Genomic DNA, 60,948 nt, shown 5'->3' with positions numbered 1-60,948 from the left:
TTTGTAAATCTCTGCTTATCAATATTGGACATCAATTTTTTAGCGATTAATGAATATTGTAACAAAACAAAAAGAAGGAACAACAAAATTGTATCGATATTTGAAAAAAATTAAAGTAAAAATAAAAATTATTGATTATATCAGCGAATCGAATTATCGAAATAGATCGATGTACTTTTATATTTGTTGATTGAATATGATTGTCAAAAAAAATTCACAAATGTATATATAAGAAAAAAATAAGTTTTAATAAATTTCTTAAACTGTGAACATCTATTTGTTAGTAAGATTACAGAAACGTAACGAGTAAAGTGAATAACAAGAATATTTGTACCCGTCCCCATTGTCAATTCTAAATAATGGATCACTTAAGACAATGGTGTTGGTCCATTTTTTTTGGAGTTTACTCCTTAAGAATCGATTTTCATATAAGGCGCTTGGTATGAAAAAAATATGAAAAGTAAAAATTAGTGATCGAATGATCTCGTTACGTTTTTTGCAACCTATCGTGCGTATCTTTTACTTTTTTGTAATGTGTGTGTATAACTTGTATACTTGTGTGCTGCCGACGTACACAGAGTATGCTGTGAAGCAGCTGACGCTGTAAATGTATATGTGTTTATATCTATATGATATATAATGTGGGGTTGGGGAAAATTCGAGAAGTGTGCGTGTCGAGGTTTTTAGAATTATTATTAGACGATTTTTTTATAAGTATCACCAAGTAAATGTTATCTTTATTTGTCACATGTGTGATGGATGAGTATAGGTGGGTGGGAGAATGTATCGTTGGACGAAAGAGAAAGAAACCATTGCGTTAGATTAGAGTGTTTGTTTAGGCTGTAAGGTTACACCGTCTAGACTTTACATTAAATTACAGTTTTCTACTTTTACAACACCGACCGTCGGTAATAGTAGATTTCTAATTAATTTTACTCTACATCGGTAATACTTTATATTAAAGTTACCGACAGTCAATATTATTGAAGTAGAAACTGCCATTAACAACGGTCGGTATTTTAAAAATAGGAACCTACTATTACCGACGGTCGACATTTTGAAAGTAGAAAACTATCGTTACCGACGGTAAATAAGATAAAGGTAGAGTACTACTATTACCGATATGGTGCTTAGCCGGCCAGCCACTATAGTGGCTTTAGTGAATATTTTTTCCAGGTCGATGAGCCATTATAGTGGCTCACTCGAGTAGCTTACTTTTTACTGTTTGAATGAAATAATCGTCTCCATAGTCATTCATATTTAAGTGAAATGTTAAAGTTTAAGTATATATATACGTACAATATATTTTTAAGAAAAATTATAATTTAATCATTCAGGAATCTTTACGTAAAATATACGAACTTTATTTATATACGGCTGATAATTCTAAAACATTTAGATAGTAAAGTACTGCTTTTATATACGGTAACTGTTTAATAACAGACTTCGCATTAACTTCTATTATTTAATAAAAAATTGAGAAAACATAATTTTGATCTTTTATTTATAATTCATAAAAAGTATGTGTTTTCTCAATTCTGTCTCGCAAGTTTAATAAAAATGCTTTCCTTTCACAGAAAACATTTAATAAATTGATCGGAAGGTAAAGGTTAATGAACGGTATGTGTCAGGTGATTCAAGGAACGGAAGTTAGTAGATCTGTATCACCTGTTATTATCATCGTTATCATCATCATTATTATTATTATTATTATGTTTCTTTCTTTTCTGTGATCAGGTTCTTCTTTAATTATTCGTCGTTTGAATAATGTAAAAAGAAAAGGAAAAAAAAATAACAAAGTAACACGGATGACTCTACTTAAAATGTATAAAACCTAGTTATCCAATTCTCAGAGCTCTCTCGAAGAAGGGAGACATCATAGAAACCACCAACTCGAGAAATTGACAGATTAACACACACAGGAAGAGAGATATTCCTCATGGTTATTAGCATATACTGAAAGAAAGTTTCCGGATTTCTTTCCTCATATGTATGAACGTATATATATTTATAATATATGTATATACATATATACATATATAGTACTATACTACTCATCGACTTGTCTCATACCGGTATGCAGGTTAGTAGGTCGCCATCACATCTCTACCAGCAATGATTCCAAGTACCCGCAAACTGAGATCATAAGATGACATCTTATAAAATTTGTTAAATGTAATTTATATATATATATATGCATAACATCTACGTCAGATTCCTTTTTGATCTCTAAATCAGATTTACAAAATCACCATCGTGATATTCAAATTTTGAAATGTTCCCGCTAAACCAATTGCCTCGTATATTTCAACCAATCAGATTCATTGTTTTATTTTTCAATCATATATATTCCAATAAGATGTATTTAAAGAAAAATTATTAATCGATTTAAAATTGGAGGTAAAACAAACTAATATAATATAAATTAATTAATGTAAATGAAATGATTTAAAATAGTATTATGATATTATTTTCCAAAATTGGTTGAATATGCTAATGCACAAATTTGTAATTTAAATATATCGATTTTAAACAGTGAATAATTTATACACATTGATTTAAACAAATTTTGGGAGATAATTTATATTATTTTGGTTATTGATTTATAAAAAATATTTACGAGTATCTATCGTTAAGAAAAAATGTAAGATGTTCGAAGACTTCGGTCCCTTTCCATCTCATCCTTTTTTTCCTTTTTCTTTCTTTGTCAGACATATATACTCTATCTCACTCTTCCTTGTTATCTTTTTCTTTCACACTCACTCTTCCTTAACATCTTTCTCTTTCACTTATCTTTTTTTCTTTAACTCGTTCGTTCACGATCTTCTTCCCACCACGCGATATCATCTCACATCCACCGGTCCAAACGAGGTTTCGTGCACTTTCGAACACTTGGAGATGAGAATTTTGTTATTCGGTTCTTCGTAGACTCGAACGTCTGACTCGATCATTCGAGGATCATCCGCGTTTGGTAAAAACGAAACGTTACTTTACAACTATTTAAAATACTTCAGCTCAATATATATATTCGAATCGTTCATATAATTTTCTGTGAATTATTTATTTAAATGTGTACATAAATATGCAACAACTTCGGGGTCATCTGAAACCGCAGCGAAGTGCATTCGTGCGTGTGTGAACATTTTTATACGAAAGTGAATATTCTATCGTTAAACGAATTCTTTATTATTTATTTATGCATTCATTTATTCTTATTTACATATATTTTAAAGTTTAATTCTAAGTTGGTAGATTTAAAGGAAATTGACATTTTAAATAATGCTTTTGTTTCGCGCGGAAAGTTAGTCAAGATCAATTCCAATTTGCCACTAAAATATCATTTCATTTTTGTCTACTTTTAATTGTAGACAATTGTTAATGTTTCTCATGTAGATATTAAATATCATTTATTTCAAACGATCGATTTGTAGGAAAAAAGAAAAAGAAGAAAGAAAGAAACAAACAAACAAGGAAACTCTCGTTCGAACAATTCCGGACCGCTGATTGGTCTGTTTTTTAAAAAGTGGATCGTCTGCCCTGCAGCTATAGGTCAACTTACGTATTACGATGATTGGTTCATGAAAAAAAAATTGACGATCGTATAACTTAATAATCGATTTTTGTCGAATACAAGAACATGATTTTCAAACGAATGATTTATGTTAATAACAGTCCTTATGTATTTTACTCGTGTGTTGCTTACGATTTATAAAAGCATTTTCTATATGTATATTAACAATGATGTAAATGATAAAAAATATACAAGTGAAAAATGAATAGACGAGCGAGCCTACCAGGTGGATTAAATTCTTGTGAAAGAATAAGACCAGAAAGACCAAGAAATCCGATTCAAAAGTTAATATGGAGACCAAATTCTCAAGTTCAAATAGATTATGTAGGAATATTGGAAAATGAAGGAGCAAATCCACGTATGGCCTTGAGAAGGTAATCGAGTAATAGAATTTCAAATAAAAAAGAATCTACGCGAAGTGCATTCATTGTTACCGATAACATAAATATCTTTGTTACCGACAGAAAGCGAAAGATATGTAGATAAAAATTTAAAAAACAAATTCTATATATACATATAAAATTTTCCTTTTATTCTTTTTCTTTAGATTACTTCGACTTTACGAAGGTAGACAATTTCGTGAAGCAGCAGCATTTCTGATGAAATTACCGCAGTATACTTTAAAAACAGCTTTACCGGACATTCCAATAGATTTGTTGATCGAAACTTTACCGCACAGCTTAACTTTGCTCGAAGCTCTTTATTGTAGACTTGTAGAATTAAATATCACTGATACGAAGATCCTAAGAATAGAACAAGTTCTTTGGAGGGTGGTACAATTGTTGTCGAATAATCAGGATCATGTACGTCCAAGGATTTGGTGTAAATTGTTGACGTCTTTAAATAGATTGTCACCCAATACGAAGAATATATTAATGTCGAGAAAAAAAGCTATTGAAAGAGCAGTCGAAGGACTTGGGAAACATGGTTTAGTACCTTCTAATTTGGAAAGTTCAGCTAATTCAACTAATTCGAATTTGGTACCACTTCCTGTTGCTCTTAGAGAGCAACTCGAGGCACATATCGAAGCGTATAAACTCGCACTTCACAAATTAGAAAGTTTTGGAAAAAATACGGGAGTTCACAAAGGTATCAAATTATAAGTCAAATTAATAGCATTTTCTTCATGCAAATTAAGAAACGAGAGTGTTGTACGTCCGGTTCTAATATAAACAGGAAATATACGTATATATATATATATATGTATACGTAGGAATATATGTATTTATATATATACACGTATATAATATATATCTGTATATACATATATACATGATTAACGTTTTATCTTCCAGTGGATCAAAGCGTCCAAGCTGCATCGCATCAGCGCCAACTTTCGCTGAAGTATAGTGAAGTTCAACAGAGATTAATAGACAACCAAAGTCTATTGAATACATTGGAGAAAGCTGGTAATCCGTACAATCTGGAAAGTTTGTTGGTAGAGTTAAAACGTCGAGTTGAACACGATAAAGAAGCTTTAAGACAATGGACGGCTTTGAGAAAATCCATTGGTTTAGCTGGGATTAAAAATCCAACATTGGCTGCTAATCTATTACAATTTTCTAATGGTTGTTCTTTAATTTTACAACTTATCTGCGATGAGGGTTCATCGACGGAGAAGGTCGGTCTTCAATTAAACCCTTTCTCCTCGCAAAAAGAAAAAAACTTTTGTAAAATAACGTTTATTGAAATAATTGTCCTTGTGTTCAGATATATCATTCACCAATACATTACGAAAACGAGTATGAAGAAGAATCTTGTAGTACTGGATATCATACTGACGAAAGTCGAACACCGGAACCGGTAGTAGTAGTTACAAACAAAAGACATGAACTTTTCAAAACGGAAGAAAACTCTCAAGTGTCGATTTCCGACGATTTACCGGTTGAACGTTTATCCAAACAATATGGGATGTTGTATGCACAGGCACATTTACATACTCTTGATGCTCTAGACACTTTACGTCCTCTTGATGATACACCTGAATTAAAAGCTAAGATACTTTATTCTGTAGTCGTGGTAAGTTATCATACATACTAAAAAAACGATACACATATACAGTAATGATTATTAATCATCAATTATAGTTATCATGGAGGTTAGCTGGAATGATCCAAACATACAGACGCATAGAAGCATTGAATATTTTAAATGGTACAACTAGCGGTGTACCATCAGTAGCAAATATCGAGGAATGTATAATAAGACAATTAGCTACCAGTGGTGCACATAGTGGTATACAGGAAGTAGCTGAACAAGTTATCAATCAATTGGAAAGAACGCTCTACGATTTACCCTGTTTAAAAGAATGCATGGAAATAAAAAGATATACTTCCATGTGCGCTAGCTTAGCATGGGTTTGTTTGGCCCGTGGTACACCCCTGGTATTAGACGTCGCACAGGATATCGAATTTCGAAGGGAAGTTCATTCAAGGCATCACAGTTCCCCGAATCCAAATGGAACGAGAATAAAATCGGTATTATGGCCAGGTTTACGAGAAGGTTATCAAGGTTCTTGTCTTCACAGAGCTGTTGTTATAACCGTATAACAATATATGGTTAATTAACAATAAAACGGGGACTTTTTAAAGGGAGACTTTTGTTATTAACGTTATATACGAAATAACACACACACACACTTACATACAATGCGATATGGATTACATATTGAAAGAAACCATATCAAGTTTTTCGTACCTTAATAATAATTAAGATCAAACACTATACTAACTTCTTATATACTAAGAAACTTGACGAGTAAGTTTCCATCAAAAAGGAAACACAAATAAATAAATATATATATATATATATATATTACATACTTTTTAACAATAAAAATATTAAACAAACTTTTCAATTTGTTCCCAGTTCAAAATAAAATAAATTCTCGCGCCAATATACGATATCTATCGATTAATCGATAGATACGAATTCCTGTTCTCTCATTGGCTGCTTAATTTGATTCGAGTTCCGTCGCGACCTATTGACGCGTCATCTAAGTGGCGATACTCGAAACTAAAACAAGTTCGATGGGACTGAAATGTGCGTGGAATCAAAAAAAGGATAAAAAAAGAAGCATTCTCTTGGCGTCTCCGCCTCTTCCTAACGAACTCGATAATTTTTCATCTAAATTATCTGGCAACGTTGGATCCTATTCGTATATCTCTATCTTTCTTTTTCTCTCTTTCATACACACATAGTCGTCGTCTTGTTCGTCGCGTAGTCGTCATGTCGTGTAGGCGTCATCATGATGCATGAATCCGAGTGTCGACGAAGTTTGTTTTGAATCGATTGAAACCGTGGATATTAAACTTTATCGTTATTATGGTAATTCCCGTGGAAAGGTGTGCCGTTGAGATTTACTTATCGTTATGGCGGTAATCTCCGATACTCGATTGAAATATTCGATTGAAAAATAGTAAAGAAAATAATAAAACAAGGATAGTGTTGTGAAATTGATACGATTCGAAAAATAATGTCGGAGATCGAAAAGATTGTTCTCGTAGAACGTTCTCGTTTACGATCGAAAATAAATCGTTCGATCAAAGTGAAATTCTTATTCTTATGGATTCTATTAACGTTGAACTTGGTGATGGCTGATGATCGGTCGATCATATCAAATGAGAAAAGTAATAAGTGTCCCGATGGATGTGGTTGCATTGGAAACGCTGTTATATGTAATAATTTGGAATTAATCGAGGCACCCAGCGGTTTACCACCATGGACCGAAAATTTGTGAGTAAACAAATAATCTTTATTTATTTCCTATCTTCGTTTGTTGTTCAATTGTTAGTCGTTTTTTATTTAACTTCTTTTATTTCCTTTTTTTACTCATTGTTGTTTTGTATCCCCTTCCCTCCTGAACAATTTTATTCATATTTCCAATGTCTATCGCGTGCATATATCTATATATATCGAGTTTCTTCCGATATCGATATCACTATCACAGTATTATCAGTATGACGTTAAGATTTCTGATTGTTTTTGATACTAAAATGCATATTTGAAAATAGAAAGAGTTATTTTCTAATAATTTGTTTATAACGATATGTTTATATATTTTTTATGCATAGTTGAATGGAACTTTGTTATTAGAATTATATATTTAACTTTATAATTAGAGTTTGAAAATATTATGTAACTTTATAAATTAAATAATTAAGTATTACAGGTTGTCCTGTAACTGATGGTACAAGCGAACAGGAGATGATTTTACATGAAAAACTAAGTTGAAATTGTAAAATTAAATTTGTTCATATAATGTTTTGCTTTTGAAAAAAGTAAATTTGAAAAAAAAAATTTCTAGTGTACTCATGCACTAGATTTGATTTCAATTAGATGGATTTTGCTATCTTATTTTTTGTTATTTAGGAGAACAATTTTATACTTCTTAATATGTTTAAAAACATTATCAATAGGATGTGCTTCTTTTAGTTTCTAGGGTTCCAAACTTGGTCAAGTGCATCAGAAGAACTCGACAAATGTTCAAACTTATTTTTCTCAAAAACAAAGAGCCTTATATGAACAAATTTGATTCAACATGTTAGTTTTTCATATAGAATTACCAAAATGAGCTTGAACCACTAGTTACAGGATACCGTGTATAGTTGGAACTATTGCAAAGCCACGTTTAGTGCCATTTGTATTCCTGTTAGCTAGTTTGATCTCACTGTTACCATATAAAGTCTTATGCTTGAAGGCTAACCAGTTTTAGCTTCTAATGGTCGGCATTTAAGGATATCAGCCCTTCTCAGAAAAGAAAGGCTTAACATAGATATATAGGCATGTTCCTAGGTTTCTTAAGTTAGTTTTTATGTAATCGCAATGTTCTTTAAATGGTATTAGTTTTCTTTATTTTCAGATGTTTAAATGACAATAATATAAACAACTTGAAGTCTCGTTCTTTGACTCAAAGAACTAAGCCTCATTTATCAAATAATAGAATACCAATGCTACTGTATTATTATGCATGTTATGTATGATTACACATCCATGATAATTGATTACTAAGAAAATTATTTTTCAGGGACATGAGCGCTAATAAATTGGGAAATAATTTTACTATTGGTTTATCGGATGCAACCAAATTGATAGGACTTAAAGTGAATAAGAATCAATTAACGCAAATACCTGATCTTTCATTCGTTAAAAATTTAACACATCTCAGTTTGTACGTATTATTATGTTTTTATACAATGATATGTTTCTTCTATGATATTGTCAAATTAAATATTTAATATTTCATTTCAGAACGCACAATGAAATAACTACTATTAACGGAAGTGCCTTAGCTGTTTTATCGGAACTTCAAACATTGGATTTGAGTTTAAATAAAATAACTTTTTTACGACGTGGTTCGTTTCTTGCACCAAATAAAATTATGCATTTGTATGTGTCTTTGCATTTTATTATCAAATTTAAAAAATGTTAAATCTTATTAATATTTTACCTTATATAAAAAATATCAAACTTTATTTTTTCAGAAATTTAAATATGAATCAAATATACATCATCGAAAATGGTAGTTTGGATAATTTAACTTCGTTAGTGGAACTCCGTTTAAATAGAAATAATCTTGTGCAATTGATGGACACATCATCTGTGCAAAGTCTTTCTACAGCACTTTTCAGTAATCTTGGAAAATTGAGAATATTGTAAGTTCTTTGTATCTATCTGAATTCATTTATATCGCTATAATACATTTGTTGATGTTGTATAAATAAAAATATAAAATTTATGTAATAGAGAATTGAATAGAAATGAGATACAAAAAATGCAAGTATTAAGTCTTAAGGGTTTAACAAGTTTACAAGAATTACGCTTGAAAAGAAACAAAATAAGCACGTTAAGTGATGGTGCATTTTGGCCTCTTAAAAATCTCATCCTCCTTCAACTTGATTTCAACATGTTGACTATTGTAAAGAAAGGTGGTTTGTTTGGATTAGAAAATTTGAAAAAATTGACTTTATCTCATAATCATATTACAAGGATTGAATCGCAAGCGTGGGACAACTGTGGAGAAATTACTGAATTGTTAGTAAAATTATTTTTGTATATATATTATTGTTTTTATAAATGATAATTACATTAAAGAATGTAACTTAATTCTATTTTTTGTTTCAGGGATTTATCATATAATACATTAACTTCTATAGAACGAGACACGTTTGATCATTTGGATAAATTAGAAAGGCTTAAAATGGATCACAATCAAATTATATATATATCGGATGGAACATTTAACTCTACCCCAAAGCTACAAGTTTTGTATGCAACTAATTATTTAAAAATATTTAACCCTTTGCAATATAGCACTGAATATGACACACAGTTCAATACGTTAAATGCAAGGGATTAACTGTTTGTTACGTACTTATAAATTTTGTTGTTACTATTTATAATTTTTTTTTCAATTACAGAGATCTTAATTCCAACAAAATATCCTACATGGTAGAAGATTTTAACGGAGCTTTTAGTCCACTAAGTAATTTATGGAAGTTAGGACTAGCGCATAATAAAATCAAATCTGTTAATAGAAATGCTTTCATTGGTTTAAGTCATGTTACTGAACTCGACTTGAGTGGGAATGATATAACTAGTATTCAAGAAAATGCATTTATCACGATGCCGGATTTAAAAACATTGAAATTAAATTCACGTAAGAAAAATTTCGAATTAATTTGAACATTATATTTTTATATTCAATTTAAAAACATAATTAATCGATTTTTTAGGATCATTGGTCTGTGACTGTGGATTACATTGGTTTAGTACATGGATAGGAACACACAGATTCGAAGATACGGAAGCTCATTGTGGCTATCCACATTGGTTGCAAGATAAGCCATTAGCTCAATTACATCATACAAATTTCACATGTGGTTAGTAATAGTTTCATAACATAATTAAAAATTATTATATAATTTTAATTTTATTTTTATTCTTAACCTTAACCAAAATAATTTCTCTCCAGATGAATATCCAAAGCCAAGAATAATAGAAGAACCTTCAGATCAAAAGCGTGTTAAAGGTGACAACGTGACTCTGATATGTCGTGCAACAAGTACAGCTGATGCACCGATCAAATTCATTTGGAAACGAGATAACGTGGAACTAAATAATCCTAATTTACAAACAGACGTTCGCACGTTGGAAGGTGGTGTAACTAATGCATCATCTGTTTTGCAATTAATTAATGTGACTCATGCTAATGCTGGAAAGTATCAATGTATGGTCTCTAATACTTATGGAACAACATATTCTTCTAAGGCTAAATTAAGTGTTCTAAGTATGTTGAAACATATCGATGTTAATTATTAAATTAACAAAGATCAGTAAATGTCAATGTGCCAATAATATGTTACATTTACAGTATATCCATCGTTTTCTAAAATACCTCGTGACATTCGAGTAACTGCTGGAAGTACGGCACGTCTCGAATGTTCAGCAGAAGGTCAACCATCACCCCAGATAGCTTGGCAAAAAGATGGTGGAAATGATTTCCCGGCTGCAAGGGAAAGGAGAATGCATATGATGCCTACGGACGATGTACTTTTTATTGTAGATGTAAAAATGGCCGATACCGGAGTTTATTCCTGTACTGCTCAAAATTTAGCTGGACTTATCGTGGCCAATGCGACTCTTACTATATTGGGTGAGTTTCATCATTGATCCATTTAATTAAAATAGCTATATTTCATCACTGCACACATTTCGTTTCAAACGTATCAATGATCTATTTATAGAGGTACCGTCATTTGTAAAGCCAATGGAGAATAAAGAAATAATTATAGGTGGTTCTATTGTATTGGAATGTATGGCAAGTGGTTCACCGCGTCCTAAATTAATGTGGCGTAAAAATGGTAGTCCATTGCAAATAACTGAACGTCATTTTTTTACGGCAGAAAATCAATTATTAATAATAGTTAATACTATGAGTAACGATGCAGGAAGTTACGAATGCGAAATGAGTAATTCGTTGGGAAGTGTTGTTGGTGCATCTCATCTTACAGTAAATCCAGGTTAATATATAATAAAATAAAATTAAATAAAATCACAAATAAAAAATGTAATTTTTTCCATTTATTTTCTTTCTCTATCAGCTCCAACGACAATCGTAAACGAAGATAATATATTGGGATTAATAATAATCACAATTGTATGTTGTGCCGTTGGTACATCGGTAGTTTGGGTAGTAATAATTTATCAGACAAGAAAACGTTTAAACAATACGCGCAATACTAACACGCAACAATCGCCAACAACGGTAATATCAACGGCGCCAGAAAATCAAACTCACATGTATTTGGATACGAGCTCACAGCACAGTAAAGATAGTGGTACTGGTGATAGCACTAATCCTAGCAACGATCAATTACAATTTTGTTTACCCGGTTAGTGAAATAGAAATTAATTATGAATTAATTTAATGAATGAATTAATTCATCGACCAAGAAAATAATTGTTGTTATTTTTAATATTTTAGAAGAAATGGTAACTTGTTCGGTCAATAACGAAGAAGAAACTGCAGCTGTGAACGTTGCTGATCCATTAATACGTTATACAAATCATGAACGATATATTCACTCAGATAAAGCGTGTGCTGTATAAACAAAGAATGAAGTTTCATTCTATACGGACAATTATAGCAAAAGGCCTTAAATTATAAAAAACGTTTTACACAGGTGCGTCATTGTTTGAAGATACGGAGTCAGAAAAAACAACAAACAATAATAAAAAAAAATTATAGCAAAGGAAACCTGTGAGAATGACAGAAGATGAAACTTGTCTATATGCAACAGAAAAAGTATTTTTAATACTTACGACTCTCTTGTATAATGCTATTTGGTGTGTGTCATCTTAGATAGAACATCAATGTATTGATAAGTATGATTAAGAGTTTATGAAAAAGATCAAAATAATTCGCATTAAGGATAATACATTATATGTATAATAATGTATTATCGAAATAACTGCTGGTCGTTATCTGTGCGGTTAATAAGGATATGCAAGTAAATTAGCAGCAATGAAGAGACACATATTGTAAATATTTAACTTTTAAGAGAATTCGTACACTGCTGTTACTTGCATGAGATTATGGTTACACGTAAAACACACATATACTTTGTATAATGACTTGGTTAAGAGAAAGAATCATAAATTCTTTGAAAGTCATCTATACGTATATATTAGGTCAATCTTTGTGATAGATATTTATTATAGATTTATACAAATTAGAAAGATACAATATTTATGATACTCGAAGGTGTAATTTTATCATGAGGATATAGATGAGAAATCGAGTATCTATCTCATCATTTGTGTACGACTGTACTGATATACATATATCTTCGTGAATTGTCTTCCCTTTTCATTTTTACACTGTGGTCATCGTAATGATTAATAAGTAACACACACAAGTTTATTTCTATTAATAATTTAATATAAATCGCGTTGCTTATATTGAACGTTATTCGTATATAAGTATTGTATGTATGTTGTACAGTAGATGTATGTATATATACGTCCAACGAATGTTCTTTTAAACGTCATACTTATTTAATTGAAGAAGTAGAAGAAGAAGAAGAAAAAAAAAACAAGAAAAAGTATTACTATAAGTCGGGACATAAGTAAAGTTATTCGTTTTGAAAATGACACTGTATATTATATCCCTCTATATATGTAGACTTACACTTGACTTGTATTATTTTATTGAATTTAATATCAATTTGATATGATATACGTTTTTCAAAGTATTATCCATAAAAAGAAGAAGAAGAAGAAGAAAGGAAAAAAAAAAACATTGTGTAACGAAAAGAAATTCGATGACGAATGAATCCGAAATGTAATCCATATGCTTTATTGTCAAATGGTTTTATATATATATATATATTTTGTTCTTAATAATTTGCCATACTATTTCGCTCGTATGTATGTATGTATGTATGCATGTACGTATGTCGACCCAATATGTTAGAAAGATTAGAAACTTCGAAATCATTGTTTAAAAAACCCGATCAATTAGCAGTCTGAAGATTTGCCTTCGAATGAAATTGAAAATGAGAAGAAAGATTCGACGTAAAGAAAATTGTGACGAGTGCGTTGTTTTGCGTATGAAAAATTGTTATTAACAATTATTACGTACTCGCACATTCTTCTTTACTTCTAACTTGACAAATATATTTCCCAAGCTAATAAACGCACATCTAAAAAAAAATAAAAAATCACAGCGATAATTTATATAAACGACTATAAAGAAGAAGAGCGTAAATATTATAATTATAATTATTATTATAATTATAATTATTATTATTATTATTATTATTATTATTATTATTATTATTATTATTATTATTATTATTATTATTATTATTATTATTATTATAATTATTATTATTAACGACTGTCTTCTAATCGAACGCTTCGTATATTACAAAAATCAAAATTGTAAAATTTGTTCAGAAACTTGAAGACTTATATTTTTCTAAGCGTTTCATTTCAAAAACTATTTCGTTTGATTTATAATATTTATATGTAAGCACACACACACACACACACATATACGCCATATGAAAATTTTAAACGGCACGCAAATTCGCGCCATTTTGTACGCTTTTTAAAAACATCGAATTTATTTATTGGCTTTATTATATATTATATACACAAATATAAAAAAAAAAAAACAAGAAAGTAAAATCAAAAGTTCGATCAACGACATTCAAACGATATATACAATTATCATTTTGTTTTCTCTTTTTAACAACGATAAGTATTACACCATTGTATTGCCACAAATGGATGCCCTAATCGACATGTTCGAATCGTATATACCGTATATGACAGATGCATCTATTTGATTCAGTATTTCTCTCTTTCTCTTTCTATCTATCTATCTATCTATCTATCTATCTATTTTTTTCCCTTGTTGCTACGTAATAGTACTGTGAATAAATATAAATAATTCTTAAGGATCAATAAATAAAATGCCATCTTGTTTTTTTTCATCCAATACAATTTAAAATATTTAAATACACACTTACCTTCTTTTTCTCTTTTTTCTATGTTCCCGATGACCAAAACTATGAATGAGGTATTTTAGTTAAAAAAATAAAATTAAATATAATTTTCAGCTAATTGTGATAATGTTTTATTTACATAAAGGCAGCACCATGGCCGATTTGTTTATTCGAGAATAATCGATTCTCGAAAAAGATAAGTCAAATCTTTAATCACGATCGATAATAAGATTTAATTGTAATAGTAATATTCAATAATAATAATATTAATAAGAATAATAATAATAATAACAAAAAGAAGAAAAAACGAAGCTTCGTCAACTATTTAATTTCTTTTTTTTTTCTTTTTTTTTCTAACTTGTTCTTTAATTTTTCGTCATAACGATCTTGAATTTCTTTCTTTTTGTTAGATTTTCCTACTATTTTTCCTATTGGTCCGTTAGCCGTCGAAAAGAATGAAAGGACGCTTTTCCTTTCCCTTTCCCTTTCCCTGCCAACGAAATTATTTTAATTCTTTTTTTTTTTCTTCTCCGAATACCTGGATAATGGGTGAATAACACGCACGCTTATAAAAATATTCGTAAAAATACACAGTTCTTGTGAATAATTTATCTAAGAGCATTTTACGTATACATACACAGGACTAATAATGTTTGTTTAAAAAGAGAAGAAAAAAAGCCCGCGAAGTGTTTTCGGCATCGTGAGTAACCCGATTGGTCGATTCGTACTTTAAACTTTCTCTTTTTTTTTTCGTTATTTTTTTTTATCCACGTCGGTAATGTAGATTTACACAATCCGGTCGATGATCTATATATATATATTATATTTTTATTTTTAATTTTTGATAGATTCATCTTAATTTAATAATGTAAACGAAAGACAAAAAGAAAAAGAAAAAAAATAATAAGACACAAGAGATAAAAATCTTAACGACATTTTACATTAGAACGACGAATGAAAAGAATGTCGTAGATTATTCGAATTTGAAATACAAACAAATAAAATTGTCATTCATCGCAGTATTTAAAAAATGATTTCATTTCACGAATCAATCGATCGATCTTTATAAGTTTTGTACAGTGATGGAAATAGTGCAAATAAAAAAAAATAACAGATAATAAGTAAGTTCTTAAATAAGTCGGTCGGTTAATACAATTTCTTACATTTAAACGTTCATACATACATACATCTATATATATATAAACAAAATAAATCTAATTTTGAAAGCGTCATTTAAGAATAAATTTGTGATTATTTAGAATAATTTAACTTCTTAATCGAGGTCAGAAAAAATGCGAATATTTAATCTAGCTTAATTTTTAATTTATACATTGATATATATAATTTATACTTTATATCAATGAAAAAAAAAAATAAAATATACGAAGAATAAATGATTTCGTGTATTTAAATACATAGAACAACTTTGTTAGACCGTTGAAATACTATTTCCATCACTGTCTTCGAATTATTATCACTGAAGTGTATACAATTTTCAAGTAAAAATAAAAACAGAAACACGCTAACGCACATTTTTGTTTGCACGATATTCATTATCTTTCGATTAAAAATATATGATATTTATTATATATAGTATGTATATTTTATCTATCTTGTTTTTATATATCGCACATTTAAAAAAATAAAAATAAAATAAAGCGTAAATCCTGCGCTTCCGCCATCATGGGCGAATGTGATTGTTGTTCGTATTTTGTGCAACAATTTGACACGCTGAGATATGTGCTAAACAATATAATAATAATAATAATAATAATAATAATAATAATAATAATAATAGTAGAAGTAATGATAATAATAATAAGAATAATTATAATAATAATAATATTAAAACCAGATTGTAGTTCCTTGGGATGGACGAGCGATAAATTATGTGAAATGAAGTCAATAAATGTACAAACGCGTTCACCTAAATATTCTATTCATTTCATGTAATACACACGTGTACATGCGCGCCCACACATATACATTCATGCATCATACTTCTAAGAATTGGAGATATTTCATTTTCATTCGTATATTCTTTTTAACCATCCCCTATTTACAATCCGATCCTCGTGGTTCATCATAGTTTGTAAGAGAATCAAAAGGAAACTAAAATTTAATTCAAGTAAATAAGCAAATACAATAAGAGTGAATAATAAATAATATAAATTCGTAGAATGCCGCGTTTGTTGCACGCGTGTGCAAGTGCATGCAGTTACTGAGTTTGAAGAGAAAATAAAGGAAAAAATATACTCGACCCCTTGAAAAATCATCTGATTTCGATCTATAAAAGAAAAACAAAAGAGAACAAAATTGTCCTTGTTACATTAATTTAAACCTCGACGAAATTGTATCTCGACTTTGGTTTAGCGTTTTATCTTTCTTTTTATTTAGAAAACGGAAAATATACTATATACGTGTTGTTTTATACGTACGCCTGCATCCACCCACACACTTACTTTCAACAATCGTCTTTTGGTATTATTGTTCGCGAATCTTCCGTCTTGTGAAAGATACGGAAATGACGACATCTCGAATAAAAAGCTTTTCTATTTAGGAACAAGGTAGTACGCGAATTTCATTTCGCACACTTCTCTCTCCTTTCTTATACATACCTATATATATACACCCACACACAACATACAGTCGTATTCAAATTAACGTAAGTAGGCATACCAATCTCTCCTTCCATTTTAATTCTTCAATTTGTATTTTTTCCTTTCAAACTCCACCCCATTCATCCAATATATATTTTCATTCGACACATTCTCCATTTTGTCCTCCATCTTGATTCGCCACCATCTTGAAATGTCCCGTAAAAATGGCCGATGATAAATAATAGGTTAAGAACCGAAAGACTTTGACGATATATAGATGATTATAATAATGATGAATAATGATGATGATGATGATGATTGACGAATGAAAGACTCCGAGACCTTTTTATACGTGTCTTCAAAGACCGCCAGCGGCCATTTTACAAAAATTGAATTTTCAATTATTATTAGTCAATGGGAAGACACGTTGGACGGTATCGAAGATCCATCACATCTGAACTTTTCTATTATATGTTTCTTTTTCTTCGTCCTGTAATCTGATCCATAATTATTTTTGTTCCTTTTTTGTTGTTTTCGTTTGTTAAAATGTATCCCTGACCCCCCTTCCACGCCACAACTTTTAAATCTTTCTTTCTTCGTTCAACACATTCAAAAGTTTTGTTTAAGTCGCATCCCTGAGAGACCACCACTAGTTTCTACACATTTTGTTCCTATTTCTCTCCTTCTTTCACTGTATATTTAATCTTCGTTCGCATTAAAGAGCGTCCCTTTTTTTTTTCATTTTTAATCTTGTTAAAATGTTGTATCATGAGTAACGTACCTAAAAGTATATATATATATTTCTTTTTCTAATAACTTTTTTCTATAGATGAGAAAGCCAACCGAACTTTAAACGATCAGGTTCGTCAATCATTATTCATATCTTTCAATTCCGTATATGCGATTCTTTTACGATAAACGTTGCTTTCGGTAGGCCCATATTTTCTTCTGGCACCCATAGTTGACGGCCCTGGCACTGTGTACTGTCTACGTTTGTACATCACCATTCTGGAAAAAATTAGAACAAAAAACAAAGAAGATTTGGATTAGTACGATTAACGTTATTATTATTGTCTAACGTATTAAAGAAAGAGAGAGAAAATTGACGATCATCGAAAATATTTGAAACAGAAATAACATGATCGATCATGATCTTAAATAATACGTTTTGTTCCATACCTACGTACATATCGAATTCTTAGAAAATATAAAAAAGAAAAAAAAAGAAGAAGAAAAGGGATTACTTATCGATTAGATAATTTCTTTTTACATAAATTTTAGTTCATTTCGTTTTCTTATTGTTGAGTTTAAAAATTTCTTTTGGTAAACCATAAGGTAGTTGCTTTTGAAATTTTCTCGTGGGGTTTTTTTTTTCTTTTTAAGAGACGACGAATAAACTGTTACACATAACTAGATACTATCAGAGTCTCGTGATAACGTTTTATGGATTATTATTATTATATCGGTGTTATGAAACAAGTACAGTTTCTAAAACAATCATCCTAGAAACGAAGAGAAACCAAAATCATCAAGGATACTATATGGTAGTTCCATCTGTTGGAAAATTATTGCAATCAGGATTTACTATGTTTCCAAGGATATTTAATTTTAATCCAGTGGCAACTTTCGTTCCTTTTTCTTTTTTTTTTTATATTAATTTTATTTTATTTTAATACACCTACGCTTATATAGTTGCTTACGAATAGCCTTGACAAGTGTTTTTTTTTCTTGATAAAAAAAGAAAAAGAAACTAAGGCGCATAAATACGAATAGACTACGTGTGGACGGGTATTAAAGAGATTATAAAAGCAAGAACGATTTTGTTTATTCAAGTCGTCGTTCAAACTTCTTTGATTAAACGAACAGAAACACTTTAGTGGTAGTGGTAGTGGTGGAAATTGTTTGACTCTCGTAGTATCAAAATGGAGTTATGTTATGAAAATATAGGGACATTGATCTTTTAATTATTATTATTGTTATTATTACTAAAGAAATCAATTTAACAAAAATTATCCCCGAAAGTATAACATCTCGTTAATTAATTAAATCGAATTAGCAACAAATCAAACTTACCAGTTTCCAAAAGCCATTTTAAACGACAACAATAATCTCAAAACCAAAAAACTTATATTATTATATTAAATTGAATTATAATCAAATTTAATAAATATATATACTTTATCCCATGCATTATAGCACACACACAAACATACACACACAGAGGAATTCATTTTTTAATTTTATTTACAAATTATCGATAATATTAGTTCCTTATTATATTAATAACAAATAATAACAAATCAACACAATTATTCGAGGATACGTATAAAAAATTATAGGAAATATATTATTCGAAGGATACTAGAAATGGTTCCAAAAATGTCTTCATTTATTTATTATTTAATTTATGATTGGATAAGAGAGAAATTAGGATGTATAGTGTTGGGATGCATGCTTCAATTGAAAAAAATTTTTAATAGAAGAAAAAAAAAAGCTACGTTAAATAAACAATGCATTTATCTAATGTTAAATAATATCAAACGAAATGAAATATCATTTTCTTGTACCATGCATTCTTAATTATTCGTATTATCATATTCTATTAACTTTTATTATTTATTTATTTAAATCGTTATAAAATAATTACGCAATTAATACTGTCAAAATTTCCTTCATAATTCTGCACACACGTTAATCATACGAAAATAATAATCATAATAATAATAATAATAATAGAAAAAGAGAAGTGGAGGGGGTAGAACAATTGAAATTAGTATTAACACTTTGGTGTGAAGTGAAAATTAAAAGAGATGAGAAAAAAGAAATCAATAAAAAATAAAAAAAAAAATATAATTTTGAAATTGTGTAACTAGGAAAAAAAATAATCGAAACAAATTCAATGTTATAGGTAAGAATTGAAACTAATCTTTCTCGAGCATATTTCCTTTTATCTTTTTCTTTTATCATTCGTAATTCGTACTTGAGAGAGTATTTCTTCTACTCTAGAGACAAGGAATGACGTTTTTCTTGACGTTCCTCGTTTAAAAACTTACGTACGACAGAACGCACACGGGTTGCCCAATTACTTGTAATTTTTGCCATTTATGTGAGAAACAAATTATCTTAATTCATATTACGCGTATTATAACGTTCTTCTTCTTCTTCTGACTAGATCAAAATCTATCCGTTGCGTACTACGTTCCCCTTTCGTTCGTTCATTTCTTTTTCTTTTTTTTTATTCTCTCGTATAACAATTAAATTTATATATTTCATATTATATATAATTCATTTTATTATTGATTATTATTTTTATATGCTATATAGTATTATAATATATATATCAGGGATTCGCAAATTTATTTTCTCCAATTATTAATCGACCCCCCCACTTTAATATCGAGCAAATGATTTTTACAATTCTTGACATAGAAACTATTAATACAATACGATAAGAAAAAATCATTGAAGAAAACAATTCTTTGGTATATATACGAATATTATTATTTTATCGTGTATTAAAAGACAAAATGTTCCTAATCAATTTTTGTATATTTTGCTCAAAATTTTGCGACACCGTATCGGGGTAGTCGTAAATCATATTTTGAGAAGCCCTGATATGTATCGTATATATTTATAATGTTTCCCTAATCTTTATATTTAAAAATATGTCTTTATTTATTTAATCTTTTATTATTATTATTATTATTATTATTAACAAGATAATTTACGATGATGATCTTTGCTTTAATTTTCGATGCTCTCTTGTGTTTCTCTCTCTTTCTTCTTTTTTTTTTTTTTTTTAATATTACACCGAACATTTACAATTATTTCTATCATCTTATCATCTTATCATCTTATCATCCTCTTTTCCTTTAATTAATATTCAATACTTAAAACATTATTATCGTTAAATATATTTCCTAATAATACTAAAGTCAACCTTAAATAAACGTAATTATCTATCAAAAATAATATTGAAAAATTCGTATTGAATTCTTGTTGCTAGAGGGGGGGAAGACTGGGTGTGGGGGGAGGAGAGAAGAACAAAAAAGAGAAAAAAAAATAAAGAAAAGGAAAAAAGAAAATCGATCTTTGTTGTTATTTCTGTTGTTGTTGATTTAAAGTGTAATAGATTGATTATTATAATAATATAGATCATGCAGGAGGGAATTATTATCTCGGAACATAATTTTTCGGCCAGCGAAAAGTTCCTCTCGATCACAGAGTACCTATGCTAGATATTAGAAATTTCAATGATTAAGTATGTACGTACGTTGGATGTATAAAAAAAATACTATTGAATGCGCACGTGGTACGTGTGCGATTGTGTGCGTGTGTGATATGTGTGGACACACATCGTCACATTCATATCATTAATTATTTGTGATTTGAATACGACGAAACCCAACAATATTACATATTGAAATGATCGATTAATCTCTAAACAAGAGAGAGATGAGGATTAAAAATTTATAAATTATTTAAAAAAACAAAAAAAAAAAAGAAATATCAACTATTTTAACTTATACGCGCGCACGCACACACACACGCCCCTATATATGTGTACCCTACTGATATTATTTCCCTATCATATATCATTTTTATATTAATCATAAATACTTTGCGTTTAGTTTTTGTTTTTGTCTTTTTTTTTTCGTTTTGTTTAGTTTAGTTTTGTTATGTCTTTCTTTGTCCATAAATATTCTCCTAGTTGGATTAAAACCACATTGAGATATCTGAAACATAAATAAGAGAAGAGAAATAGTTTATAATAATTTGTCGGACAAATAAATCTACAATATTGTAGTAAAGAAAAGGGAAGAAATGTTGTTGTTGATTTTGTTGTTTGTTTTGACGATTTCACTCACCTCACCCTATAAATCCTGCCGCGAGTGATATGATGAGGGCAAGGATACCTGTCATCACTTGACCAGCAGTCGATACGACAACTTGCTGTTGGGCAGCATTGTAAACAACATTATCGGGAGTAAATTTGTCTTCGGCTACCAATGTTTGACCATATTTGTCGAGTAGTATCATTGCGAGACCATTGGACCAGCCAAAACCAAGTTGGACCTCGTATTCTCCGCCACCACCATAACCACCAGAAACGGTTGCATCGTACTGTCGAGGAAAATGAAGAGAACAAAAAAAAAATGCTAACTTATAGGAAAAAATGTAAACAAAAAGAGACACCACGTGGATGGTAGGCAGCTAATTATTAATTAGCATAGAAAATCTTATATTTTCATTGATATAATAAATGTTGGCTTTTTCGTCACCTTTTCAAACATGTGAGTTGTTGCGTTGAAAGCTTTGTAATTACTTCGGACCCATCTTTCGCTAATCTCGTAGGCTAACCTTTGGGCCCATGGATCTTGAGTATTGTTTAATGACATTATAATGAAATATTGAAGAGGTGGCCAAGCGTTAGGGTAATCCCATTGTTCACCAGAGTGTTCCAAAGTCGTTGGTATTCCACCTTGATTCAACATTATCTGATTCTTTTCAAGATACTTCAATACTTTAGAAACGTATTCTTCTCTTTTTGTAAAATCGTAACAATACGTCCAAAGTGGCAAGATGTTGGTAGGATAAAAGTAATCCCTTTTGATTTCATTCATAATATCATAATCCAACCAAGCACCAACCTCGTCGTGCCATAAAACAGCGGTAACTGCTTTTTTCCATTCATCGGCAATTGTAGAATAATATGCTTCTTTGGTAGCATTCCCTATCCTTCGACTATATTTACTTAAAAGTACTGCGTTACGATATAAAATCGCATTTAAATCAACTGGGATTATATATCTCGTCTTCAGGTTGGTCAAGTTACCTAAAAACGTCACCGATGATCATGGTCATGTTTTGTCTTCTCTCATAACGTAACTCAATAACTCAATGGTCGATTTTTAATCGAACGTAGGATGATTAATATAGTTAATTTAAGGGATGAGAGAAAGAAGAACCTGAGGGGGAAAAGGCAGTGCACGGGGTAAGAGACGACGAAGAGACATTACGTGCTATTCGGGGGAGGTAGGGGGGGTTGGGGTCTTGGTATGGGTGTATTTACCTTTATTGGTTCCATCAAGTATAAACCAACGACTGGAAAAATCCCAACCGGATTCAGCGGCTGTCTTCAATTCCGCGTAATAATTGTCCTTTTCTTCGGCAGTACGAAAACTTTGACTGGTTTGTACGTCCTCCCTATTTTAAGAAGATTTAAATTTCGTGTCATATGATTTCTAACGTTTAGAAAATGATTTGATAGTATAAAACGATCGGGGGGTGGGTGGGGGAGGGGAGGGAAGGAAAAAAAAGAAAAGGTTTTCTAGGATGATGAGGACTACAACAACAATCACCTGTAGGATTCCGGTCTTGGTCCAGATGATTCTTCGTGGTATCTAGCAAGTGTATATTTAATCCCATCTTTTTCGACTTCTACCGTACGATTGGTAAGCCAAAAATGAAATTCCTTTTCGAGTAACCAGAAATTTTCTTTCAACCAACGATAATCGTTGGTAACTTGAAGATATTCTTCGACCATAGGTATGAGAAGTGGCGGATGCGATCTCATCTTGTAATATACTCTACCACCGTTAGGAATAAAACCTATTTTATCAACGATCGTTGCAAAATTGCTAAGCATACCCCTAGCAGTTTGATACATTTCCGATAACAAAAGACCTTTGATGATCCAATAAGAGTCCCAATAATAAAATTCGCGGAACCTGCCGCCTGGTACGATCACCGGATTGGGCACGTAAATGATCGAGTATTGTTCCTCGTTTAATTTAACGTCATCCTTCATTTTTCTACCTAACATCTTCCAAATGTCGTTCAAATCCGAACCAAATTTCCTATATTCAGGATCGTTTATCTTTTGAAGGAACTTTGGATTCGGTTTCCAATCGGTTGGATTCCATTCCTCGAACTCAGATGCCGGAGGATCGAAAGTATCGTTAACGAACTGTTCTATTTCACTTTTAGTAGGCATTTCGTCCGTACGATTCATGAATTCACGAAACAACGCCAGCGTTTTTTCCGGTGAATTCTTCATCTTCATATCGACGAACGTCTTCGAGTCGGGATAGATAGACGCCATTTGTATTTTGTGCAGCAGCTCGCCGTGGCAGTAAATGTTGCTGCAAACCCATACACACACGCCAGATATTTTTTTTGTTCTGTTTTATATCTTTCTTTTATTTGTTTTTTTTATTATTATTATTATTATTTTTTCTCGTTTTTTAGGCTTATACGATTTTATTTTATCCGATTATATGTGTGTTATGTATAATTAAATAATTCATTTTTAATGAAAATATATTGAAATTCATGATTTGATGAAAATTTCGAAAACGGTTCCACAATATTTCATTTGATTTAATAAGATAATCTATCGTTTAGGAAAATGTACGTTTTGTTGTTTTTTTTTTCGTTAGAATCAACCCGTTCAAAAAAACTATATTATTCGAAAATTGTTCCAAGGAAGGTAAGGCATTGAAAAGTTTTGTGTATAATCTTTAGTGTTTGTTTTTTTTTTTTTTTTTTTAATTCAAACGATCAAATCGATCGATAGTGTTTCTATTACACCTGCAGAACAAAATCGTCAAAGGGATAATTTCAATTTGAAATGAATCGAAACAAGCAATTTGTATTGCGTCAGTATTACGAAACTAAATTGTACCAAGTGATCGCAAATGCTCTCGTAGTTTTCTAACGCGTTGAAAACGTTAACGACATTTCAAGAACACCTGTCGAACCGTTCCTTTCCTCCTCTCTCGTAAAAATTCGATTTATTAAATACATATATCATTTGAGATCATTCAAATGAAAAAAAGAAAAAAAAACACATGTGCCACGTACTAATAAAACGAAAAAATACAAAATGAATTATTAATCCAATAAGTGAAATTATTTTAAAATAATAAACGAATCAAATTTATATATTTCATAATTTTTTCTAATTCGTTCATCTCCGATTAAATTCGAAATGGTGATCTCTCGAATCGTTGGTTATAAATATAAAAAAAAAAAAGATATATTAGAATAAATTTGTTTCTTCGTTAAAAAAAAAACAAAAAACAAAAAACAAAAAAAAATATAGAAATGAAAGACTATTTACGATATTTCCGGTGAAATTATTCCCATAAACGCGTAGTGCGTCATCTCTCGTACACGTCACAGAATTTCTTCCAAGAGGTAGGTTAACTTTTGAGATTCTCGAAGGTCTTGAACTTATCGTCGTTCGACATTTATAAGTCCCGGCTTTTGTGGGTAAAATCATTATTTAATGACGTCATATGTCGCGCTTATGATTCGGCTTTAACTTTCTAAAGATAAACCCCGAGATATTAGATACCTAATTATTATTATTATTATTATTTTGTTTTTTTTCCTTTACATATGATTTTCAATGAAACTTTGTGCAATGTTTAAACAATATCTATGAAAATTTATGCAAATCGTACTACCGTTATAAACATATTTGTACATACAATACATTTTCCCTCTTTTCCATTAAATAATATTTCAACAAAAATATTTTTCCCATATATATTGCCACGAGAGAGAATTAATTCAACGAAATAAATAAATAAATCAATCAATCAATCAATCAATCAATCAATCAATCGATAGATCGATCCAAAATTTATATAATTTGAACAACAAGTATATGAAATATTTTTGAAAAACCCATCAATAATTTCGCGCAAATAATTTTCTTTTATTTTTTTTTTATTTTTTTTTTTACGATGCATTTTATAACGTAGGCTTCTATGTAAAAGCTTATAAATTGATTTACGAATACGAAAAATATAAATAACCGAGACATATGTAAAATAAAATGAACGTTTGACATTAGTATGTTCAGTATGTGAGTTATATTGTCGGTTAAGAAAAAGATAATAGTATGTAATATATGTTGTACGAAAGGCCGATCACATTGTTGGGAATGAACGCATTATTTATTAAGGTCACGCTCATTGTTTCTTGCGGAACACACTAATTTAAATCTCTTTACCTTGCTACATTCGCGCCAAGTTCACTGTTAAGGACACTTCGTTAAATAGATAATGACAAATGTTTTTTTTCTTTTTTTTTTTACTTACGAAAGAAATAAGGATTGCGAAAACAATTTTTTATCTTTTTTTCTAATTACTGAGAATGAGTTAAAAAGCAATAAATAAAATTACGAATATTTACTGACTCATCGTCAAGACTGTAGTATATTAAATAAATTTATCTACGTTGATGAATAAATAAGAAAAAAAAAAAAAAATAAATCAACACACGAAAGTTAAATTTAGAAAGAAGATCTGTAAATCTTAGATTAGGTTTTAATGATTAGTTATGTTTTAACCACTTGTATCAAGAACAATTATTAATTCTTGATTAGGTATCAAAATTAATGTTACGAAAATAATGTTTGTCTTCGTTAAAAAATCAAAGATAAATGTTATGAAATAATGAAATATTAAATGAATTTTATGTCATATCGTAATGTCAGTCCTTTTACTTTGTTTGTTTTCATTTTCTTAATCAATTAACGTCTGGTTAAAATACCCGATTAGATTTATTTACGATCTTATCGGCTATTAATAGCCAACACTCTTTGCTAATGTAGAAGTGAAATCTGATTGATGAGAATAATTCATTAATTGAACGCGATAACTTGTCGTTAATATTTTATCAATTAGTATCAACATCAATGCTCACGAATTTCATCAGTTTTTCGTACTGCCAACATTTATTATTTTTCTCTCTTACTTAATCTCATAATAAATAAATATTTATTTATAATATAAAATTAGAAATTTTATTCGAAAATATTTTTCTCTACCTTTTATATTATATTATTTTGAAACAAACATTCTGTATGGAAAATATATTTTTTGTAATTTAACGATAAATGAAAAGTATAATATGTAAAAAAAAATTCAATTATTTTTAATGATTATATATTGTTTTCTTTTATATTTTTTTTTTATTACATTCTTAATGCGAAGTAAAAAAATAATGATAAAAGAAAACTAAAAGCTATATTTCTCGGAATGTATTATTATTATTATTATCATTATTATTATTACATATGTACTTCTTATCTTTATTACTCTTGATACACGTATGATACTTCGAAGTTTAATATTTCAACGTAAATTGTTTCGCAAAAAATGAAAGAAATTACATATGACAAATTGTGAATTAAATATTCGATAAAAAACCATTCAATGCAAATACATGTTTCGAGACATAAAATCTTAGAATAAATTAGAAGATAAAATGGATCGTCGTATCGAAGAAGTTAAATGAGAGAGAAAAATAAAATGTATCACCATTGAAGATGAAAGTAAAGAAAAATGAAAGTGAAGATATCTTTGATTTGTGGAAAATTTGTGGCAGATGACTCAAAGAAAGTTAGATTACACCTGACTTCCAATAATATCTCTAGAACAAGTCCACTTAATTAGGAATGTCGCGTGTTCGCTAAGAATTGAACGGAATGCGAGTGACTGGCCGATGATCAAAATATTTATTTCCGTCCTGGGTTCATTCTACGTGTCACGGACAAATAAAAATCAACATGGTTAATCTCGTGACAATATACGGGAGATACGATTTATCTTTCTATCTCTGTCACTCTTATTTTATCATTTTCTATTCATTTAAAAGCCATTTAATATACATTTTATTATTGTATTCGTAAAAATTATCTATGCAACGAGTATCCTAGAAAATATTATTGAAATAAATTAAATTAAAAAATTGACAAATATAAAACAACTGTTGGATATTATTGTCACGTGAAATAAAATGTCAAAAAAAGAAAAAAAAAGAATCCATCAATAAGTGTAAGCTGAATATTAAAAATTGAAGGACGTCATTTAAATCGAATGATAAAATTATCTCGAACAATTAACGTAAGATTGCAAAACGTTATATTTCTTGATGAACAACATTTAAAAACTATTAAAAAAAATGATGAAATAAGCATTAAATTTTTGACTGGGAAGATTAAATATACATTGTTCACGAGCTTTCGTAAAGGAAACTCTCACTCAATGACGGACATTAATTAATTACGACAATTACTATTAATACAGCGATATCAAAGACAGAATGTTGTTTGATGAAGAAGAGCTAATTTGTATGATGAAAGAAATTCGTTTAGTTACAAAAATGGAAATGAAAAAAAATAAAATAAATATCACGACGTTTGTGACTGTGAATATTTTCGGATTAATTTGATCGTACCGATTTAGGTGAAATTAAATGGCCCATAAGGTAATATTTAAATTTACAAGATACGTATGATAATGTTAAACTAACGTATTAAGTTTTGCATATACGAAATGAAATTATTCGACGTAATAACGAACGTGCACGTGGATCGAACATTTGGACGAAGACCAAGGAAAAAAATGTGGGCGTTTTTACGTCATCGAAATAAGAACGTGAGACCATATCTCCTATTACATTAGTTTCCCTTTTTTTTTCTTCTTTTTTTTTCGTTTTTCCTTTCCTTATCTCATTCTACTCAATTTTAGGACACTTGTGTTTTTTTTCCTTCCCTTATACGACGAATTACGTCACCATAATTATATTTGCGATACAAAATATTGTTTGATTATGTTCAATGAAATTTGTTTTTTTTTTGTTTTTTTTTAGTTTTTGCATCAATGGAACCATTTTCTAATTCTCTCGGAAAATAAAAAATAAAATAATAATTATTTAGATGAGGGTTGAAAAGTTTTGAGCCTCCCCATCGAGATCACAAATTTTTCAATTCATTCTTGTAAAATTATAAATTGGGTTATTTCATTTTTATGCTATTTAAATTTGACCGGCAATATTATGATTTATTTTTTAATCAATGAAACCGTGTTCGAATTAACATCCAGAACCGAATGAAACATACAAAATTATGATTTCACCAATTTCACTTCTTCCTTTTTAAGATTTCGACATTCGACACACGCTTCCTCTTTCAAAATAAACAGAAAGAAAAAAAAAAAGAAAGAAAATAAATTATTCGCGTCAGCGAAACCGAACTGAGAACAAAATATTTGTTTTCCCCCCCTCCTTTCCCCCATTATCATCATTATTACCCATACTCTCATTTCTTTTTTTATTCAAAATAAATGTAAAATTGGAGAAAATAATCAATAAATTCTCAATCATTCGAATATTTTGTTTTTCTGAATTATTACAATATTTTCTATCCTTTTCTATCATTTTATTTTTATCTTAGCAATAATATTCAAATTATTTCTCTTAAAACAATCGTTAAAGCAACGAGGTATCGTTGATGTATACGAAAATCTTATCAATATAATAATTAAATATTAATTAAATAATACTTAAATGAAAAAAAAAAATGTTCTCTTCTGCATATACATTTATATACATATACGTGCATATTATATATATACATATATATATATATATATACATATTTACAAATAATTCATTTAATTATTTATATGTTTGTCGTTGTAATTGTAAATTTTGTTTTTTTTTTATTTTTTTTTTTAATTTTTTTTTTCTAATCACTTACCTGGAGCACGGAGGAGGTTTAGAAACGCTCGCATCATCAGCAGCGATCGCACAATATCGAAGAACGACGAGGAACGTGATTGCAGCATTGATCAGACGATTCATCGAAATGGACCAAGAAACCATCAGAGCCATCTTATTTTTTCCTCCTTTTCTTTTCTGTTTATACGTATCTATATATATATACATATATAGTATATATATATGTGTATATATATATATTTATATATGTGTTTATGTGCGTGTACGTGTGCTTGTTTAGTCGTCTTATTTGATTTATAAATGTATTTTTTCTTTTTATATAAACTAATTTAATTTAATTTAATTATTTTTTTACGACTGGAATTTTATTGTTAATATTTCCACCCTCTTTCTCTCACCCCCTCCCTTTTTATATATGCATATATATACATATATACATATATATATACATATATATTTATTTTTTTGCTCTCAGCTCTTTAAACGAGACACGCGTGTTAATTAATTCGAATTTTTATTTTCTCGCGTGTTTTTACTTTCGCGGGGATGAGAGTTTTGCGCACGCGCGCGCGTGTGTATGATGTTAGTGTGTGTGTGCGTGTGAGCGTGTTTTTTTTGTTTGTTTTCGTATACGAGAATTGTTGATTCTTTTTGGTACTTTTTGTTTGTTAAAAAGTTCTCGACAATTTTATATATGCTCTCACGATCTTTTTTCAAAGTTTCGTTTTTGCCGATGATAACAATTGGGAAGAAGATGAGACACGCCGAATTTGTTTTTGGAAGGTCCTTACTTTCTGGTTATCGCTTTCGGACGTGGACCCTCAAATTTTCTTAATCTGCGAGGCGGTCTCAACTCCAGCAGCAAGGCCGCATCTTCCCTGAGAGAATAAAAAAAAAAAAAGATATGACTAATAAATAATTAAATCGATAGAATATTTGATTTTCTTTTTATATGTGCCAACGATTACGACAATGATTCAACATAAATCAACGTTGATTTTATTATTTATCTCGCACACATATTACAATTATTTATATTATAATATAAATCTGCTTGTTTGTTTCCTTTTCATTTGTTAGTTCATTGCCCTCATTAATAGCACATATAAATTATTTTTAATTGTACAGGAAAAAAAATGTTTCTTTTTCGACTCGTTTAAATTTCCCTCCTTTTTCCTCTTTTTTCAAAATGGAAGACAAATCGCCTCTACAAAATGGACGTTAATCTTAAATTTTCAGGCCACAGTTTTTTGTTAATAATAGTCGAAAAAGCTGATAAACAAAATGATTGATAAGAAAATAAAAAAAAATAAAAACATATATTCGCGTTGTTCTTCGCGTTGACCTCAAGAGAAACTCGGACTTGTCTGTCAATCGCACCTTCAATTGACGCTTTGTAGCGCGTTTCATTGGGTGATACTAAAAATAACTATAATTCGGCTCGTCGACGATTGCCGTTTGAATACTTCGAAAATTTAACTGTCGACATAATGTAACATCTAAGATTAATTAACCCCATTTATGTTCTTTCTTTCAAGTTAACATTAATGCAGGATGCAGCTATTTTGTGATTTTTGCAAAATGGTTTCCTTTTGAGGTTAGGACGAAACGATTCCTATCTTCTTACGCGCAACTAATTTAAGATTAATTAATTTAAATATATATACGTATATATAATATTTGAATGAATAAAATGAAAAATGAATTTAACAAAAAAATTATATTTAATATAAAAAAAAATATTAATTAATTTTTTCATTGGATTATTAAGGTGAATTCAAGAGAGAAAATGAAGGAAGGAAAAGAAAGAAAGAAAGAAAGAAAGAGATAGAAAGAAAATGAGACATTTGCGAGACGAATGGAACACGACAACATGTCTCTCTTACCGATATTGCCGCCGGTCAAGTTCTATTCGTGTCATTCAATGAGAACCTACGCTTTTGACGCAATGCCCGTTTAAAAATATACTTAGTTTGTGCCGGTATACATGGACTGACGATATGGCGTGTACCCAGTGTATACATGCACAAATACATGCACAAATACATACGCACATGTTCATGTTTTATACAGGATGAATTAAATAAAGTGGCCATTAAAGCTTTCTCTACGAAATTTATTATAAACCTACTTAATTAAAAAAAAAAAAAATGTATATATGCAACACACACAAAAATGTTGATCGATAATTTTGATGATTTTTCTAAAAATTATAATATAGATTGAAACGCTTTATTTGGATCAGATTTCTCAAATCGTAACACGCGACTCAACAATACTACGAAATTCGTATGAATATGTATAATAAATGTTCTTTACGATTTATTGCCAAGCACATGTTTCTATCTTCATTCCTCATTTCTAAATTCTTTACTCAGAAGATAAAAAGAAAATATTTTCTCGAGTAAATGAATGCTGTCGCCAAGTGGAAAAAATATGAGAAACCCTGATTCAGATTACCTTTCAATGTATGCGTGAGTCTAATCTCTGATAAATTTTCTTTCCTAAAGCAAAATAATTATCTACGTTTCTTGATTCTTCTCACCCGTTATATAGATTCGTATGATAAAAAAGAAGGAAGAAATTAAATTTCAAGATGAACGATTGAAATTTACGATCAATATTAAGGATAGGATTTGATGATAAATGTTTTAAAAAGATGTAGATCAAAAAGATCTGTCGATATTCACCGATAAAAATCTTTCGATAATTAACGATCGTTACAATCAACAAATGAAACGAAATGACGAATGAAGGCGAGATTGTGCGCGTGAAAAGATCAAGAAAATGAGAAAAAGATATTAAGAGTGTTAGATTAAATCGACGAGCTTGTTAATTATTATACGAGAACGAGGAAAATCGATCGAACGACATAAATACCAGTTCGTTAATCTCGGTAATGTACTCAATCTCGAGGAAGTTGAATACATGATAGAATAATTGGTATACTCGAGAGGATTAAGTAATCATAAAGTGTGCTAGACAAAGAAAGAAAAAGAAAAAGAGAAAGAGAGAAAGAGAGATAGGAAAATGAATCGATGGTAATCGATAGATCAATCGATGTATCGATTAAACTTACAAACATATACCGGGTAGGTAAATGAAGAAATGAAGTGTTCGTTAGAAATCAAACATGACGCACCCTCACAATCTTCTATCTTCCAGTGTAACGAAAAGATTTTCTTTTTTTTATGTACTTTTTTCCACCGTATTTATTACACGTGCATATGTGCAATGCATTTAGTTCGTTATAACAACCAAGCGAAACGATCTTGCAATCCTCAGATAAGATAAAATCTATATGCTCGCGTTTTATTTGTAATTTTTGTCTGGCCTTCGGGTGGTGATCTACCTAACACAAGGAGAACTTTTTAAACTTTGAAAAATAAATATTGAGAAGCAACGAAATAAGATACCGAAAAAGAATAAAAACAAGTACGATGCAAGGTGGCCAAAGCTTTGTAATTAATTGAAATATCGATTAGACTAATTCCACGCGATCTGTTTGAAAATGTGTACTAAAAGAGAAAGTTATTAAGATAATTAGGCTACATTTTAGGATCCTAAATTACAAACTTTGACTATGAAATTTAAGACAGTTTAGAAGACAAAATAATTGATTTAGAACATCAATTAGAAGTATTGTAAACCTTTGTTCTGATCCTGTAAATATGATTAAAATCAAGTATTTATCCTCTGTTTTGTAAAAATAAATGATACGAACAATATGAGTAAATCGATTGAACAAAAAAGTTAATGATCATGCATGAAAAAGATTATATTAACAAAATGGTATCTCATGAAATGGATTATGTCGATGTAGTTGCAACGATGAAGACATTGATAAAGATGATGAAGCAGAATCTCGATCGCCCAATCTTCAACGACATTACACGATTATGCTTAATACTCTCGCATAGTAGTACTAGTCGTAGTATTACTAACACTCATCAAACTACTAATACTACTATTATTACTACTACTACTACTACTTATGAATACTACTTTAATGTCTCTGAATAAGAAGGTGCGACGTAACGTTCGGCGTTAACCTTGATAAACCTCGCTTTTCTGTTGCGTTGTTGTATTCTTCGACCCTGATTATGGTATTCCTTAATTGCAAGGAAACGCTTATCGCATGGAAGCCAAGAACAAGAAGAAGAAGAAGAAGAAACATTATGAAAAACGACACTTATGTTTCCTGATATATCTCAGTACATTTTTTCTTTCTTTCTTTCATTTTATTTTCTTTTTTATTTCCAATTGTTTTCCACATTAGACCGACAAAAGGATTATGCATGTATGTGTGCATTATGTATCTACGTATGCGCATGAGAGAAGTCATGTGAAAACACAATGAACGACGATGTACTCGATTATTCGACGATAAAAAAAAAAAAGAAAAGAAAAAAAAAAGAAATCAACATGGAAAATTGATTTGAAAATTTCCCTAGACGGATCGATCGAGGTACAACTTTTCAAATTTGCGCGGCAAATCTCGGCAAATACAATTGAACGTAAGAAAACGATAGAATCTTGCCGATCAAAAAACACAACACACTTTTCTAACTGTACAATAACTTGATATTATACACTTATACTTTTGCCTGTCTCTCTTTCTTTCCTAACTTTAATTTTATTTCTTTCTTTCTTTCTTTCTTTTTGCTTCTCACTCGCATTAAAATTGTTTTTTTCAAAAGAAAAACAAGATGGATGAAGTTGTTTGCTAAATGCTTCTCACTAAAGCTTTTTCTTATGATACAAAATACCCTGGTCACTATGTTATGAAACAAATGATAAAAAATAAATATGAAAAGTGAAAAAAGCTTATAACAAATAAATAACAAACGTTAATAATCACTGAGAAAGTATCGAAACTAAATCAAAAAACGTTTCTCAAAGCTTTTCTTTCTCTCTCTCTCTATCTTTCTTTCACTTTGACGACAAATGTTTAAACAATATCTGGTAACACAAAAATTAACAATAATAATAAATAAGTAATACAATTTTAATAATAATATATGAGAGAAAGAATAGAGAACAAATAGAAACTTTTCTTGATTGTTTTTACCGTTGAAAACTGTAGTCACGACTAAAGTGTGTAATAATTCAATAATTTATAAAAAAACTAGAGGAAGAAAAAAAAGAAAATAGAGAGTAAAAAAAAGGAAAAAAAGAGGGAAAAAGAGAGAAAGAGAGATAGAGAAGGGGAGAGAGAGAGAGAGAGAGAGAGAGAAAGAGAATAAGACGCGCGCGTTACCGAAGACGTGCGACTACTGACTCGGCGTGAGCGAGCGCACGATTGGTTTATAAACTTGATACGTCACTGCGCACGTCTCGAGCCGAGCCTCCGTTTATCACCGTCTCTGATTGGTTCACCGTAATGTCCTTACATACCCCCGCCATATTTGAATTCATCTATGATAGAAGAAACGAGCCGATAGTCGTTCGTCACTTTACGTTCCTCGCGTACTTTTACGACGTCAACGACCGATAGGACGAAGATAAAGTAAAACATAAAAAATCTTTATTTTCTTGTACTTTATAAAATGCATTAATGAAATAATAAACTATTGTTAATTTGTACAGAACTTATATAATTAATTTTTCATCTATTTTAATATCTTTTTATAATTTAATTTTATATTTACACTCGCGCACGTGTGTGTATAAATTATATATAATGTTTTAATCAAATCTTACGTTATGATACATATGTCATACGACTATAATAAAACTATATTTGAATATGATTTGAAAAGTAATACAAATTAGATGCAATCTAAACGTTACATTTGATTGTTGCAAATCCTTTCTTTCTTTCTCCCTCTCGCTCTTTTACTCCCTTTACACGGCCTATATTCAGCTAAAAATAGTCAATGAAATGATGGTTGTTAAAACGATCATTTCACTTCTTTTTCTTTCTCTCTATGTCTCTTTGTTACACATGTAATATTTATAGTAAAGGCACCTCACCCGGATACAATTTCGCATCGTATCATTTCTTATTCGTAGATATGACGAACTATAACTATCTTTTTCTTAATGTTTTTAAAAAACGAGAAAAAATAATAATCTAGTAGAATCATATTTTTCTTTAATTGGTTACTTGACTTTTTTTTAAAAAACAAACTTAATGATATAATAATAGTAATTAAAAGGTTGAATGAGATAAAGATAGAAAAAATAAATAGAATAAATAATAATAGTAATAATTGTACAACTCTGATGCAATCCTAAACAAAATACCGACCGAGAAAGAAAGAAAAAAGAAAAAATATTTCCAAGAATTATGCCTTATCGAAAATAAAGAACGAAAGACAAATCATGCGTTTTTTTTTTTGTATAAGAATCGATCACTATTTCAAAATCTCTAAAAGATGAGCTTATAGTAATCGCCGGATGCATAACGAATACGCCATTAGGTAATTCAGGAATGTGCAATTTATCTTCTGAGTCCTCTCTATTTCTACTTCCATCTTTCATACACAACTACCCATATGCATGTACCTGTTATCGAAGATACAAAAATGCAATAACTGCCATTATGCGATTAATGATAGAAAGAGAAAGAGAGAAAGAGAGAAAGAGAAGAAATGAACTTGCATGGTTTTTTCCTAGATAATTAAAAAAGGTAATTAAAAAGAATCAAAAGAAATAAATATGAACCTGAAAATAATAATACTTCGACCAAATCATGATAATTGATATATTTTCATAATAATAGAAAAAAAAGAAAAGAAAAGATGAAGGAATTTATAAGATTATCAACGGTCGATAATCTGATGTTATAAATCAAGAATCCTTGACTATCGTTAGTTTTCCACGTGTATCAATGTCAAACTAAACTAGACATTCCTTTAACTCATTCACATTTCATTACATTTCTTATCATAACATTTGCATACTCATTGCAAGAGATAATAAAAAAGACAAAAAAAAGATTCCCGAAACAAATTTCAACAAAAATTCAAATAACAGAACTTCCTACTGTATTCGTAAGAAAAAAAAAAAAGAATAATATTAATAATAATAATAATAATAATAATAGAAATGATAATAGAACGATATAACGTACGAAATACCAAGAAATACGAATGTGGTTATATAATAAGTGCATAATAATTGCGACACATTAGACGAGTCAATCTAAAAGAAAGAAGAGGACACATCGAAGTCCACGACGTAAGTTTATCATTGCTTTGTTCACATTCGCGACCTATTGAGAAAGAAAAAGAGAGAGAGAGAGAGAAAATGAAATATGATCGTATAAATCGATAAAATATACTTTCATACATTCTCATAAATTTTTTTTATATTTGCGTTACTTCCTTTAAAAGATCATCGTCAAATATCTCAAACATTTTAACTCGACAAGCATTTATTTCGATTACCTAATCGTATCATTTAGAAACATATGCATGTAAACGTAAAAATATACTAAAATATCGACGAACGAACACGCGCATGTCCTATGCTTATAAAGTTACGTTGACGTCATATTATAACGTGTGCAATGATAGTTTATGATGATAACAATGATCGTCATTATATTTTATCTCTACTATGTTATCAATGATACAATATTAAAACAAACGATTGGAAAAGACACGAACTGTCTTTTTTATCTCTCATCGAATTCCTTTCTTTTCTTTTTTCCTTTCTCTCTTCCCATTTATTTTCTTTTACTATAATTCTTTTGTATTTAAGAAACGTGACAAATAATGCAAATCCTATCATCCGAATGTTAACATTTTGTTGAATTGTTTCATTATCATCAATATATTCGAGCATATGCATATAAAATAAATACGAATAATATTACAATTTTATTGCAGAATGTGTGCGTTTGTTTTCTTTTTTACAATTATTTTATTTAAAGGCACTTTAAACCTATTAGTTTATTAGCTCTTAATCTTATCAACTTACAAATATTTATACATTATCTTATGTTAGTTACTAACAATCTTTATCTAATATAATCGACCAAAGTATCATATAAATATATATATAAAAGAAAAAAAAAACAATAATTCTTTAATCGTTACATGTAGATTGAGGATATTTTTCCTGGGATAAAAATTCAAAAATTCCCTGCTTTATCATATGAGATTATCGACCGTCGATAACACATTAAATTCCTTCATATTTTTCAACTCTTACACTAACAATTCTGGACAAGTTTGGCAGGACTATCAAAAAGCGACTTGAGCGTACATGTCGGTGGTTTCTGAAATGAAAAAGTTACGCTTTTCGTCTCAACTGCTACAGTCACGGCATATCTTCTCAATTCTACTCCGTGGCCGTAGCCCATGTGATTTTATTCTTTTCCTCATCAAATACTACGCTTATAACCTTCGAACCAAGCAGGCTTGCATTCAACTTTCCTAAAGGTTCATCAATAATACTCAACGTGTAATGTATCTTGCTTTTGTAATCAATAAAAGAATGTAGATATTAAATATTAGGATACTTCTAATGAACTTTATGTACAAGCTGATAAATAAACTTATTTACAGTTACACTTCAGAATTATTTCAAATATATAAAATCAGGTAACAGTAATAACGATCAGAATGGCGAATACTACTTGTACCGCATTTTCTCAAAACGGTCAATATTTGGCTCATTGCGGAATAGATGGAAAATTCAAGATTTGGGAAACAGAAACGAATAAACTCAAGCAAGAGTATATACCGAATCAACATCTTAATTCGCCATGCAATGTATTATCCTGGATTTCTGTAAATATTCAAGCAACAAACGTAACGGTATGCTATGTGTTTTTTATTATTTGTCCATTTAGTTGTATCAATAGGAATGTTAATCTTGAATTATCATATATTTTTTTATTAATAGTTGTTATAAATTATTTTTCTAACGATTTTGTATGGAGTTTCATTTTCTTTTTAGTTATGAATCTTCAAAAAATTTAAAGAGAATATTTAAAAAAAAATATATTATATATAATTACATTGTTTCTCAGTTAATAATCTGATCCTATATAATAATATTTTATTGACATTATTGTAGCATTCACTAAGGAGTAAACGCGCAAGGAAAATGATTGTGGAAGAGACAGAACAAAAAGAAATAATTGTTATGGGATCTGTAAATGGAATTATCACTTTATACGATGTTGCAGCTGCTACTGTTTGTGGTCAATTAGAAAATGGCCATTCTTCCAGTATAACAGCTATGACTTGGTCCAAAAATACTGGTTTATTCACAGCTGCGGATGATCATTGTATAATTCAATGGAATATTCAAGAAAATGAAGTGAAATCTAAGTGGAAATCTGGCAAGGCAAAAGTTACTGCTTTAGCAGTAATGGAAGATGAAAAATCAGTGATCTCTGCCGATAGAATAATCAAATGGTGGGATTTGTCTACAAAGAAAATTATCAGGACTTTTACTGGTCATGCTGGTCAAATTACCTCTTTAAATGCAATAACAGTGAACGAAGATATCAGTTATTTAATCAGTGGAGCAAATGAAGATAGATATCTGAGTATATGGGCTTTAGATGAGGTATGTTATTCATGTTAATAAGAATAATGCGAGATGAGTCATGTGTGAAAATGTAATTTATTTATTTTATATGATTCACCCAATATTTAAAAATTTTTAATGATACTATTCTCAATTTAATTAGGCAAAGAATGATAAGTGTTCCGTGGCTACATTATCTATGCAAGATGAAGCTTTGTCTGTTTCTGCACACGTGAATGAGGAGTCTCAGGTGATGGTATTGGCCAATACTAGATCAGGACAAGCACACGTTTTTAAATACGAACATAACGAAAGATCCAAACCTTTGAAGCCGAAGCTAACTATTGCAGTTGCTTCTGATGAAAATCGAAAAGAAACTGTACAACAGATTCCTATTATTATGGCAAAATTTATAGACAAAGAAAAGTTATTATTAGCGTATGGTGCTTATCTAAACTTGACATTTGAAAAAATTACACCAGATTATTCGAATAAGATACAATATTTAATACGCTCAGAAGTTAAAAAGACAAAAGAAAAGAAAGAGGAATCAGTTACAAAAGTAAAAGCCACTATAACGGATAATAATGTTGAATATCTAGCACCTGGTAATATATAAACCTGTTTGTTATTATTTCATTATTTTCATACAGCTTATTAAATGTTAATGTTACTTTTAGGAGCAGGAAATACGACGATTAAAAGACATAGGACCAGTTCTGCAAGCTCTCAATTACCTTTAAGAGATAGACTAGAAAATCTTAGTTTAAATGTTGACACTAATACCACAAATAGGACTCCTTCTAAAGGAACTAATATGATGCAGCTATTAATGCAAGGATTATACAGCAAAGATAGAACTATTTTAAATAACGTACTATTTACAAAAAATGAAAGAACGATTAGAAACACTATTGCCAAATTGCCTGTCCAAGCAATAAAACCCTTGATTGAAGAATTATATACAATGTTACGAGGAAAACTGTATCCGTAAGATATATTTTTCCCCTATTAAATATTCATTATTATTTTTGTTATTGGACATTTTAATTATTGAAAAAAATAATTTATTTTAGAAGTATAATAGCTTCTATGTGGTTGGAAATATTGATAACAACACACTCAGCACATCTTTTGTCACATCAAAATATCGACGAAGCATTAAGTCCTATCTTAGGCTTGATTGATGAGAAGTTAATGTTGTTAACTGAGATATCTAAATTACGAGGACGTGTTTCACTTTTAACAGGACAAATATCCAAGAGCCAAGAAGATGAAGACACGTTAAATGATTCTTTAATGGTCTATCAAGATGCTGGTAAGAATTTATGATCAACAATGTTATGTTTAAATTATTTTCATTTGTTATTATTATATATTAAACATGGTGAGCGTTTTTCTAATTCAATTTTTGTTTGCGCAGATTTATCTGACGAAGGTCCTTCCATGGAAGATACCGTAGAAAGCGAATCGGGTGAATATTGGGAAGAAATGTCGGACCAAGAAGAACAAGAAGATCAAGATCAAAATGAAAAAAAAGACGACAGTAATAGTGTTGAATTTAAAGAGGAAGATGATATGAGCAGTTGAATTTTTATTATTATCTTTGTACAGTAAAACCTCTTTTTGTGCGGTGGATAGGGACCGCATAAAAGAAATCGTACAAAAAAATATTCGCTAATTTTATAAATACTTACATATTATAAACAACTTTGTACGATATGCAGTAAAACCTCTTTTTGTGTGGTGGTTAGGGACCGCATAAAAAAAGTCGCACTTAGAAAATACATCAATTATTTGCGAAATATAGATGTGAAAATGCTTTCAATCAAATTAAATAATTGTTAGGAGATTGTTTAAATCAGATGAACAGTGTCGCGAAGTCCGAATACATCGTCGTCAAGGAGACCATGTAATCAGTTCGTCCACACATGTATATGTACATTGAAAGAAAACATAAAACTGGTAGCAACGCTGCTGAGATTTAGATACCGCATAAAAATAAATCGCACAAAACAAATCGCACAAAAATAAAATCGCACAAAACAAATCGCACAAAAATGAAATCGTATAAAAAAGGACCGCACAAAAAGAGGTCTTACTGTACAATTATTTGTGATAAATGATAAAATTATAATTTCAAAAAAAATACAAAATTTAATGGATATGAAATTCTTCTTAAGTGGATTGGTAGATTTCCAATCCTTTTATATTTCCAAATTTAATTCTAAAATATTTAAGAAGTGATCGTGCAGTCTGTTGAGGGTTTTATATCAAAGACTTATTCATAATATTAATGAATGTACTTATTGTAAATAATGACATAAAATGAAAACCATACATAATGTGGTTCTTAATCAAAAGTGACTTATTCCTATAGGTGAATATTATAATACATTCATATAAGTTTTTTATATTCTTATATCTGTTAAATGCAATGCTAGTGTAAGATGTATATAATACAAAAATATTTATTTATCATTTTCGTTATACTATATTTTTACCAAGAAGCACTCGACATTTTTATTGAAATAATTATTTGTATTTGTTCGAATAGATAATGAATAAAATATAATACAAATTAATTTAACTTTAATGCAAAATTGTTATTATGCAAGTTTTAAATTAGCTGATCTTTAAATCACACTGATGTCGCCATCTCACGAACTTACGAAACACTACTAGTGTACGGAACCTTATTGTCGGTAACTTATTGATCATAGCTGATGGTCGATAAAATAGATTTTTCCAAACATTAGTCGAATTTATCATTTTTAAATGCAGATAAAAGAAAATGAATTGAAATGTTAAATTTACATTGAATTTGCAAAGTAATGAAGAAATACAAAGCATGTAGCTATTGAATGACTCTTATTAAATGCTAATCGTATTTATTAGCATTACAAAGTATTCGAGAATTTTTTTTTTATTTGCCTTCTGTCTTTTTATATGACATGAAATATGATAAAAAATAACCAACGCCCGAACTTTTGTTCTATTTTTTTGTTTTCGACTACGATTATAACTTTGACTTTGAACCAAGTTCGCAATGATTAATTGATTTGAGTAGTCAAATCACACTCAATAAATTTTTATTCTGGTTTAAATTTACTTATATTACCCTAATAGATTTCAATCTATTTCAATTACTCTTTAGAAAAAAATTTGTAGTAAAAATACGATCTCTAAATATCGAGGAGCCTAACTTGTGCTATGTGGCACGTAAGCCATGTTAAATATCTTCAGAAAGAAAGGTGGTATACGTGATGACCGATGCGTAAGCAAAATCTTTCATGCATCATGGTTAAATCGGCGCTAAATTTAAATCAGAAAACCTTCGAACAAATTTACCCCATTCTGATAAAAGACGATCATTTGAATACAAATATCCTGACGCGCCAAAATGATTTAGATTATGTGAAATATGACGAGATATGATACAAATTATAGTTCGCTATGAAGAAGAAAAGAAAAAGATATCATCAGACGAAAATTGTTAATAATTATCGCACAGGAAGAAGAAAGAATCAAACTTGGATCCAACATATTAAAGGAAGAACAGTTCAATAAAACCCGATTCGACGAGTCAACGATTATTTCATTAAAACAGTCTGACGTCAGATAGATCGAACGAGTACCTTGTTAAAATTATCAAACGGATCGTCCATTAAAGGGATTATTCAAACCAATTGATGGTTCTCAAATTAACGAGAGAAAAAAAAAATATTTAAAAATATGTTGAACTTGAAAATAAACTGAACAAGTTGTTACATCCTGTAACGTTACTTATGATTGATTAATTAGGAACATTTTTATTCAAAAATAATATTAAAAAATGTTCTTCAGATGCTGAGTGAAGGAACTGAAAATAGATGCTTTAAAATAAAAAAAAAGTAACGTATGCAGGAGGGTAACAAAATGATTCCAAATTTGTAATACTTTTTCGAAAATTACTTTTGTTATTTTTTCCCCCTACTAGTTATGTTTGTAAAGATAATAAAAATTCGATGTTTTTATCAATAAAGGAAGAAATGGTCTTAACAAATTTATTATTATAAGATTAGTAATAAAGTATATACGCGTGAAAAAAATATACACGTGAAAAAAAATACAACTGAGAAAACCTGAGAATAATATGAATAATAAAATATCGGTAACATTCCGCAATATGTATGAATAGTCACGTGTAATCATAGAATCCTTGGCATTGAAAGTAACGCAATATGATTTAAATCCATAAAGATTATTACTATACATAACATTATTATCTAATACATACTCAGTAATTCGTGCCGCATGGCGGTAGGTCGTCAATCTATAACAAAAAAGAAAAGAAAAGAAAATTAAATAAAAGTTAAAAAAAAAAAGAAAAAAACATTGAATTTTATAAAATTAAACATTTATAAAAGAAATAATTTTAACCCTTTCAATAAAAAAATTGTTTTCAATAAGAGTACAAAGGTATTCATATTTGAAATATTTGGAATACCTGTTCAATGAAGTTTCACGCAAATCAACTTTAGAAAAGGTTAAACAAATACGTAAGAATAAGAAAGAGATAAAAGATCAAAATAATTACTATTTCAATGGATCAAGCAGAAAATGTGATGCAAGATTCGAAGAAATGAACGCAACACGTTTCTTAAACGTGCTTGGCTCTCACCATTCTTTTTCTCGTAAAATTGAGAACCACTTTAGGCCGAGCCTCTCATCCGATAACTAGCTAAACCAATCAGAGAAGGTTTCGCGTACGACGCCCATAAAATCGACCAATCAGAATTCTTCTAGCTTGAAGGCACGTCCGTGTCGTATCCGCTTTCTCCGAATCGTTTATAAGCCGGTAGATAATATAAAAGACTTATACGATTAATTAAACGATTTTGGAAAATCCTTGTCATGTGTGATACATTATATTATTTACTTTACGATCAAATATTGCAATTAAATCAAAATCAATATGGTGTCAGTTTTATTGGCGTCAATTATGATGATATTTTTCTATTCTTTAATTAACGTTATCTGATTGATCGATTACTTGTTAAATTAAAAAGTCATATTCTGATTGATTGATTATAACAATTAATACATAATATATATATATATATTTTTTAAAATATAAAATTTAATTTTACTGTTAGTCGATTGTTTATTAAATCCTTCCAATGACAATTCTACCTTTTTTATTCAAAACAATTATTTTAAAACATACAATTTGATTGATCGAGAACCTACTTCAAATACACTTAATAATTTTATCTAACGTTTTTTTTCCTGTGACCTTTGCGTTTCCTGGCCTTGAATGGAGGTGAACAAATTTTGTCGATGATAGCAACAACGATTTTCTAAGCTAATTTTATCCAACGTGACGTAAAAAAAAAATCCTCGAATTTCTTTTCTAAAATCTTCTTGGAAATGTTCTTTTTTATTTTTCGTGCATCGAAATAAATCGATTTCAAAATGACACATATCGATAAATGAAGACAATCAATAAATATATAAAGATATGTTTAAAAAATCTTATTGATTTAGATATTTATTAATTGTAAATGTTGACGAATATTTATCGAAAAAGATGTTTATCTTCTCTTACTCTCTAGCATTTAAATCTAATAATAATGTTCGCCCGTCCTTAGTTTAAAATCAATTTTGGCAAGTTCTCAATTGTGACATTGCCACGTTAAATGTATGTTAAAAAAGAATTGTTATATTTCGAATCATCTAACGGAAAGTCCTAATTTTATGATGTATCACGTTATTATAACATAAAACAAAATAATAATAATAATGTAAAATTTCTATAATCTACTTTAATTTTTTTATTTATGCAATCTTGAATAAAACTGGTGATAAGTATATAATTAAAAATAATGATAATATAATTATATGGAATTAGTATCAAAATACTATTAAGATCGATTAATGAAACAACTGAATCAAATGAGCTTTGATTCATAAGTATCCTATTTAATTATTTTACAATGCATTAAAATTACAACTGTGATATAAGCTATATGCATAATATCCGTTCGATTAAGTATACTTCCAACGATGTTGACTTCCGACGTAGGAACGAAGTTACATTGAAACGATGGAGGGTTGAATTAATTCAATACACGTCATAATAATGTTCTACGCATATACGCTTGATCTCATAAAAATTTGTATTTTTCCTATACTTTTATAACAAAAAGAAAAGCAGAAACAAATATTGACAATTGATCAAGGATCACATTTCTCAATCTGAAACCTTTAGACTTTGAAACTTAAAATTTACGAGGTATTAATAAATAAGATAAACATTTGTTTATACAGTTAATGTCTATTTTGAAAAAAGATCATCAACTCTAAACACACACTTTTAAGCTGACAATTATTATATCTAAATGTTTTATTTAAATCTACAGAATGTTAAATATCTACTGGACCAATCAGATCCACCCTTTCAATCAAATTCAAATAAATACTTTAATAGCGCCATTAACAGCATCGGATTGACGTATGGCGGGTCATCGCGCGAAACTCGAATGACGTAGTGGATATTACGTAAGCCTACCAAAAAGAGAAAGACGTACTTCTTTGATATTTGCACCTCGAAATGACGAAATAAATATTTCTACGTCTATATTCTACATATTTTAAAATTTTAAAGACATGTCTTCTATTTGACTTCAATTTGATTTCAATTATACGAAATGAGCATACAGTTCGAGACATTTTCTTTTGTATCGTGATAAGTGATAAGACAATGATAAGAAAAAGATTTAACGAAACTTAAATATATTTGATATCAACGTAAAAAACAATTATTAATCAATATTTTTGAATGCTACAACAAAAGGAAAAAATCACAAAGATTTAGGGAAAAAATTATTTTCCTGAAAATATTTAAACCAATTATTAAAGGGGAAAAAACGAAAAGAGAAATTATAAAAATTATCTTTGGAAAAATGTTTAATCTAAACGCTGGGAAAAACTCAAAGAGGAATAAAAGATTAAAACAAAATTATTTTTGTAGAAACGTTTAACTAAAATGGGGAGGAAATAGAAAAGGAACGAATTAAAATTAGAAAAATCATATTCGCAGAAAGATTTAATCCAAACGCAAAAGAAAAGGAAATAAAAAGAAATAAGATAAGAGGAATCATATTCGCAGAAATATTAAACCTAAACGTTTAAGTTTAAGTGAAGAAAAAACGTGATCATTGAAAATCATTCTTTAAAAATTGATCAGAGAACGAACACGTGACCAGGAGAGCCAATAACGAGAGATAAGGCGCGAAAGTTAAATTCAAACGTACCTGGAATAAATCGACCAATGAGAAGCGGCCTTGCATGATGATTTTCAATTTAAGAACAGCACTTTTTTTCTTACACTGATTCACTATTAAAATCCACTTTTTTGTCTTCCAATATTATGCGAATTAAAATCTAGTCATTGAAAATAGAAAAAAAAGAAAAATTAAATATAAAAAAAAAGAAAAAGACCTCAATATAAAAATATTTCATACAAAGTCGTTCGTACGAAGAAAAATAGTGCATATGTATATCGATCGTATGATTTGTCTAATGGCGAAATTTGACTCGATCGCTACGCGTTGCTAAGAAATGAAAACGTAACACGCACAGCACGACGTATCGTAATACTGTAAATGACTGTCCGTAGAGTGTAACCATGTACCAACAAGTCAAGACTGACTCTCTTTTGCCCTCTCTTCCTAACCAAAACCTGCTCTCCTCTCCCACTCTTTCTGTCAACATCTTTCTCCCCTTCCCTATCCAATTTTTCCCTCACCCTCCTTCTTCAATAAATGCCTTCACTCTTCTCTGAACAAGATACGCGTCTAAAAGTACGAACACAATTAATTTTAAGAATCAAACAATTAAATTCTAATAAACTAATAATAATTATAATATTTATATAAACAATTAATAAAACTTCTTTTCTGTATTTATTATATAATTATTATTGTATCTATATGGAACAATACTTTAAAATATTATCTTTAATTTGTGTACGATTCTTTTGTTCGCCATTTTGAAAGAAAAACCAATCAATCAAATTTCCTCGTCATACGTAAATTTTTTACTACGTGTTAATAAAGAAAACAATCGTCTTAATTGGCTTTCGTTATCACTATTTGAGTCATGGAAAAAATTTTAACTTTGATTAAGAATATTGAATCATTGAATAATATCGACATAAAAAAGTATTTTTAAAAAATTTTTATTAGTTCTCGATCATGAACGACAAAACACCTCCAACTGACCTATGCTCGTTGACGACCCGGAACAAACTGGTTTGACTGATTGTGAGAGCACGGACACGTGCAACGAGGCTTGCTGCCAGACAACGAACGAACACGTCCGAACGATATCGAAGATAACCGAGAATAACCACGTGCCAACTCGCCGAATCATCCTTCGTCTCGTAGCAGCCATTGCAAATATATTTATATATATACAATTGTTTTATCCTTAAATCTTAATTAAGTCATTAAAATTGAGTATATACATTTTTTCCCACTAATTGCGTGCATTAAAATCAACGTATTTCAATCAGAAAATAAATCTACTCTCTCTATCGTAAAGAAAAATTATATGTAAATATTTATAAAAAAAAATGTAATTAATTGATTAATTAATTGATTAATTATCGAAAATTCTATTACGTTTTAAATTTTGAATTCTATTTGATAACGATAGATCGAATATATGTTTTCTTAGATCCAGTTACAAGATAACATATGTATATAGAAGTATATAAGAATGTTTACGAAATATCGATCGACGACAATAGAAATCGATGCAGTTTTCGAACGAGTATAGTTCGCTTTCAAATCGATTAATTCGCCACGATTACCTCAACAAGAACAATGTAAAACTTGCATTATCTACATATACTACAGTTTGATTTAATTAAAGAGGATATACAAACGTGCACGAATGTTACTTTGACAATAAACCTCAAAATAACCATTTAAAATTGTATCAAATAAAAAAATAAGTAGCATATTTTATTTCCTTGCAAATAATTAACATAATAAAAGATTAAAAAAAAAAAAAAATACTCGAACATGATTGTTTTTAAAATAAAAAATAATTAAATATACAAAACACGCGTGTTAATCCTTTCTCATTTCAACAAAGTGAAGTATGCAATGCATAAGTACATACCGTTCGAACGAACGACCTTCGCTCTTTTTACACGATGTCCTTCACCTCGACACTAATTCAACGCAGAGGAAGCAATAATGACAATATTATACACCTCGAAATTTATACACAAATAACACTTGTTTCTCTTAACACATAAATCAAGGCTATTTAATTATTACCCTATTTTTACTTTTAACTTTTTACGAACTTAAAAAAAAATCAAATAATAAAAGAGAAAGAAAAACACTTCGATATCTCGATCTTTCACTACTGTCACTCCAAAAATTACCCTCAAATAGAACGAAACATCAACGATAGTTGCCGAACTATTTTGAAGTATGCTACGATTCGTATAAACGTTTAATTACTAATGATTTCTTTTGACTTTAGTACACTCAATTGATATCAATATAAATATTTTAAATGTAAAATAAATAAGATTGAATATCTAAATCAAAGTACGTTTGACGCGAGAATACTGACCGAAAATCGATTAAATTAAATAAAAACAATTACGAACATATGTACACGCATCACGCGACTACAAATATTATATACACACACACACACACACATATATATATATGTAGTTATAAATATGATATACGCGATGAATATACACGAAGAAAAAAATGTATAAGCAACGTAAAAAGAGATGCCAACGCTCCGACGTTCGTTAGACAACTGACGAAGTGATTTGAAGCAAAGCAGCTTTTACGCTTGACCGTGAACCACGCGACGATATTTTTTGATAGCATTATAATGTCATTACGCTCAAATATCAACGAATTTAGCTTTTTCTTTTTGTTCGGCAGTCAGACTACACGTTTTACTTTCTTATTTATTCCTATTTTTATTCATTTAATTATAATTAACACTAATTGTTCTTTATTGAATGTTATCTTCCAATGACTGTATCTTCTAACTCTCTTTTTTGCAACTGTCTTCTATTTATCTATCTCTTTTTTTATATTTTCATTTTATCAGAGTAAAGAAAAAAGGAAGGAGAAAATAAAAATAAAAAGTAGATATTGAAGTGGAAATTGTACTCTTTTGCGCGATATTGAGGCCACGAGTGGCGTGATTTAAGAATTTTAATTTGTTTCTATCTGACAATGATGTCTAAATTTCGTATATCTCTTTCTCTCCTTTCTCTTAAGATATTAAATATATTTCGTTATAAATTCTAGTAAATTTCCAATTACTTTGTTTATCTTATTTTATTTATTTTGTTTCTTTCTCATTTAGATGTGCGATATTCGATCTTTTTTCTTTTTATCAATTTAAAATTTAAGTATTAAATTCGGCGCCACTTTATTACATCAGGCGATAACGGAATGTATGGTCACGTGACCATTACTAAGCTAAGCAATTGGCGTATCACTCATAACAGTGATTCTCATTTATTTTCAATGTCATCTATATTCTCGATAATTAATGTTATCTATATATATATATAAATGCATATTTTTTATTTTATTAATTTAGAATAAGTTTAGACAACTTTCCTATCTTTTACTCCAATGTATCTAGCTTCAATTACACGTAATCATTTATGCTAGATGTCATGTGTAAAAAAGTGCGCGAATATTTGAATACCTAATCTAATTAATCGATATGATATTTCTCAAGCGAATGGTTAAATATGAAAAAAATTTTTTTTATGCCTATATATAATAATTTATAATAATGTGAAATATAAACAAAATAAAAAATAAAATGTCCGAAATCTGAGGTTCTTTCTTTCTAAATTAAAACTTATTATCGAGGAAAGAATACATCTTGTCACTTATTATTAGACTTATTGCAAATAAGCCGTCTGTCTAAAGATATGGGTCGACGGATCATGGACGACGGCCTTAATGACCGTCAAACTTTTCCACGATAGAGGAACGGAGATCAATTTGCTTAGGTCAATAAATGGCAAAAAGAATCGGCCGACCTCGTGCAGTACATTGACATGGAATAAACCTCCTCTCCTTTTCTTCTTACACACTTACGATGCACATAAAAAGAGCTGACAAGATTATAGTATCAATAATCTATTATCAGATTAGATCAGGTTGAAGTCATCATTTCTATGTGATAATATTTAAAATAAAAACAAACAACGCAACAACGCGCGTTCGATACAAAATTTTCCTTATTTTTTATTTTTGCTCTCCTTTTCTTTTTTTATTGTTTTTTTTTTCAATCTTCATAGGTTCGATTAATTTCCTTTCATTTAATCTTTCTAATTTGAATAGTTATACCGATCCGATTATGATTATTTTTATTATGATCTCGGTATAAAAATGATCAAGCACAAATATCGCTACTCACCGGGTATCGACGAGTTGATACCGATCGAGCTTGTCCGCGATTGGCCCACAATGATGACGTTGCTGGCCTAGTTGGCAGCCTTGATTGGTGAGCTGCCCGCTGCAACTCAGGCAACGGCGGGCTCCTTGCCAAACAACCAGCATTACTAGACAGCAAGATGACTGGCGTTTAAAAATTACTTTCCAATCTTATTTTCAGCCTATTAATATACTCTCCCGCGCGTGTCCGTTTATTCCTTTACCTTCTTCTTCCCCAATTCGCGATACAAAAATTACAATTCTTTCACAAGTTTTCTATCTGTTATTTTACTTTTTTTAAATACAAGGTGTGCCAAAAATTTCTAGGTGGAATAAAAGTTCCTAGGCAGGTCAAAAATACATAAATGATTTTTAAAGTCCATTCATTTTTTCTTAATAAACCTTTTATAGGATAATGTTTTTATTTTTATATTGTATAATTAAAAGCTCAACTGGTAAAATTACAAGACTAACTACTATCATGAAATGTCTCGAAAATAAGTAATTCATTTTTAAAATCACCTAAGAACTTTTGACTCACTCTTATGATCAAAGTTCGTACAGTTTTTTTTTAATACTTATTTTCATATAGTTTAATTATGTCGGGTTGATATTTCATAATGACTTTCGTTATTATGAAATAATAAGATAAACAACAAATAAGAATAGATGATTCATACTTGTTGACAATTCACAGAACATGTTTGATATTCTTTTCGGCAATTTTAATCGTCTCGACATTATGAATTAAATCAACATTATATCTGCAAATAATTAGGGATATACAATAAGATAGATAGTAATATTATCGCATGGTTCATATAACGCTGATGCGAGAATGTCATATCTCTTGCGTGCGTAATTATATGTTGCTTTGCCAAATAAATCTTATCTTTGTAAATCTATCTAAGTAATTTAATTTCAACAAATCAATAGCTTTTTATTTTTTAAACATAGAACGATATTTGTGTATTAGGAAAGAATACAAAATGAAATTTGTTCAAATTATTGAACTAAACAGAACATATATATATATATATATATATATATATATATATATATAATTTTTTTTTGCTTCATAAAATAATAATTTGATTCGATTACATTCGCCATATTTGCCTGTAAAAATGTCATTAGTTTTTTCCTGCATCTTTCTCTTTTGTTTCAATGATAACTTGTTCTACTTTTAAGTAAATACAGTTTACGAGCTCTCTCCAGTTTCTCCTTTCTTTTGCACCTACCTTGAAAACGTAACGTTACAAAGGCCTCCTCGTTGCTTCACACAACCCCACAAACACACACTCAAACACTAAACAAGGGAGGCACACGCGCTCGCCGCCTGTCGGTTAAATTTCAAACTAAACTCACTCTCTTTGACTCGGTCGGTAATATCGTATGTCACACGAACACCGTTTATCACTTCTATACTACTTATTGATTCGCCATCTAAGGTTACACGATAATTTCAAATATAAATTACGTTTATTTTTTTATTTTTCTCTATCTCTATCTCTCCCTCTCTTTAAATTAGTATCATATCAGGTCAAAAAGGAAACAATTTAGCAATAAATGAAGATTTCGTGCAAATAGAAATACTATCAAGAGTCGATCGTTTTGAAGAAAAGTGGACGTATGAGATTTTCGAACACTCTCTATGTAAAAACGAATTACTAAATTGACATGAAAATTTATGAATATCTTCGAACTCGACTTTGTTAAACTATAAATTCGATAATTGCAAAGCACCACTCAAAAAATTGCAATGCTCCGTACGGCGTCTGCCCGAATACTGTGGCATGAGCTGTTCCAACGTTGCCAAGCAAAGAATATAGAAGTACATAGAAGCTCACAAGTCCACTTTTCGCGTAACTAAAATAATCTTAGTTACTAACCTGAAAACCAGTGAGCAATAGTAGATATTTAACGCGCGATGACTGTACAAAACTATCAAAGAATACTGTATTCTTTGATAGTATATGATAGTATGATATATGTTGTAATAAAATTTTAAATAATTATATTTAATTTTTAATGTATAAACATGTGTGTGTGCCTTCAGAAATGCATTTAAACATATATTTTAAATAGTATTCATTTAAGGCGTTCAAATAGATGAAAATCTCAAAGGTATAGTGTTAAATCCAACGATGATCACCTGTAACAAAAAGAAAACTATATTAATCATACAATCAAGTGATACAATAGCCTGACATATAAGTGGTCCAATTCCTAGATGCACTTTTCAATTGAATCCTTTATTTACTTTTTATCAAATCTCTAATTACCGTTGCAATAAAATTAAATTTAAACGCGTGATTTTACATTATATAAAGTATATACAAAAAAAAAAGGAAAATGTACAAATATCAAGTTACTAAAAAAAATAATATCTAATAATTATTACGAAAAACTTATAGAAAAAAAAATTGCAAATTTAATAAAATACGATCAAAGTGAAAAATTTTAAAGACGAAACAAGAAAAGAGAAATTACTGTAATATTTACCGAACGTTATTTAAGCTTCAAAATTTAATAATACAAAAATTTTAATATTTCTGACTCTAACTAAACACATATGCATCTTTTGGACGATATGGCACACAGATTTGATGTGCCAAGGAGATGGAATGGTCCATCATCTCCAATTACAATTACAAATTAATGACGAGCAAGAAAATGATATAATAAAATATAAAATATGACTAAAGAGCTATTTTCGAAAAGTTCGAACTTGATGTTGAACCTTTGAAAATAACTTAATAGTCTATGTAGTTGCCCTCTTCAGCCACAATTAAGTGGGGGCCTCTTCGGCATTAGCCTCTTCGGCATTTAGCCTCTTCTTTCTTCATTCCCTGAAAACTGCATTGGACATTTTCTACGAGCGAGAGAGATAAGATCTTTCATACTACTTTTGCAAATTAATTCATATTATGTTACAATTCTAATTCTCAATTATTAAAAAATTAATTTACATTTTCTGTTCAATAGTAAAGCTCGTGAACTATCAATGAACTTAGAGTTCATTAACATATACACGAGCACAATTAAACGAATGTCCAAGCAGACAATTATCGATGACCTAATAACACGTCGCACTTTTAATGTCAAAAAATAAAATAGAATTGAAATAAATAAAGCAATAAATGTTATGCATTTTCTTGCAATATTTTCATTCAATTTATTCTTTATACTGAATTATATCAAATATTTCAAATACTAAATCGCGATAGTGCGAAATGTTAGTTATAATACTTAAAACTAAGTATCAAATTCATCAAAGTATTTGCGAATTTGTTCGATTCTATCTCGAATGAGATAGAATAGAAATAGAAATGAATCTTTCAAATCGTTGCAAATTCCTTTGAATCTCATGATACATAATAAAGATACAGAAGAGTTACAAAATAAATTTACAAATATGATGAATGAAAAATGAATGAGTAATCAAAAAATTTTTGTAACAATTCTGTATAAACCAGGAAGCGAAATTTCCACTCCGGAGTAGAAGCAAACCTCGTGCCATTCCTGGATCCTACCTACTTAAAATTAAAGTTTTCACATTCGCTCAAAGAAATATGCTACCTGCCTGCCAATTACCCATAATTAAAAACAGCAAATACACATACGTACCCACCCACTCACTCCACGATTCTCTCACATACCACCAGGGTGCAAAAGCCTAAACTAGAGAGCATGCCCCGGGGCACCTCCGACACCCTAGTTCAACCACGTTTTCTAAACTTATGGGAGTACGTACCAATGCTGTAATCGTCTGCCAAGGCTAGTGATTATTGCATAAAAAACTACAGCAAAAATACAAGTATATACTAGTATATATGCATACTAGTAATATACGAGTATATCAAAGTTTCCACAAATAAATGCGGTAACTCTACGATGCAAAACGATTGTTAAAAAAAAAAAAAGTTCGTATCGTACACGTGACTTTACAAGTTATTTTTATTCAATAACTTAAAAAAATAATAAGAGCGGTATTACGTGTCGCGAAACGATATACAATGCACACACCTAAACGCACACACAGGTGCAACGTACACCGTGCAATCACTAGCACAATGACAGCCGCCAATAGGAGGAAAAACTTAAAACTAAACCTATACCAACCGTTTCTCACCCATACGAGTAGCACCTGGGCACACGCATAGATGAGAACGCAGAAAGTATAGGGGGGGAGAAACGGGAGATTAGTATATTAGAAGCTGAAAATCCTGATCTAAAAAATATGATTAAAAACACATATATACATAAGACATAAATACATTTTTATAGAAATTTATCTAAGCGGCTAAGGACTCTACAATTTATTTGATAAATATTAACTTTTAATATCTTTTAAAATATCTTTTAATATATTTTAATATATTTAAAAACCTCGGACGACTCCTTTCATTAAGTTGGCTGTTCTAATAAAAGAACTGGGCTTTGAGCCACCACTTAACTGCTAGAATCTATCCGTCGAGAATGAGTTTGTTTTCTTGCTCATTTATTTGTAATATCGAAGTATCGATATATCAAAATTAATCGCGATTAAATAAACTAAGTACGAAGCAATGCATGTAAGACATTTATTACATGCTTTTCTGGACAAAAACGAGTAAACAAATGCTCGATTTCATCACGACTAACCACGAACAAAACACGTAATTAAAAAGAAAGTGCATTAATCAATTGCATTATTAATTAAATGAATTTAACAGGTGAGACAAGAAAACCTATCCTGAACTAATATAAAATATACAATACAATATACAATACAATATACAATTTTCATGAGTAACTCCTAGAAAGGAATTACTCATGTGCTCGTCATTAATTTATTGGAATAATTACAACCAGTAACTCGTGCCGATTAGGACCTTTCATCCTCGACATGATTGAGCACCGGAGGGACTTTAAATTTTTTGACTCACTGCGTAAGAAGTTCTACGATGGCTCCAAAACACTCCTACTTTGCAGCAAGTGTTGCAGTCTGACGATCGAAGAGTTCCTCGATTTGGTATTGAAGGAGATCCACCAAAGATCCATCGAAGATCCATCGAAGATCCATCGAAGATCCATCGAAGATCCATCGAAGATCCATCGATGATCCATCGAAGAATTCATCCCACATTTTGATAAGGTAGAAAGTCCGTCGTCATATCTGTAAAATAAAATAGAACAAAACGATAAGTTATCTGCAATATAATCCAACATCATATAAAATAAAATCGAATAAAATGTTAATAAAAATGAATACTTACAATGCATTCCAATGGGATGAAACTCAATTGCACCATGGCGATGCACCTCGCGTGAATCTAAAAACGCGGTATAAACGAAAATAAGAAACTATAGATGAGTTTCTTATCGCGAAACCGAAATTTTATTATACGGCGAACAACACTGATTCTAATTCGCGTTTGATTTTAATTTGTTTTACGCCCGATCACTGATTCTACACAACTAATTCAAAGACTGCTTTGCACACAGTCAATGCAAGTAGAAAAATCTTCATTGATGCACTGATTCTAATACGCGAACAGTCTGTGCGACTGTTTAAAGATAAAAATACAACTTTACTCGAACAAACTCTAATGCAATTACTGCATTGGTCGCAGTTAATTTAATATATAAATTTCAAAAATAGTTCGCGAACGCGACGGAATTGAAATGAAAACGAACGAACGTGCTTCTAATCCGTGATTTTAATTATATTTAACGATACAACACTCCCGTATATTGCTTCGCGCACGATAGCAATGCACGAACACTTGCAACACTTCACAAACACAATTCACAAACACTTCCAACACTGTAATATTCCCATGATGATCTGAAACAGAAATAAAAACAAAATTATAAATATCATTGTTGTAAGTAAAAAAATTATTATAATTATTGAGAAAGTGTTTACAATAAAAATTGACTTACGTTTATTCTTCAATGATGAATGCACGATGGGTATCCTACCCTTAGGATGACGATGAGCACACGTTTAAACCGAATAAAAGAAACTTACGGAGTTTCTTAACCGAGCAAACGAAACTTTTACACACGGCGAACAACACTGATTCTACTTTCCGACTTTTTTATATTTTATTTTAACGATGCAACACACGAGTACCTCATTGCCTACGCGCTCGATTGCAATGATGTTCTGAAACAGAAAAAGAAAAAGAACAATTAATATCATCGTTATAATAAAAATCCATTAAAGTTATCATAGAAGTGTTTGATAGAAAAATATACTTACTTTTAGTCTTCATTGATGACTGCAGGATGGGTATCCTACCCTTAGGATGACGATGAATAAAATAAAATTAAATAAAACTCTGAAAAGCTGAAACATACTAAAAATTATATTACATACAATTAAATACTACAACATTTCCTGGAATCATTCCTGAAGGCATTGCACACTTTCAAAGATATTTTATCATAAAGAATCAATATAAATTCAAACAATATTAATTGCCTTTATCTCACTACTTGTATAAAATTACATATAAAGTATGTAATATCAGTAAAAATTGTTAATAAAAATCGATAACGTTATATATATATATAATAGTTTAATACGTCACGTTCGTTAGATCTTAATACGTTGAAGGACTGAAGAGGAATGAGCACGTTACTGTTTGTCCTTGCGTCTGTCGCTCGACCGTTTTCGTTTGTTTTCGTTTTATTTCGGCTGTCTTTCTTCTCTTTCCACCTCGAGAAATTCCTGGAATATACATAACATTCGTTATTGCCTGTAGATCGAATCTTTTGTTTTCTTATTCTCTTTCTCTCTCTGTCTCTCTCTCTCTCTCTTTCTCACTTTCGTTCTCACTCTTTGTATACATTTCTGTATGGTTTAAAAAAAAGAATAACGCTTACCTCGATGAATATGAAGATAAAAAAGAGTAAACACAATTGTTAGACTGAGTATATGTATTCCTGTTGGACTCTCCTAATGCTCGGTACCTAAAAAAGGAAAAAAAAGATTACACATTAGTATAATATAAAGAAAATCAAATATATGAGTGTGTGTGTGTACGAGCAACCTACACTTATGTATATATGCCTGTATGTGTGTGTATGTGACAGGAATCGAATTTAATACGAAATACGATCTTTGAATACATAATTATGAAAAATAATTAATTAAGGCATCATTAGAGAAGGTAGTAATTATTGATACCATGAAAAAAGCTGGAAATTAGAAGAAATATTGTTAAGTAACATTGGTGAAATTGGCGGGACGCCGAGATATATCGATGTTATATTCTCACATATATCTATCGAACTTTTCAATATTTCGTTTTGAAAACACTCATGTATGAAAATCTTGTATGTAGCTATCGTTTGATATATAATAGGAAGGTGTAAAATACTTTTCAATTACCTGAGTTAAACGAGATGACGCAGTACGCTGGAACATATACGGTTGACAGGTATACAAAATGGTGGACGCCGCTCTGTGTAGTAGCTCCGCAAAGAAACGAAACTGATGCGACATCTGCTGCGACCAATGGCTACTTGAGATTTTGCATTCTTTTCATCTATTATAGAAAAATATCGAATAGTTAAAAATAGGATATAGGAACATAACAATTGTCGAAATATATACTTTATTAATCCAAACAATAAAAATTGAACATTATAAGTTGATATCCTGCTGTATGTCGATATGCTCTAAAACAAGATATATATATATATGATTGCATAGAAAAATGCATACCAATGTACATGGAATTTTTTTATACGTAAATATTCTTTATCCTCGACATTATCGTAATCTTTCGATTACATCATTTGGAAGTCATTTGCTAGAAGAATCTATTAGTATATAGGAATATTATTTACGTTAGAAAATATTTTTTAATTACCTGAGATTAACGGGACGACGTAGCATCCGTCCGATCTCCAGCACCGACGCCGCGGAAAAGAAAGAAGAATGATCAGCAAAGAGCCCTGATTGGCTGATAATTATTGCAGAGATAAGTGACCAATCAGAAATTTCCAATTACCATATAGAAATGTATTTCACGCACACAAGCTTGCCCGTCACACGTACGTAACTTGCCTTTCTTTATGACCACTCTAGTCAAGCTTGATATAATAATTTATTTATTAAATAAATAAAAAATTTTTCTATTTTTCTATTTAAAGTACACGTATCTTGTTAATATTTAAAAAATAACGAAAAGAATAAAGACGATATGCACTATAAACCTTATCACACAGAACAGAAAAACATACATAATTTATTTATTACATAAATCAAAAATCTATTTTATTATTAATTGTAATTATCTAATTAATAATTATTATTACCTAATCTATTTTTCTATAAGGTGTATACGTTTCTTGTTAATATTCAAAAAATAACAAGTAAGATAAAGACAATATACACTAAAAACTTAATCACATTGCAACGTTTTGATATAAACATTCCTTCAATTTTTATGTAATTGTTTAAACTAATATACATTTGTTTTAACGTCCCTGTGCAATGATGACGTTGGATAATAAAATTTTTATCCAGAAAAATATCACATTAAAATTATTTTATATTCAAAGTATATTAATAAGTATGTAATGTTTAAACCACTACATATGTGTTTAAACAATATGAAATATAAAGAGATTGCATTAGAATATTAAAATAATTGTTAAATAATCGATAGGAATGTCTATTGTTGTCTAAAAGATCGGAATATATGATCTATGTACCGTCCCCTTCGAAATCCACCATTGAAATGAGACCTTGTCCTCTATGAAAGTACTTTTATTAAATGTTGTTTATAAGACCTTCCAAACGATGCGCATGTGTATAAAGGGTGTCATACATCTAATACATAATCTTTAAGATTAAAACGTTATGATTTTCGTATTTTTATCTATTTTGTGTAATTATTTTAATGCTCCTGCGCAGTAAGGACTTCGAGGGTAAAATTTAGCTGCAATATAAGAAAAGTGCATTAGTGCATTAAAATAATTGTTAATGTATACGCTATGTACACGTATGTGGAAATGAAAAAAAAAAGAACATTTCTCTAAACAATTATATAACCAATATATTCAAACAATTAATAAACCATATATTAATGAAAAATGTGAATCATTGAAGTTTACCATTATGATAGAAGAAAGCTGAGGTGTTTGCTCGTTTGAATACCATAAAAAAATTGCCTGGATTCATTTTAAAATCCTGTAAACTCTTCTTTTATGTATGTAGTCGATATATAAAACGATAAGAAAGCCTAATCGATGCTGTGCTTCGCCAAATCTTCAAATACTTGCAAATCTACAAATCATAAGATTCTATTAGTAAAGTATCAAGTTATCCTTGTTAATATTTAAAAAATAAAGTGTTGAATAAAGACAATATACACTAAAAACTGTATCACACTGCACAGAAAAACACACAAAATTTATTTATTTAATAAATCAAAAACCAATTTTACTTTCCTATTAGGTGTACACGTTCCTTAATAATATTAAAAAAAAAGGAATAAAATAAAGAGGTTATACAATAAAATCCGCACAGAAGAACATAATTATATAGAAAAGAAACCACGTTATAGAAATCTTTAAAACAAATGACATAAAGCACTGTAACCATCCTTAAAGAATTAAAATAACAAGAATTTTTCCATATCGATACAGAATATGGGAATTTATACTTTCATAGTTGGCATGAGAGATTTCAATTGTTTTGTTTCAATTTATTTTAATTCTTTAAGGATGGCTACAGTGCTTTATGTCAATTGTTTTAAAGATTTCTATAACGATGTTTCATCTCTATAAAAATGTGTTTTCCTCTGGCATGCGATGTCAATTGTTTTAAAAATATCTGCAACGTGGTTTCTTTTCTATACGATTGTGTTTTTCTGTACAATGTGACAAAGTTTTTAGTGTATATTGTCTTTATTCTACACGTTATTTTTTAAATATTAACAACGAACGTTTTACAAGTATGCAAAAAACTCATAAATTTAATTTTCTTTATATTATACCAATGCTATATTACTTTATATTTTTTTTTAGGTTTCCAAACATTGGTAGAATACAGCACGAATACATATACTCATTGTCAGTCTAATTGTGTTTACTTTTCTATCTAAATAATAATTGTGTTTACTTTTTTATATTGATATCAGTTATGGTAAGTTTATCTCTTTTCTTTTATAACATAAAGAATAGTAATATAAAAAGTATGAGAAGAGGAAAGAGAAAGAGAGAGTGAC

The 60,948-nt window shown here is 29.7% G+C and overlaps 4 protein-coding genes across 20 annotated transcripts; 3 read left to right on the top strand and 1 right to left on the bottom strand.

Annotated features, from left to right (window-relative positions):
* The first annotated feature begins 3,655 nt into the window (after positions 1–3,655).
* On the top strand, positions 3,656–6,165 carry LOC122524687. Its single transcript, XM_043647074.1, has 5 exons — positions 3,656–3,945; positions 4,119–4,660; positions 4,867–5,192; positions 5,282–5,590; positions 5,659–6,165. Exons 1-5 carry the CDS (start codon positions 3,773–3,775, stop codon positions 6,118–6,120), a joined length of 1,812 nt encoding a protein of 603 aa, XP_043503009.1. The 5' UTR covers positions 3,656–3,772; the 3' UTR covers positions 6,121–6,165.
* A 326-nt stretch (positions 6,166–6,491) lies between these two features.
* LOC122525167 (leucine-rich repeats and immunoglobulin-like domains protein 3) lies at positions 6,492–13,787 on the top strand. The gene is made up of 13 exons (XM_043647834.1): positions 6,492–7,306; positions 8,598–8,741; positions 8,822–8,959; positions 9,055–9,225; positions 9,317–9,604; positions 9,695–9,838; positions 9,991–10,229; positions 10,306–10,452; positions 10,545–10,859; positions 10,944–11,225; positions 11,317–11,592; positions 11,674–11,964; positions 12,057–13,787. The coding sequence occupies exons 1-13, from the start codon at positions 7,047–7,049 to the stop codon at positions 12,179–12,181; spliced, it is 2,820 nt and encodes a 939-aa protein (XP_043503769.1). The 5' UTR covers positions 6,492–7,046; the 3' UTR covers positions 12,182–13,787.
* A 1,199-nt stretch (positions 13,788–14,986) lies between these two features.
* On the bottom strand, positions 14,987–52,511 carry LOC122526055 (trehalase). Of its 17 annotated transcripts, none has more exons than XM_043649185.1 (10): positions 51,955–52,511; positions 50,697–50,841; positions 43,498–43,533; positions 30,518–30,604; positions 29,746–29,917; positions 23,549–24,331; positions 23,260–23,393; positions 22,469–23,022; positions 22,060–22,310; positions 14,987–18,194 (listed from the first exon to the last, which is right to left on the bottom strand). In XM_043649185.1, exons 5-10 carry the CDS (start codon positions 29,877–29,879, stop codon positions 18,053–18,055), a joined length of 1,998 nt encoding a protein of 665 aa, XP_043505120.1. In that variant the 5' UTR covers positions 29,880–29,917; positions 30,518–30,604; positions 43,498–43,533; positions 50,697–50,841; positions 51,955–52,511; the 3' UTR covers positions 14,987–18,052. The 17 variants fall into 17 exon arrangements, with proteins under 17 accessions (XP_043505120.1, XP_043505119.1, XP_043505124.1 ...); XM_043649184.1 differs by lacking the exons at positions 50,697–50,841; positions 51,955–52,511 and adding exons at positions 46,517–46,646; positions 47,486–47,504; XM_043649189.1 differs by lacking the exons at positions 50,697–50,841; positions 51,955–52,511 and adding an exon at positions 46,517–46,921 and having other exon boundaries at positions 14,987–17,967; positions 18,035–18,194.
* LOC122526057 (WD repeat-containing protein 43-like) lies at positions 37,816–40,876 on the top strand. Its single transcript, XM_043649200.1, has 7 exons — positions 37,816–38,141; positions 38,246–38,497; positions 38,760–39,257; positions 39,382–39,826; positions 39,899–40,208; positions 40,295–40,536; positions 40,642–40,876. The coding sequence occupies exons 2-7, from the start codon at positions 38,303–38,305 to the stop codon at positions 40,806–40,808; spliced, it is 1,857 nt and encodes a 618-aa protein (XP_043505135.1). The 5' UTR covers positions 37,816–38,141; positions 38,246–38,302; the 3' UTR covers positions 40,809–40,876.
* Positions 52,512–60,948: the final 8,437 nt, after the last annotated feature.

This window comes from Polistes fuscatus, unplaced genomic scaffold (assembly GCF_010416935.1).
Source record: "Polistes fuscatus isolate 324 unplaced genomic scaffold, CU_Pfus_HIC Scaffold10, whole genome shotgun sequence".
Classification (NCBI taxonomy): Eukaryota; Metazoa; Arthropoda; class Insecta; order Hymenoptera; family Vespidae; genus Polistes; species Polistes fuscatus.
This window is presented reverse-complemented; position numbering and strand designations above follow the sequence as displayed.

What these genes read in the sequence shown, in the direction of transcription:
- LOC122524687 (XM_043647074.1), top strand. Translation starts at nt 3,773, where the DNA reads ATGAATAGACGAGCGAGCCTACCAGGTGGATTAAATTCTTGTGAAAGA. An exon ending in AGGGTTCATCGACGGAGAAG is followed by an intron (nt 5,193 to 5,281) that starts GTCGGTCTTCAA and finishes CCTTGTGTTCAG; the next exon opens with ATATATCATTCACCAATACA. An exon ending in TACTTTATTCTGTAGTCGTG is followed by an intron (nt 5,591 to 5,658) that starts GTAAGTTATCAT and finishes CATCAATTATAG; the next exon opens with TTATCATGGAGGTTAGCTGG.
- LOC122525167 (XM_043647834.1), top strand. Translation starts at nt 7,047, where the DNA reads ATGTCGGAGATCGAAAAGATTGTTCTCGTAGAACGTTCTCGTTTACGA. An exon ending in TCATACAAATTTCACATGTG is followed by an intron (nt 10,453 to 10,544) that starts GTTAGTAATAGT and finishes ATTTCTCTCCAG; the next exon opens with ATGAATATCCAAAGCCAAGA. An exon ending in ATTACAATTTTGTTTACCCG is followed by an intron (nt 11,965 to 12,056) that starts GTTAGTGAAATA and finishes TTAATATTTTAG; the next exon opens with AAGAAATGGTAACTTGTTCG.
- LOC122526055 (XM_043649185.1), bottom strand. Translation starts at nt 29,879, where the DNA reads ATGGCTCTGATGGTTTCTTGGTCCATTTCGATGAATCGTCTGATCAAT. An exon ending in CCAAGACCGGAATCCTACAG is followed by an intron (nt 23,394 to 23,548) that starts GTGATTGTTGTT and finishes TTCTTAAAATAG; the next exon opens with GGAGGACGTACAAACCAGTC. An exon ending in CTCGCGGCAGGATTTATAGG is followed by an intron (nt 18,195 to 22,059) that starts GTGAGGTGAGTG and finishes AATTTTTTCCAG; the next exon opens with AATGGTGATGTACAAACGTA.
- LOC122526057 (XM_043649200.1), top strand. Translation starts at nt 38,303, where the DNA reads ATGGCGAATACTACTTGTACCGCATTTTCTCAAAACGGTCAATATTTG. An exon ending in GTATATGGGCTTTAGATGAG is followed by an intron (nt 39,258 to 39,381) that starts GTATGTTATTCA and finishes CAATTTAATTAG; the next exon opens with GCAAAGAATGATAAGTGTTC. An exon ending in TTACGAGGAAAACTGTATCC is followed by an intron (nt 40,209 to 40,294) that starts GTAAGATATATT and finishes AATTTATTTTAG; the next exon opens with AAGTATAATAGCTTCTATGT.